We start from the raw sequence: 72,089 nt of genomic DNA, 5'->3' as shown, positions 1-72,089 counted from the left end.
TTATTGTGTAATGTTTTTTATTATTTATTAATTTACTTTCTTTTCACTTTGGCCATGTTAAGCTAAAGCGCGGGTGCCGCAATTGTTGAAAAAGTGAAGAAATAGATGTTTTTCTATTTGTTTACTTTTGCTACAGTCGCAGCACCCGCGCTTTACTTTAACATGGTTAAAGGTAAAGCGCGGGTGCCACGACTGTAGAAAAAGTAAACAAAGAGAAAAAAAATGTCAGGCCACTTTTTTTTTTCTATTTGTTTACTCTTGTTTACAATGCCATAGGTTGCAAACTCCCAATTGCCACACCTATAGCATTGTAAATGCTTGTTTCTTTTGCCTACGTCTCACCACAGGGCAATGTGCACCTAACCAATGTACAGTGGTAGGACTTGATTTTGCTAAAAACTTTCTACTACTCCTCCTCACCCCACTTTGTCAAAGACTTCTGCTTTCCCCAAGCTTGACTTCCCACTCTGACTCTACCTGCAGTAGTGCCCGCCCCAGTTTGCCTAGTACCTCTATGCCCCCCACAAGCATTGGACCTCCTTACCCTTTTCCCCCATGTTATAGAAAACCACCCACCCGACCTCCACACAATGTTCTACGCATGGCCTGACAACCGCCTCCATTTCCGATTTCCCCTCCAAACCCCCTGGTTACCCCGCTGTCGTCTTCTCACAATCGCCAGCTCAAATTTTGCAGCCTTTTGGTGGCTTAACCCCGTGCCATTCTCTGGCATCCTACAGGAGTCTTTAAGCAGGCTGTAAAATATTCCTAGGCCAGAAGCAGGCCTCCTATGTGATCTCCAGAGCTGATGTCATCTGACATCACTCTGAATACGGAGGCTGTAGCTTTAGGACGGTGCTGCTTCTATTGGTTCAATAAAAGATGAACAGGACAGCGGATCTTATTTTGCCACGCTCCTTGTAAAACGCCTGACTGTGTTCATGGTGGCAGCGGCGGCCCCAGGGGCCACGGTCTGTCCAGATGCTTCAATTTCTGTTTCATGCGTCGCTATTGATACTTGCCAGTGCTGGTCTCCACTGGATGGTTTAATATTCGAACCTTCCAGGCTTACATGAGAGACGAGATAGCTTCTACTCCCAAACATTTTTTAAAATTTTTGGGATGTGTGAGGTTTTCCCTCATGTGACTGAAGAAATGAAGTCCGATCTTGCCATCGAATGATGTACCATTTTCTTTATTGAAAGTCAAGAGGTTAGGTTTGGACAATTGTCCTTGTCATTTGATGTATATTGGTCAGACTTTGCAACCAATTGAGGTGCGGGTCAGTCAACATCACAGTAGAATAATATGCAGAGTACTGAACTCACCCTTGGTAACACACATTTGGACAATGGGCCACACTGCTGATGAGCTCAAATGGCAGGTGATTGACGTGGCCACCATACTGGAACGAGGTGATAATATTACAGAGATTCTCCGATGACTAGAATGCCGCTGGATAGAACGGGTGGATTCTATTACCCATGGACTCAATACCGTTGAAGAATTGTGTGGTTTTGTGACCACTCTGAGCAATTAGATACACTTACCAGATGGAGAATTCCAAATCATCATGTACCTCCCATTCTCTCTCACTCCCTTTTTCTTCCCTGATATGGATCCAACAATGTGGCAGAAGATTTACAATCTGATAAGTATGGCTCATACTTGGTGTTCACAACCTGCCTAAAAGCAGCTGTACTCTGATACACAATATGTAAATTATGACAACAGCAACATGATAAGCCTTCTCTGGTCACAGGCTGTGAACACAATATTGTAGCGGAAGATTCACCGTTTGAGAAGCATAGCAAATACTAACTGTATACAACCTGCTTATAAACAAACATACCCAAGTATTTGAAATATGCAAAATTGTGATTAAGCAAGCACACTGGCTGTCGTCATCATATGAAAACTCTATGACGATGTTTTAAACATGTATATGTTTTGTAATCTACAACAAAACATAGTGTTTCTTTTGATTTTATAAGACATATTGGCCCCATGCCTCCCCCTACTATTCTACCACAGCTCCGTCTATCCAGACGAAAATCTTTTATACAAATATTGTCTTATGGGTCAAGACTTTTTACTATAAACTCTACTCATTTTTCTATGCTTCTTTAATTCTGGGTTCCATATAGAATTTATCCCATTCCCACACCGCAATGGACAGTGACGCGTCACTCCACAGGGGCCTTTGGCGCGGCCTACTAATTAGTGAGAAGTGCGCGCGCTCTGGCAATTGACTCACTGCAGCATCTTCTGCGGGGGAGAAAGATGCTTCACCGCCCTCCTCTCTCACGACCGGCTGACATCTGCTGCCACCCCTGACATGGCATATCTGTTTAATCAGGCAAGCCCAGTTAGTTCAGATTTCTAAATGGCATCTACATGCCTCTCATTCCTGCTAGTGGGGGGGGGCAGTATCTTGTATATCAGGGGGATTCGCCACGTTCTATATTCTTTGCACTCAGGCATCCAGCGAGGCTGACCTCTACACGCTAGTCGCCTGGTTACATGGAGGGAGCGTTTTTAACATGGATGTAACAACGGGTTGGGAGCAATGCCCCGGGTTGTGATTTATTTTTTTTTATTTTTTTTTTAGCTTAAAGGCAGACATAGAGGTTTGCGATCTCGGACCTCTATTCCCCCTTTGAATAATTGCTTCACCACCAATGGTTTTACCAGCCACATAGCGCCCACAAGTGGACAACGGGCAGGCTAATCATAATAAATACAATTACTGGGCCTATATGGATCCCTTGATCTGTACTCTTCAACGGCTGCGCTGCTCATGGATACTGTACACTTTTAGAGCCATTTTCACTGTATACCTCTATACATCATTAGTATGACTTTTTGCAGCGACGGTGTTTGTGTTTATTATTAAGCTGCTAACGGCCCCCCTACCCATGAGAGATGGCTGTGGTTGTTTCTCCTCACCTCCATCACACAGCTTATCAACCACAATTGTGGTAGAGATGGTCACTCCCTATATCGCTTTTCACATAGGTCTGAATCAGGTGACTACTGCCCGTGCAGTGCTGACCCTTCGTATCTATGCAAAAACAACAATTGATGGACAGAATGCAGAACAATGTCATACATTCACCCCAGTACAGAGATCTGGGCCTAAATCCATCGTTTTTTTGCTCACCATGCCATTCCAGTTTGAACCCAGCCATATTCAAATCAGTCTTGACCCTGTGCCCCATGGGAACAGTCCAGCCCGAACTGCCAAGCCAGGTCCTCACTGGACTGGAAACAAGCATCCTAGGACCGGTTTCGGGCTTTCAGCCCTCGTCAGCCAGGATAGCCTGATTCCAGTGGCATGGAGAGCAAGGGACTCACGTCTGAGCATACCCTTCCCACTCGGGGTGACAAATGCAAAAACAACAATTGATGGACAGAATGCAGAACAATGTCATACATTCACCCCAGTACAGAGATCTGGGCCTAAATCCATCGTTTTTTTGCTCACCATGCCATTCCAGTTTGAACCCAGCCATATGCAAATCAGTCTTGACCCTGTGCCCCATGGGAACAGTCCAGCCCGAACTGCCAAGCTCGTATCTATGACCAAGGTGGGACTTTCCTGGTTGGGAGGTAACCAACCCCATACCACGATTGGAGGGACCTTGCGCAAATACCGAACATGACTGCTACTCCCCCCTCACCATGGGTGAGTACCTCCGATAATAATATATATCTGCATGGGTCATCCAATGTAATTCCTATACTCAACTGTTGCTTTTCTCTCTCTTACTAACAGTGCCCGGCTGTGCCCCACTGTGAGTACTCATTTTTCTTCTCTTTTTCACTCCAGTCTTGAGCCACTTCAATCTGCTGGTGTTTTCCACTGAGCACATTGGCAGTCCGATGCCACGACTCGGGTATTTTTAAAATAAGCGCTAACTGAGCTATTCACCCCCCCCCCGATACTGTTTTGGCAGTTCAAGTCATTTTCCCTTATCACTTTATTCCAGGAGTTCCATATCATAAGGTCCTGATGAGACCCCCTCATTTCTCGTGGGGTCGAAACGTCAACACTCTACAAACGACCCACCTTCACAAACCTGTAGCATTGTTCTAGAGGACTGATTGATAATCCTAACATATTGTATTGTGCTCGTTTTTTGTACATAGAAACCTTCTTACCACTCAGTCACACCCCTTTCCCTTTATAAGGTTCTATTTCACTTGGGGAAAACGCGCACTTATATGTGTACATTTTTTGTGAAAAATATTATCACTCAGTAAAATTGTCTGTTTTGATAACTGCATCTGGTGTGTGACCCTGATTCTCCTTCTGACATTCACCGCCCGCACAAATATTTGCCATTGGGCGTCCTACCTATGAAGTATCCAGACACATAGGCCACAGAATCTGTTGTTCTGTTTTACAATACTGATACCCTGGTTCCTTATAAGAAGGGTAATCCTTGTTTCAGATACATTTGACCCATCTAAAGCATCAATTGCTTGTATTACAACTTCCAAAGTTAGCGGTTCACACATGAATTGCCTCTAGCTGTCTGGATGCCATACCACTGCGATGTCTGCGAGATATGAAGATTTTGCATCGGGGTCATAGGTTGTACGAGAAGCGTAAAATTCCTGGTAATATCACCAGAATCTAGCCATAATGTACTCCCCACCCGTGACAGTCTCCCTGTCCTTAGTTCGGAGCTCCACCACATAGTTAAGTGACCAATTGGGGTGCAGTATACGTGCCACAGTGCAACGTGGTCTCTCTCCTTCTCCATATCGATGCACTTGATAGTGTTTGCCCATGTATTCGATTTCTCTCTCTGCTAAGTCCCAGTATTTGGCCGGGAGCTCCACCCATGTATGCAACTGGTGATCCCCGTCGGCTATTGCCTTAAGCTCCAGGTCCCGTATTTTCCCCTGAACTCAGCTGAGTTGTGTGCGGATATCCCTTAGGATACCCACTTGCTTAGAAATACATAAGTCTCCCTCCCCCCGGACATATGCCCTGAAGGCCTCCCACATGGTGGCCTGTGTGGACACAGTTCCAGCGTTAATCTCAAAGTATTCAAAAATTGAGCTTTGCAGTTCAATATGGAACACCTGGTCCAAGAGCGCATCGCTATGGAATCGCCAGCTGTATTCAAGGATGGAGCTTTGCAGTTCGCTATGGAACACCTGGTCCCAGAGCGCATCGCCATGGAATCGCCAGCTGTATTCAAGGATGGAGCTTTGCAGTTCACAATGGAACACCTGGTCCAAGAGCGCATCGCCATGGAATCGCCAGCTGTATTCAAAGCAACAGCCATGTGGGATCCGGAGTTTCAAAAGGACAGGGTTGTGGTCCGAGAGTGTCCGTGGGAGCACGGTGATCTCAGACACCCACATGTGGGCAGTGGCCGACAGGAACCACTAATCTAACCGTAACCAAACCGAGCGGGGCGCCCAGTAAAATGTGAAGCTGGGAGTAGTGGGGTGATGTGTCCACCATATGTCATATAGTGCATAAGTATCAAAGCTATGCCTAAATACCTCCCTAGCCCAAGGTTTATCTGTTGGTTGTGTGCTAATGGAGTCAGTTCGCAGGCGGTGTGGCATATTAATGTCCCATCTATTATTAGATGCTTCACTTCGAAACCATCCAGTCGGGTATAGAGGTCTCTGGAAAAAAATCGAGGTCATCAGCGTTTGGAGCATAAATGTTTACGAACAAAATGCTTTAGTCCCAGAGTGTTCCCTGCAATAACAAATATCAGCCTCCTGGTTCTGAGCAGTGGGAATGACCAAGGAATGGTATTGTTCTGTGGATTAGAATACAGGTACCTCAGGAGTATGAGCTATAACATGAAGAATAGCGGTGTGTGCCCCAATCCTTGGCGAAGGCGTGCTCCGAGCTGGAGAAAATGTTTCTCCTGGAGAAAGGCACTTTTAATGGAGTGTCTATTAAGATAGGACTGTACTTGCTTCCCTTTTCGCTGGTTATTGATGTCACGTGTGTTCCATGAGATGACTGATAAGTCAATTGTTTTAGCCATACTATAAAGCAGATTTATAGAGATGTATCTCGGGCCTTAAGCCCGAGCAGTTTGTGGCGATGAGGGCATTGTGTATAAAAATATGATGTGCATCGTCAGTTAACCTTTCAACCCCAAAGAAGTTACCCTCTAACAGTTTTCCCCCACAGCAGATTTAAGAACATCCAATGAATCCCATTTAACCGGTTAAAAAATAAAACGTAACCCCCGAGTAGTAAGAGTTGGTAAACACCATGAAGGCGTGGTGACAACACGGACATCAACAGTCCCAAAAAGAACAGTTATGTACACTAGTATAGTGTAGTCGCCGTTGTAGGGTACGTTAACTTTGGCTGGGTGCAATATCGTGAGCAACGGTGTCTGGCACACGTGTCTATATCTTCAACATTCCCAGTTTCTCAATATAGTCAGGCCGTTTCACGTAGCTTCAGCTCAAGCGGTCGATGGAGGGCTCTCACATCTCCCGGGTTCGTCACAGCCACTGGTCGCGGGGTATCTAGCACGGATAGATTGACAGAAAGACTCTGCAGCAGCTGGGGCATCAAGGATCTTAACACGCCCCTCGTGTTCAACCCTTAAGCGAGCCGGTTAGAGCATGGAATAACGAACCCCTTGCTTGTGAAGTGCATATTTCACATTGTTGTATTTCCTCCTAGTTTCTTGAACAGTTGGGGTGAAATCTGTGAACATAGAGATGTTTTGAGCCCTGCTACTGCAAGGGCCCCTTTTCCCGGGCCATCCGGAGTGCGATATCTCTGTGTCTATAATTAAGGAGGTGGGCTATAAGATATCTAGGAGGTGCTCCTTCAGGGGGCGCTGTCCCAAGGAGCGATGCACCCGCTCTACCACAAAGGTTGCCGAGAAGCTAGAGCACTTGAAGAGGGTAGTTAGGAGTCGCTCCACAAAGTCCTTTGGTCTTCCCATGTTGGTAGTTTCCGCTATACCAGAGATGTGGATATTGTTTCATCTGGAGCGGCCCTCCAAATATTTATTTTCTGATTGCTACCTGTTTCAGGGTCCGCTCCATTTTATCTAGGCGTTTCTGTAGCATTGTGGTGTTATCTTCCAGGCTGGAGATTCTTTCCTCTGTGCCATCGATATGGGCCCCCTATCTGTCCATCCGCTCACCCATCTTTTCCATGCGGCCTGCCAGTGTGTCAAACCATGCTTCAGTGGCACCAAAGCCAGCCCTTAGTTCAGTCATTACTGCGGATATGTCACACGGGGAGCCTCTGCAGTGTCACGGCTATGAGCCTCTTCAGAATCCGATTGGCAACACAGGGTTCCGGCAGTGCCCGCGTGGTCAAAAGTGAGCCTTGTCTGTGCAGCCAATTCTGGTGTCCCAACGAAGCAACGCCCTCACAGTACAGGCAATGGCACATGAGTAGTGGCAGGTTTTACTCTCCTCTCCTGCCCCACCTGCGCAAAGAAAAGGATTGGGTGACCAGGCTGAGAGCCTAGCCCCGACTTTCAATGGCGTGCACCTCTGATGAGCAGCTATCCTGCCTGGGGGTTCAACTGTCTTGTACCCCCAGTTGGGGCGGTGTTAATGGAGAGTGGGCAGTAGGTAGATGCAGCGTGTATTGCACTTGGTCGTATGTTTGAGACAGCAGGGGGCAGCAGAAAGTTCACTCGCATCCAGTGCTGCAGCACGGTAGCCGAGGCGATGAGGTCCTTATAGCACCGGGCGGGCATCAGCGGGTAGTGGCGGTCCGCAACAATCTCATCCCTGCCACACTCACTCCAATTTTGTACGTCTTGCTCTGTCCACAAAGCTGTCTCTCTGGTGCCTGGTGTGTCTGCAGAGAGTGGGTCTTGGCTTCAAATTCTGGCTGGTGTTGGGCAGCCTGCCACTCCCACATAGGGCCCGGACGCATCCGGCTGCATCTCCCCGGTAGGCTGCAGATGTCTCCCAACTCGTGGGCCTCGAGAGGGCAGTTCTTGTGCCCTGAGGGAGGGGCTGCCTGTCCGCGCAGCTTGATGTAGAGACTAAGGAGGGAGGGTTCCAGCGAGTTACGAGGTTGGGTGACGTCTGCCTCAGACCTACCGCCGCGGAGCCTCCGAGACTGTGTTGGCTGCATGGGGCCTGCCTTTCCCCTCTCCTTCAAATGCAGGCATTAGTCCTTCGACCGGGCACAATTTCCACAGTCCTCTGGTCCCTGGCTTCCCAGCTAGTTGTGCATGCTGATATGTAAAGGCTTCTGCAGCAGCAAGCAGCTAGTAGGTAAATGCCGAGCCAGAGCCTCACAAGTGTGTGGCCACCTTGGTAACGGTCGTGGCCACGCCCCCAAGTAGACAAAATTCTTAATTCAGAAAGGGGTCATTGTGTAGATCACTCGAAGCTTTCCCAAATAAACTAGTTGTTGAATAAAAAACATATTGAAAATAAGTATAAAAAAAAATATAAACATTTGATGACAATGTTTTCATCTGTTATTTTTTCAGCACAATGGCCGATTTACAAAAGCAATATAATATCAAATCTGTCAGACCCTACTTTTTGCAGGGATATATAGGGTTTCTAGGTTTTCCAAAAACACAAGATACCCCGAACCAACAACACAGCTGCTGCTTATAATGATTTTTCATTGTGTACCAACAATGCAGCAATTCATATGGCAACATCGATTCAAAGAAAATGGGTTTGAAGGAAAGCTTGTTTTTTCTGTAATGTCCTCAAGTTGTTGAGTTTACGAATAGTGGTTATTAACAGACCATTGATTCTGGGGTAGCAAAATTATCATGTGGTTCAGGAGCAAAATGTGTTTTCCAATTGGTGATAACTTCCACTAGTCTATGTTCGCACACAACTCCCGAATCAAACACTTGTGTGACTGGGCCTAGTACTCTCGAGATACAGCATCCCAAAACGACAAGTAACGATATTCCATTTCACCAATCAAAACTGAGCTTTTTTTTGTTGCTAAGTGTGTACCTGCAGAATTTGGGCCCTTGCTCACTTGGCACCCATCCACTAACTTACCAAACCCAGACATTTCTGAATGTAGACACCCTGGGGAGTTCAGGGAGGTGTGATTTGCATTGATCCCATGATGCTTTTGTACCACAAAGGCCTTGCAAACCTCAAACATTGGCTGCAAACACCCATTTTCCTCAGATTTCTGTGAGAGAAATTATCAGGAGCTGCGGAGACCCACAAACTTCTACCACGTATTGTTCCCACACATCTCCCGATAAAAACAGTACCCCACTTGCTTGGATGGAGCTAGCACCCGCAACTAAAAATGCCTCTAAAAGCAATCTGAAGAAATCACTTTTTGCCTTTTAAAATCCACGCTTTTTTGTGGTGTGTAGCAGCGGAATTTGGGCCCTAGCTCAGATGCCACCCAGGGAAACACATCAAATGCAGACATTCATGAAACTTAGATAACCTGGGGAGTTCAGGTTGGTGTGACGTGTGGATCCCACAGTTTGCTTTACCCTGAAAGGCCTTACAAACCTCACACCGGGCTGAACTGCTGGGAGCTCAAGCTGTGTTAAATTCTACCAATGACCCGACTCTCCCCAAAAACTGATATTTTTTTTATTTCTATATTTCCAAATTGGAGATCTACATCAAAAGAATATATAAGGAACTACTATTCCTTGAAAATAGCTTTTTCTAAACATGCCCTAATGACTATCATATTTAGTGCAGAGTCTAAGAGCAAAATGTGTTTCAAAGGGCAGGAAACGCGCATCTGAATAATCTTGTGGCCATGGATAAAAAAACACAAGTTAACACAATAATATTAATGAGTGCCATCTGCACAGATGAATTTGCTCCCAAACTAAATGGATGCCTTTTGATTTTTTTGCAGCGAGACTTAGTGTGACTAGTCAACATGTAAAGCTCACAGGATGCAGTGCACTTACATAGAGGAGTTTATCGAAAGCATTAACAAGCGGTATACTTTGTTAAACAAACATTTCCAGAAGTGGTTCAGAAATTCTATCCTGTGCTGGTGTCTTAGGACAAGACACGATATCTGTGAGTGGCTGGGTGCTAGACAGAAGAAAGAAAGAGAGGGAGAACGGGAGACCGGGAGAGAGGGAGAGAAAAAGAGCGAGAGAGAGAAAACAAGAACATGGTATTTGTTATTCATCAAGAGAGTGTTTTAAATTGTCTGCTTTGCCTGTGGGCTGGAAACATATGTAGGGTTATTTATCTAAGTGAAGAGCATAAACCAGCGCGGGCAGACAAGAAAAACTATTTTAAAGAGTGAAAACTGCTAAAACACCACTTGAACTTTCAGGGTCGAAAGCTCTTTGCATGTTTGTGTGTTGAAAGGCAGCTGCTCCATTTGCCTCCAACTAAATGAGGGTGATGTTGCAAAGGACTGTGGGTAGTCAGATTAATCTGACATTATAAAAGGAGGCCTAAACCTGCACCTAAATAATCCTAAAGACCCTACAATTCAAGCCCTATTCACCCTATTCACCCTCCTGGAAGTGAACAATCTTATCCAACACTACAACAAACAAACGCAAAATAAGGGTTCGAAACTTGACGGCCTCATCTCTAAACACAACACTCTAGCCCTCCACTCTATCCAACCATCCTACTGGACTGATCATCATCTAATTCTATTCAATCTGAGTACCAACCAACCAAAGGCCCCCCCAATCTAGCCGTCCCAAGCACTAGGTGAGGAACATGCGTCGAATTCCTCATACTGAATTAGAACAAGCATTTGCAATGCAATAGGTCTCGCATTAATTACGTTTGAGCTATTGGCATTGCTAAATATTGCAACACCAGTGGTGGCATGCTGCGCTTTAGATGAATATGTTTAAAAGTAAAGTGCGCCATACTGCGCTTGCTACAATAGTTAATTGTGGATGCGTTAACAATTGATGTGTGCACTGATGGCTGATGGTGTATCTGCCTGTAGAAAGTGTGTGCTGGTGGTGTGTGTGCCTGGTGGAAGTGTGCATTGCCGGCTGGTGGTGTGTGACTGGTGGAAGCGTGCACTGACGGCTGGTGGTGTGTGCCCGGTGGAAGCATGCACTGACAGCTGGGGGTGTTTGTGCCTGGTGAAAGCATGCACTGATGGCTGGTGGTGTTTGTGCCCGGTGAATGCGTGCACTGACGACTGATGGTGTCTGTGTTTGGTGAAAGTGTGCACTGATGGTGTGGTTGTGTGGTTGTGTTTGTGTGTGTGATTGGGTGTGGTTGTGTGTGTGTGTGTGTGTGTGTGTGGCGTGGCACCAGTACAAACCAAGGGGTGGAATAATTGTGCGCAAAGAACTGTAAAACCTGAAGACAGTTCGTGTTTCTTCGAACGCCATTACAAAAAAAAAACCCTCAAGCTTAAAGAACTGTAAAAGCTTAAGACACTTCGGATGTATTGCAAGTATGTGTTAAGTACGTGGAATGCTCAGTAAGCAGGGCTGATTCATTTGCTATGTAACAGATGCATCTACATCCAGGATTTCATTTGTTTGCATCGAACACCGCAAGAATAAACTACATAAAAATGAGATTCTTGGTATTAAACCAGCAGCGACGACCTCATTGCCTTTGACCCACTGGAAGCACAATAACTGCTTGACGTTACCCTGGTATTTAAACTGCCCTTCTCGTAATTTGATCACATGAAGGGTTAAGGGTATACAAGACGAGAGAGGGGGGAGGAGTTGCAGCAACAACAGCCAATGTGGGCCAAGACAAGGGAGGAGGGAGGAAGCAGCGGGCGACGAACTGCTGAAATGATCTCTTGGAGAGTGACTGGCCAAAATTAAACAAAACAAGCAGAGACTTAAAACCAGTTTCAATTTTACAATGAAATTATTATAAGTGGCCAAAACCCCCAATGCGGTATTTGTTCCACGCAGACACTGCAACTTGGAGTGTGACGTAGTATTGGGGGATGGCAGTGTTTATGGTAGTTTTCTTGTGCCGTCCTGAGGCCCACGCAGTACCAATAATTATGTTTAGTACTGTTTCAACCCGCCTCAACAAGTCTGACTGCTGCTGGGCATCTCTGCCAACAATATTATAATTTATATTATTTGTACGAAGGGCTGTGTGACCGCGTGGCGGTAATGGGAAGTAGACTAAACAAAACATGAACACGGCGCCCAAAGTAAATTAAAATAACATGGGGAAAGGACTGCAAAGGAGAGCGCGTGCTGCTTTTAATATAGAAAGTATTTTAGATTTGGTAGATGGTAATGCTGCCATATCAAAGTAATGTGTGCATACTCCGGGGTGGGAGGTGGTGTTGGGGGAAGGCACGGAGAGATTAAGTGAATTGGAAGCAGCACCCTGGTGAGGAAAGAGTGCAAAGACAAACATGCTTGAGAGCAGTGCTTAGGTAATTTACTTAGCTGTAGCATGTAGGTAGGTGATGCCCTTTACACAATGAACTGGACACCCCTGTAGCTATTTCACGATGAGATGGCCACTCCGGGGCGGAAGGGGGTGTTAGGGGAAGGCAGAGAGAGATGAAATAAAGTGTAAGCATCGTCAGGTGTTGCGGTGAGGAGAGGGAAGAAATAAAAACAAATATGCTGAAGAGCTGTGCCCTTATTTAATGAGTAAGTCACTTTCTTGTAGCATGTAGCTGCCATCCTTTACACAGACAACTAGATGCGCCTGCTGCCATCTCACGATTACATGCACACTCCGGGGCTGGAAGTGTTGTTGGGTGAATGCACAGGGAGATAATTAAGTGAAAGCAACCCCCCCTTAAAGAACCATGCTTTAAAATGAAGCGCAGTGTATCGCACTGATCCTTTAGAAAACTAAAAAGAAAATGCAGAGTCCGAGATGACTGTGAAGAAGGAGCACCTAGATACAATGAATAAAATTTTAAAAACGTTTTAATTGGGGAAATGTGGCTGGGGAAGCCTGTAGCTGTTCCCCAACACCAACTATCGGTAAATGCGGTCAGGGAAGTCCGTAGCTGGTGTGCTTGCAACAACATCTACGAAAATGTAATTTACAAACCAGCCCGGCGGAGCGTGGCGCGCACGCTTGGGGGGGGAGCGGACCCTTTGAAGTGCGATGTCAAATGGATTGCATGGCGGCACGATGCGCGTGATTGTGCGCGTGCTCGCCATGCAATCCGCTTTTGGGAGCACTTTTAAATCCCCCTTACAATAGTCTCGCCTTGCGATCGCTTACGCGATAGCAAGGCGAGACCTAAAAATTGGTCAGTTCCCAAATCACACCTTCACCCATCTTCTCTTCTGCCAAAGACCTTACCGACTACTACAACGATATGGAAAAACTTGTCGAGGCATTCGTCCCCCTAAAACTCAAACCAAGAAGCATCCCCTCCAGATCTTGGTTCAACACAGACCTTAACAAGGAGAGACGACAACTCCAATTAGTCAAAAGAAATTGGAGACCGCAGCCCTCGCTAAACAATCACTTGATCCTACGGGCTGAATGCCTAAAATAACAAAAAATATATATCTTCAGTAGGGGTGGGTGGACACGGCGGAGATTTACTATGCGGAATTCTGCAGAGTTGAATAAAAACTCCATGGAATTCTGGTCCGCCGTAGGTCTCAGAGGCCCTGCTACATGAATTAAAGAAGGCTTTCATGCCTCTGTTTAACCGCCTTTACTTTGTCCCTTTTGCTGCTCCAGGTGTGTGTTCTGCTCCAGCTGTGGCAGCCAGTGGACGGCGCTTGCTGTTCTTTCCCTACCATAACCTGTTCCTCAGAGGTCACCTGTCCCTCGCAGTGCAACAATGAGTGAGGGAGGGACTGGCCATGTGCAGCCGGTCCTCCGACCACCAGCTCCGTCCGGTCTCCCTGCAACGACAGCTCGTCTCGATGCCTCCCTCAGCAGGCCTGGGTGAAACAAGCGCAATGCCCCATCAAAACAAACACAAACCACAAGCACACTCTGTGAAAAAAGACCAAAACCAGCCCAGCCCTGCACAAAATGAATGTAGATTACAAAATTAAACATGGACATATGCAAATGACTCACTGTGACAAACCATGTTTGTAACTTCTAACAAATTTAATGCCTGGGAAAAGGCAGTAGTGTGATGTTTTGGGCTGGCACCAGTAAACTTCCTTCGTTACGCAGGAGGCAGAGTTTTTCCCGGAACTCCACATTCCAAGTAGAGCGCAGAATAAAAAAAACTTTGCGCGCTCTGTCAGTGGATTGGAGTTCACCACCTATCCCTAACCTTCAGAGAAGAAGCCTTGTTTTTCTGAGACCAACTTGACCGGTCTAGAAATAGACCCAAAGACCTCTTCAACATCAAAGAACAAATCTCCTCTCTGTCCCAACACTCAACTAATGACTTCTACGCGCTGCAAAGAATTCCTAAAATATTTCTCTAATAAAATCTCTAACATTGAACACTCCCTTGAGCCTCCCAACACTTTACCCTGCACCAAGGATGCCCCCTTCACACAAAGGGCCTAACCAAAGCCCTACATTCAAAGTGCAGCTGTCCCCCTCTCAACAGCACAGTCCACCAACGCCAATCCCTTGTAATTGGAAAATGACGCAACCTGGACCAAATTCAACCTTATCCCGGAAGAAGAAACCCCAAGTAACTCGCTAGTATAAAGCCAAACTCGCACATCTCGTACCGCTTCCCTGCGACGCTGGTTTAACCCCTTCTGTGCCCATGACATGCTAGACTCGTCATGGAGCACTGTGCCCATGACGAGTCCAGCACGTCATGAGGCATTCCCCGGGGAATCCCTCTGCTGCGGGCACCAGAGGGATTCCCTTTTACTGAAAATAGCCTCGGGAGCTGGGGAAGAGCTTCCCCGGCTCCCGAGGCCCCCCCCCTGCTTTCAGTGTAATGACGATCGGCGCGCACGTCGCGCCGACGTCATTACACTGAAAATGAAACTGAAATGAGCCAAGAGGCTCATTTCAGTTTCACTTTGTACGTGCTCAGGGGGCTATCTCAGCCCCCTGAGCACGTAGAAAGACGGGAGAGGTATCGTTGGAAAGGGGAGAAAACGTAGTGCGCCTCAACAGGCAAGGGTCCTAAACGTAGTGCGCCTCACTACGTTTTGGGCCCTTGCCCGTGGTGGGTCCTTAGGCCTCCCACACGAGTGAGGCACCGTTTTTATCGGGAGACCCGGGGGAACGCTGGGTGGTAGGAAATTTGTGGCATCCCGGTGATGCCACAACTTTTCCTCACAAAAATGTGTGAAAAAGGTGATTCTTTTTCAGCTAAATTTGAGGTTTGCAGGGCATTCTGGGTAAGGAAACGTTGGGGGATCCACGCAAGCCATACCTCCCTGGAATCCCCCGGGTGTCTAGTTTTCAGGAATGTGTGGGCTTGGTAGGTGTCCTCAGGTGCTGAGAGCTAGGGTTAAAAAACTACAGCTAGGCACTTTGCCAAAAAAAGTTCATTTTTCACTGCGAAATTGAGGTGTGTCCACGATGCGTTTTGCGCCGTTTCCTGTCGCGGGCACTAGGCCGACCCACACAAGTGAGGTACCATTTTTATCGGAAGACTTTGGGGAACACGGGGTGGGTGGAAATTTGTGGATCCACGCAGATTCCAGAACTTTCCACCACGGAAAATGTGTTATTTTTGGCAATTGTTTAGGTTTGCAATGGATTCTGGGTAACAGAACCTGGTGGGAGGCAGTCAAGTCACCCCATCCTGGATTCCCCTGGGTGTCTACTTTTCAAAAATGTATAGGTTTGCTAGGTTTCCCTAGGTGCCGGCAGAGCTATGGTTAAAAAACTACAGCTAGGCACTTTGCTAAAAAAGGGTAATTTTGCATTGTGAAAATGTGTGTGTTCACGTTGGGTTTTGAGCCATATCCTGTCGTGGGCACTATGCCGACCCACACAAGTGAGGTACCATTTTTATCGGGAGACTTAGGGTAATTCAGATTTGTAAAGGAACTGTTATTACCTATTGACTTTCGATACATTTCTGCCTTCCAAATGAAAGACATTGTGTAAAAAAGAAGTCATTCTAAAAAATGACTGATAATTCTCATGCTAGTGAGTATCCCAATTTCGGAAATGTGCAAATATCTACTGTTTCTAAACTCTATATTTTGTTCCCATTTCAGAAATACATAGGTGTCTTTCATACCGATTTTTCCATGTACACATTTTTACAGAATAATTACTATATACCTGGTACATAATAAAAAACCATTGCAAGTTGCTGCTCAGTTTTTGGCTCTGGGTTCGTCGGGTTCTTGGTGAACCTTCAAGTACTATATATCCCCACAACCAGTAATGTCCAGCGGATGTAAAGGTATATTGCTTTCAAAGAGCTGTCCAAATTAGAAGTTACAGGTGAAAACATTGACACAAAAGGCGCTTTTTTTCAACAAATATTCAATTTATCCTATATTTAACTGTTAGTTTCTATAAAGAAACCTTGATGGATCTACACAAATGACCCCTTGCTGAATTCAGAATTTTGTCTACTTCTCTAAAATGTATAGCTTTCGAGGATCCATTACTGCTTTTGTACCCATTTCTACCATTAACTGGAAGGAGGTTGAAAAGACAAAAAATAGCAAAATTAGGCTATGTCCCAGAAAAATGCCAAAACTGTGTAAAAATGTTTTGGGTTTCTGACAAAAGTCTGGTATCCCCTAAAAGCTGGGAAAATGGTTCTTTCAGCCCCACAAACCCTTTTTTGATAACATTTGCAGGGAAAAACCCAGATGCTTTCATTTGCAGCCCGTTTTTCCCATTTTCCCCCCAAAAAACTACATTTTGCTGTATTTTTGGCTCATTTCTGTGACCCCTCCAGGGGAATCCACAAACCCTGAGTACCTTCAGAATCCCCATGATGTTGGAAGAAAAGGACGCAAATTTGGCGTGGATACTTTATGTGGTCAAAAAGTTACAGGGGCCTCAGCGCGCACTACCCCAAATAGCCAAAAAAGGGCGTTGCACAGGAGTGGGGAAAGGCCTGGCAGCGAAGGGGTTAAAAAACTCCGCTATATCATCTCTCCTATTCGGACTAAAATCATTAAGTCTCCCAATCGAGCAGCTCCATGCCGCCCCTCCCCCCCCCCAACTCAGCCAAGTACCCCATCATCAAAAAAACAGAGGTGGACCAAACCGACCTTAATAACTACAGACCTATAGCTAACCTCCCTCTCCTCGCCAAAGTCATTGAAAAATGTGGACTTGCACAACTCAACAGCCACATAGAAAAATACAATCTGCACGACAGCTTGCAATCGGGAGTCAGGAAAGGCTGCAGTGCCGAGACTGCGATACTGAACATCATAGACAACCTACACAGATACCTAAATGATGGCCAGGCCTGCCTTCTAGTCCTCCTGGACATATTGGCTGCCTTTGACACTGTCCGCCATGACACCCTCATAAGCATCCTCGCACAGCGTGCAGGCATCAATGAAAAGATCCTTAAACGGTTCACATCTTCTCTTGAGCCAGCGCTTACAGATAATCAAACTTAACAACTGAACTTCGAAAGAAACACCAGTCCCACAAGGACTATATATTATATTATAGTCCTGGCTGACAACCAACCACCTTAAACTCCTCCACAACAAAACCGAACTCCTTTTCATCCAACCCAAATAAAACTCCTTTTCCGTAGATCTCTGGCCCGACAATTTCACCGCATTAAACTGAACTATCACACTCCAATTCTATGAAATCCCTGGGGATTACACTTGAGCGTCATCTGAGCATGAAGGGGCATATAAACGCCTCGCCACAAAGTACCTCTTGGATGCTAAAATCCTTATAAAAAGTCAAACCCTTCATCCCCTCAGTAGACCTAAAAACTGTGGTGCAATCCTTCGTCCTCCCCAAGTTAGACTACGGCAGCGCAACGATCATGGGCACCCCAAAAACAGACCTTGTACCCCTGAAAGTCACACTCCACGCATAGGCCAGACTTCTATCCAGGGAGAGTCGCTTCGACCACATCACTCCTGCTCTCAGGAATCGTAACTGGCTACGAACTAAGGCAAGAGCTAAATTGAAAACTGTGTGCATAACCCTGAAAGCTCTCTACACTGAAAACCCAATCTACTTCACACATAAATTAACAAAAGCTGTACAAAAGAGAACCCTCCGAAGCTCTGTCTACTCCTGATTCAACCAAAATTTAAGAGAGAGAAATCCTGCACACGTTGTTTCTCCGGAAATGCCCCCAGAATTTGGAACTCACAACCTCAAGATTTACGGGACAATCCGTCATTCCCTCCCGTGAAGAAGAAACTGAAACTGCTACTCTTCGACTAATATCTAAACTCCCCCCTTAAAGCATCAGTCCAAACTGTTTGCCTCTATCCCCCACCTTCTAAACAAATCTGAGCATTACCACCTTCGGGTAGGACAAAGCCCCGCTCTCCCCACCTTCACTACGCCATACCTTGGTTACCTCAGACCTTTCATTGGTCATCTACACTACAGTTCGTCGTCTATAACGAAGATTAAAGTCCTCTATTTATTATTATGTAATCTTGTCTACTCCTCATGTAACCTTTGTTTACGCTGCTGGTCTAATTCTGTCTAGCGATTTACATATATATATATATACACCATACTTACCTTCAATAAGTGTCATCAACGTACCCTTATGTCTACTGTGCACGCCCTTTACATATTGTCACTGTCTTTATCCACACCTAATACAGTTGATGTCATGAATTCTATGCAAATTCTATGAAGCCCTCTAATGCCTTCAGCTCAAGTCAGAATGTGACCTTGGAGCTAAAGCGGGCGACCTCGAAGCTGGGCAACCGGGTTAGAGTTTCGGCAACAACGCTCAACAACCTGTGATTCTGGGCAAATCACTTAATCTCCCTGTGCCTAAAAAAATTGAATGTGTCCATCTGTAACGAAACTGGTGCTCATGTAAAGCGCTATGACACCTGATATCTTAGGGTCGAGTTCAAGCTAGATTTTTAAAATAGCATTAAAAAAAACTCTACAAAATAATTTTCAAAAAAGTTGACGCAAACACTCCACAGAACCAAGGCGTCAACGCGTCCCACCCCCGGGGAAGTCAGAGTCCGCCATGGGCCGTGCATCTCAACCCCACTCCACCAAGCGCTCAGTGCCACAGCCTGCATCCTCTGAGCGCTGCAAAACCCCACCTTCTAGCACTACATTGAGACTGTGTCTCCTCACTCACTCACTCTCGCTCTCTCTTTCTCTGCAGGGTTGGGAGGGGGCCCTTCCTGGGGTTTTACCAGCTGTCCTGGCCGATTTTAGCTCATATCCCGTGTTTTAAAGGGGGTCGACTGAAACTAGTGAGAAGTGAGATTGGGTGTTCTAAAGTTGTGCTAGTTAGCAGCTGTTAAAAGGAAGCAATTTAATTAACAGGTATGCTGGTGGTTTCATAAATTACATTTTATTTTTTTCTTAGTGCTTCTTCTGTGTTCCTATGTTGATAAGAGTAGTCCTTCTGCGCAGCATTGTTGATGTAAAATTGTAGTCATTCTTCTATTTTTGCAAAATGTCCTGGTTTTTGGTTCTCAAGATCTGGTCACCCTACCCACAGGCCTTCTCTGGTGGGCGAGCACCAGTCCTCGAGCTGGCACAGCCCAGGCACTGATGCATCGCTGCCCATGCGGGGGCATGGATTCTCCTTTCATACCTCCCGCACGGCCTTTCCTCCAACTCCCTCCTCCCTCCCCTCTGTAGAAGAGGGGGGCCTGTCCCACGTCTGTGGTTAAATACCCCCTCCTCCCCCGAGCTACAATCCTGTGCCTAACTTTATGACTGGGCTGAACCCAGTGTCCTTCTGCCCGTCCCTTCCCTGCCTTCTCTCCCCTTACCCCCGCCCGGTCCAGGCCGGTTCTGCTCGGGGGTGGTGTGGGGGGTGAGGTCCAGTAAGGCCCCCGGTCCAGCCACATCCTCCCCCTCCCCCCCCCCCCCTCCCTTCGGGAGGGGCGCCGAACCAAGGGGATTAGCAGTTGGCCATTAACATCAATTATCCGTCGGGTGGGGGTGACTAGAGGGTGTTTGGATGACGCACTTCTGACGTCACTGGTAATGGCGGGACAACCACATAAGTCCTGAATGCCAGACTCTGGCAGGTGAGTTATTTTCAGCCCAGAGTGCTGTGAGGTGAGCGCGCCGTGTGATCTGCTGCAGGTGAGTTGTGGGGGTGGCAGACAAAGACACTCGAATTATTTTCACCCGGAGGTGCTGTGGTTGTACTTCATGCAGTTTTCAGCTGTATGTTCCAAGCCGAAGTGTGATGTTTTAAGTAATAGACATGGGCAGTGGGTACATAAAGACTGTTATAATTGTAGTTAAACAGACAGTCTATACTAAGGCAAGTCTTGCTTTGTTTTTAACCTGGCTAGTCAGGACCTTGTCTCTAATCCGGTGCTAGTAGCGCCTAGCCCTATGAGTACAGTTCAAGAGTATTATTAAACAGTAACATTCCCAATCTCTCTCGTATGTCTATAAACAATTTAAGTTGAGAAATATCAATGCTCCGACTCACTCCTGTTGGGTACTCTGGTTGAAATGGAAAAGTGGACCCCAGAGCCCCCTGAAATTGTGGCTCCTGGTATACTACGTGATAAAGTTGAGGGCAGTGTCCCTGGATTATAACACATTGGTGTGTTTACATCGAAATTAGTTTAGAAATGCACGGCACCTATAGAAATACTGTGCAGTGACAGTACAGTAAAAATAAAGAGCAAGGTACATTGGATTCTTCAACGCTAATCGTAAATGATATGTTTAACAACATGGCTGTAATGTTGGGGTTGGTTCATTAAGCACCAGAGCAGCGTTCATTCGATATTCAAGCAACTCGCGTGACTGTCAGAGTGCTTAACACTGTAGGCTATGTGAGGCCTGAGGGTGATGGGCGACCCTACTCCCGGTCAGAGTACCTTACTCCCACTCGGAGCACATATTGGGTGTACCCTACTCCCACTCGGAGCACATATTGGGTGTACCCTACTCCCACTCGGAGCACATATTGGGTGTACCCTACTCCCACTCGGAGCACATATTGGATGTATCCTACTCCACTCGCAGCACATATTGATGTATCCTACTCCCACTCGGAGCACATATTGATGTATCCTACTCCCACTTGGAGTACATATTGGATGTACCCTACTCCTGCTTGGAATACCTTTTTTTATTTTTTTATTTATATAGACTTTTATATAGCGCGAACTAGACCAGAGAACTTTACATGAGCATCAGTTTTGTTACAGAAGGACACATTCATTTTTTGGTAGGCATGGGGAGATTAAGTGTTCCACATATTTTGATGTCAGACTTTTTTAATGGAGTTCCTCCACCCAAGCTGTTTATTGCTTGAGTAGTGTAAATTAATCGCAGCAGTAGGTTGGCTGTGAGGACCAGGGGTGTGTTCTTGTCGGGGCTTGCATGCATTCTCTGCTATTTATGTTGTTGGACGGTTGTCCATCTTCTGGCTGGTTGTGTACACACTCCATTTTCCACCACCTGTCTCTATGCTTAGGTGTGAGATGGTCTGATTGCCATGTTCTGTCAACTGTCCATGGCATGGTGATGAGGCCCCTGTTTTAATATTGGAGGCATCAATAAATCAGGTGTCTGTTAAGCACAACTACTCACCCGTAAGGGTCTCAAGGTGCTGGGGGTGGGTGGGTTAGGTTCCGGTCTATCAAGGAAGGGGGTCTGTCGAAAAGCCAGGTTTTGAGCTTTCTTGTGAAGATTGGGAGCAATATTTTCTGTCTGAGGTGCAGCGGTAGGGCGTTCCAGGCTCTGGCCACAAGGAAGGAGAAGGAGCGGCGTCCCGATCTGGTCTTTCTGATGCGGGGGACCACGGTGTAGGAGAGCTGGGCTGATCATCGGGTCCTTTGGGGTGCGTGGAATTTGAGTCGGCTGTTCAGGTATGCTGGTCCGATGTCGTGGAGGACCTTGTGTGCGTGGGCGAGCATCTTGAAGGTGACTTTATCCTCGCTGGGGAGCCAATGGAGTGTGCGCAGGTGCTGGGAGATGTGGCAGTGTCTTGGCAGGTTGAGGGCCAGTCTTGCGATGGCGTTCTGGATGTTTTGTAGCTTGCGGGTGAGGTTTTTGTTTATTCCGGTGAAGAGTGCATTGCCGTAGTCGAGTCTGCTGGTGAGGCATCACTTTGTGACTTTTTTTAGTTATGTCAAGTATATTTAGAGTTTGTTTACTTTAAGTAGGCTCCCCTCCCCACCCCCAGTGACAGCTTGTTTATTGAAAATTTTAAGTGAAATCATAGACTGTCCTGTTTATCTATAATGAAGAATCAATACTAAATGTTATTGCCAGAACAAATAATTTTAGACCAAGTTTCCTTCATTAATTACCCACCCCTTATTGAGAAGGGAGAAATTCTTTTTTCTTTTTCCCGCAAGTTGTGCTGATTGAGACTAGAGTTTTAAGGTTTTGATTAACGAAATGTTGATTGAACAGGAAATCTCACCAGAATTATGAGGAATTGGTCATGGCGATGAAAGCCGTATTTCATGAGTTCCAGTGAAATGTTTAATGTTTTTAGGTCGAGCCTGGGCAGCGCATGCGCTGCTCTGAGGCATGCTGTATTGGAGTAAGTAATTGAAGCCCCGCCCATATTTGTCATTGGCTTGTCATTGTCCTTCGTAAATATGGCTTCTGATTGGTTAATAGTCTTGTTAGTCCCTCCTTTGTCCTGCCTCGTCTTCATTGGAACTTCCCACGGCAACTGGCCCTTTTACTTCGGTTGTTACATGTATGCTTTAATTAGAGTCTGGGAGCACTATTTTCCTAATTGGTTTTCTTTTGCCTGATGTTGCAGGCAGGACACGCTCTCTCTCAATGCTTTTTTTAGGTCGAGTTAGAAAGCTCAGCTGTCTCTTCAAGACCTGCTGCAATCGGTCTGTGGACATAAAGTCCAACCCCTTTCTTGACATTGGTTTTTCATTTGTCTGTCAGCGTCCTTCAAAAATCCCAGCTTGCTAGTGGTCAGTCGTGCCTCTTTGTCCCTCCTTTCTCTCTTCTGTTCCTCTCACAGAGCAGGGACATAGTGCGGTCTCATTCCACTATGGTTCTTTATCTGTTCTTGAGGGACTATTTTTTTTGCTTGAATTCCTGCTCTGTTATTGTTTGTCTGTGTTGAACTTCAGCTCCCTACCTGCTTATATTTAAATAGAACAGTGTTAGTCCTATCCCCTCTAAATGCCACAGTTACATTACTGCTGCCTCCCCTGCTGTGCTTCCCGCTCTGTTGCTTGAATTTTATTTAGCTTCATTTAATTTGTGGCACTTTTAGAAGTTCGCCGTCAGTTGGTTTTATTTTGGTAGGATAGCTTGGTTTGGGCTTCCTTCTAAGGTGGGGATTGGTTAAATAAAAAAATCCTGCCTGCCTCTGCTCACTTCTCATTCGTCTGTGCACTTAATATTCCTGTGCTCTCCACCCCCAACCCCTCCCACGATAGTGCTTGTGTGGGCCCCCGCCACCCCCTCCGATATCGATAAATGCTTTTTAGTTGGTATTTTTTTTGTGCACTTTAGAGCAAAAAATATTTCCAGGATCATTCACAGGATGTTGAACCGACTGCGGAGGATCAAACACAAATCTCCAGCTCCGAAGTCTGCAGCTCTGACTGCTAAGCCACGTCCTCTCGCTCTGGGGATCCCTGCTGGAGTCTCTTTGTTCGCCTCAAGCCACGCATTAGCAGCAGCTCGCTCTTGGGCTTGTTGTTTCATTCCGTAGTGCTTTGCAAAAGCACCAGCTACGTTACACATTTCAGTTTCATATTTTTGGTACACACGGGAGATTACTTGGCAGCTCAGGACATTCCTGGTCTTTAACAGGAGCTGCTGATTAATCTCCTCATGTCTACAAAAAATATGAATATGTCATTGGGTAATTACTGGTGCTCGCTGCTTAGAGGAAATGCTCTGATTCCTTGCCAGGCTCTGTTTTTATCAGAGGGTGATGTCAGCAGCAAGATGGTTGTTAAAATGTGTTAAAGATCAATTTGGAGCCATAGTTTAAAGATCTTCAAAGGGACAGGGGTGCTTGTTCCAACGTGTAGGGGGTTGATGGGGCAAGAGAAAGTGGAGAAGACTATTGGTAATAACCCATCAGGGTTATTGGCTACGCTTATCCGTATTCTATTTTTTGTTACATTTACTATTGCGAATCTGTTATGGAGCGCATATCATCAAGACCGAGCACTATATAAATTAGAATACAAATACAGTGATTGTGTTTTAGTTACATTTTATCAAAAGATTTACTGTCCCACTTTCACATAAAATAAATGTTGTCTGCTGTAGATTCATTTTCTTTTTCTTGTGTGTGTTTGCTTGAAGGGAGGGTGGGTGTAGTTTCTCTTGCCTGACAGTTGCGTGAATTCAGAAGAGACCGCATGGTGTCACTGCTGCCTCGGCCTGGCGTGTAAAGAAGGACTCATCTCTGTGGTGCTTCCTTTTTGGTTTAAAGCTATAATGGAGTATAATTAACTATGTCTCTCTGGAATCGCCAAGGTTCATCTCTGCAGTTTTTTTTCGGCTTTTATTCTCTGCGCTATTTCTTGGCCAGAGGCAACAATTGTCTCGTTTTTTATTAATCTAATTGTGGCATGGAGACATATAGTGTACACGCTGTCAACATGTGGACAGGCTACTCTCTGTGTTGCTTCCCATCTAAATGCTGTTATGTTTGACTTGGTGTACGTTGTGGGAATCCTGGCATCTGATGCCTTGGGCAATATTTGATTAAAAATCAAGTATAAAAGAACTGGGGTGAGGATATCTTGTTGGAGATTGAGCGTCTGCTGTTGCGCATTCCTGCAACGTCACTCAGATCTATGTTTAAACGGAGCTTCCAGTAATGGGCTCCCTGTCTGTCTCATGTTGCGCTGCTGGTGACCTCCCCGTACCATTCATATGGGGTCAGAGGGCCATCTGTTAGTTGTCGTGAGACTCCGGCTTCCGTGGCAGGAATTCCAAGGCACGTCACTCATTCTGCCAGACTGAGATGCTGCTTGTTGACATCCTTCGCCAGCGTTGCCCTCCCTCGAGGGCCTTCACTGACCTTCCACATGACACATTCAAAACATGCGCAGAAACACAAACCTGCACACAGGTAATCTTTGGATTCCTCTTTGAATAAACCAGTACATTTCAAAATGTAAGTATTTTTAGTGTGTGTGTGTGTGTTTTTATTTTTTTCACATACACTGGTAGCTCCTCCCATTGTTGGTAAACACTGAAAAAACAAGACACACACCACTGTGAGGACTAGCGTGCTATGAGGACCGATTTCCCCCATAGCGTTTGCATTTGTGCGTGTGCTAATTACAGCACCCTCTTAACACATTTGTGCAATCAGCCTCTCACTAGCAGGAAAACCGTGTTGCAAATAAATAGGAGCAACTATGAAAAGAATCCTTATTCTGGAAGACCTGCAGATTCATTTATTTATTTACATGGGTGTATAGATCACTTGGCACATCTGCAATTGCCCCTGCTTACATTAATAACTGACCAGGTAAACGTCCATTTGCTTTACCCCGAGACCTGAAGCTTCCTCTCTGAGTCAATCAGCTGTCATTATAAGGAATTCCTATCTGCGTTCCTTTTAAACAACACTTCTGTGGTATGGTTTGTTAATATGAGGCATTCGTCTATTTGGGTGCTGTACACGACTGTACCATGCAGAAGGCGGAAACTACTTATTGTGGTAAAGGAATTTGTAACCGAATATACCAGAACTCATTTGCTGACATATTTAGAAATGTGGGAATACTTTGTGAATAATTTATGGTATAAACTACCCCCTGGTTTACGTTATAAGGATATTGCAAGATAAAGTTATGGACCTCCCAGTGACTTGCAATATACTGTTTAACATAAATAAACTATCCCTCCCATATGTATAGTTCTTGGTCATGCACTCCATCTTCTTTCCTTCGGTGCTCTTTTAAACTTTCGTGGCACCTTTTTAATGTAAAATGTGAGATCTTTAGTATTGACAATCAGTTGTTTTTCACTTGTAGCCAACATGTTATGTAGCTTAAGTATCAAAACCGTGTATATGATGTCTGGTAACACCTTGATATATTCATGTTGTCGTATAGCAACTCAAGCGGTGCAGCGAGTAGACGTGTTTCAATAAGTGCATCCTTATCAGCTATTGGAGAAGAATTTCCAGGGGAAAACGATCTGAAGAAAGAGAGCGGGATATGTCAAGTCTCACTGTATTTAGGTGGCAGCGACATTTCTGTCCAGCGACCCGCCTTTCATATTCTCTGCAGTATGTTGCTGGGGGCACTGTGACGTCTCAGCTGTAATCTAATACATTATTACAGTAGAGTAGATCTGTTGTTTTCTAATTGCTGTTGGCCACAATTGGACAGTAATAACTTATTACAGTTCAGTTGTGACATGGTGCCTGCTGCCAGAGCCAACAGCCAGGGTGAAAGGCAGGTCAAAGAGCACCATTGCAGGTGCAGTTTAAACAAATTAAAGGAGAACTGCCTTTCTAGGTCGAGCTTGGGCAGCGCATGCGCTGCTCTGCGAGACGTGCTGTATTCGAGAATAGACGTGAAGCGCCGCCCATTGTCTGCCCATATTTGTCATTGGCTTGTGTCAATGTTCTTCATAAAAGCTGACTTCTGATTCGTTAACAGGCTTTTTTGTCCCTCCTTAGTACCGCCTTGTCTTCGTTTGTAACCTCCCATGAGGACTTACCATTTTACTTCTGTTGTTACATGGTATGCCTTATTTAGTCTGTAAACACTACTTTCTTTAATGAGTTTCTCACACTGCAGGCACAACATGCTTTCCTGCAACATTCAGCGCACCATGTGCTCTTTCACTTTCCAAGCAGCCCGGGATAATGGCGGCCGCTTCTTTGAAATTAAATAGGTCTCGCATTTATAAGAGTCTGAGCTATTGGCATTTTAAATGACAATTCCTTTTATTTGTGTTAATTATCAAAACAGATAAATAAAAGGCACTGCCCTATACAATGCTAATAGCTTAAATGCTTGCAAATGCGTTACCTATTGCATTGGGTTGTATTTTGTTGACCGCGATTATGCATTTTCATCACATTCCAATACAACTCATTGTTTTTATATTTAAAAACCATGTATTTGTGGGGGGAGACCCCCCACCTTACCTTAAATTTGTGCTATTGATATGCGATGTAAATGTATAATCGCGGTAAAAAAAATGTGAGGCAAATGCATGCGATGTATTTACCTTGTTGTAAAGGCTGTTTCCCATTGCATTGCAAATGCTTGTTTAATTTGAGCAGCACCGCCACTTCAGGTGGGATAACGGCAGAGTTGTGCAAACCTGGTGAGCGCTATTCATGCAGTTTCAAGGCAGAGCATAAGTAAATATTGAATGCTGATACCGGATTGAATATAACCAGTTGTATCACCAAGCCCAGGGGATAGTACTCCACCTGACGTGAGTAAGAAATTTAAAGGGGGAGTAGTTTTTCTCCTCAATGAGGTCCTGACGAAAGCCATCGAACCGGCAAGGGCGCATGCAGGTTAAAGCATGTTGACAAAGTGATGTGAAGGACATATTGCATGTCCCATATTTCACATCCACCGTTTTGAATCTTACCCTATAATTTTTTAGAATAAATTGCACCACATGATAAAAAGGTAATTTTAAATTTTCTATTCTGCACAAACTAGATCCTAACCGGGTTTTGATGATCTCCTCCTGGTGGAGGCCAACAAAAGACCCAGTGATGATGCTATCAGCCAAGATTACGCCAATGGCAACAGACATACCAATGGCGGATAATGGTTGTTGACTGTCTTATACATATTTGTGCCAGATCCTTCGAGGCCTTTTGGCTCCACTCCTTTTTGATTTAGTGATATATATCTGGAAGCTGAGTTTGGCCCCCAGAACGCTTCTACTCTTTCCCCCCCCCCCCGCTTTGATATATAAGCAGGATTCTCACAGCCAAATTGGCATGACCTTTGAAATGAGGGTCTTAGTCGGGTCCCACTGGTGTTCGAACCATTTGACCTCTGAAGTGTGCTCCGTTCTCTGAAGTGGGCTTTTATACCTTACTGGTTTGTTAGAAACTCAACTTTGTAAAATGAATCTTCTGTAGAGTTGTCATACGCTAAATCCCTTTCAGTTCCAAGAGTCAGGTACTTTTCTATTAGTGGCGAGCCGTGCGTGACACTTTAGGAGGAAGGAATAACCAGCACTCTTGGCAGACAGCTTGCCTTCTCAAAATGCTTGTATTTTTAATAAGACAATAATCTAGTCATTCAATACATATCAATAACACATGCCTTCATAGATAGAGCATTTTTTTTTTTTTTTTTTTTTTTAATATAAAAGTGAGTTTAATTTTAGATATGATTATTAGCATCAAAAAGATGCCTGCTCTTCTTGTGGAAGCATAGTGATAATGCTTTCTAATTGTTTATAAATTAGGCTCATCCAACGAAGGTTGACGAGTGCCAGACTACACACCCATTCTGGTTCCCATTTTCATTAGGGCATGTAAATAAGATTCAGGTGGATATTGTGAAAACCTGACATGGCTCCACCCTCAAAGGCTTTATTGACCAGGTAGGTTTACATGATAACCTAATGTCATTGAGAATGCGATTCACCAGCGCTGGGTTTTTCTTTTACAATGTCCTTCCTTTGAAGCAATCCCCACTGCCCTTTCTCCCCGGAGCATTTTCTTTGTCTCCTTCACCTAAAGCACTCTGCTTGCCTAGCCTTTCCCTCCTCTTGGGCACTTGCCTTTGCCCCTTCTCTTAGGCCCACCAAGGCGCTCTATGCATCTCTATCACCAAGGGTGACCAACTGGCATTGGTGTAAATTTCGGACGATGAGCGTAAAAATTCAGGACACTGCTTTGCTACCTCCTAATGGGTTCACGCAGAGATACATCACTTTGTTTTTTTCCGCAGTTGTATGTGCTCACTGCCTCCCTGCAATATGCTAGCTCTCACCAGTCCTCTTCGCTTCCACTGTGTCCATTGCATACACCCCCAGTCTCTGTGCCTTGATGGGTGTTCATCCTCCTCTTCTTACCTTATGCCTGGTTGATACCCCGTGCTCCTATGTATGTCCACCCCCCAAATGCACCCCCCTTGGTTTATGTATCGCTGCCTTCATAACCTGTAATTCCTGTGCCTGCTTCAGCTCACATTGTCTCACTGTAGCCCTGCTCATCGTGTCTCTGCTCCCCATGCCTATGCATCCAGTGCGTCCCCAGTCTGTCTCCATGTTCATCCTATCATTACAACCTCTGGCTATGTTTCATTAGTCTGTGCACAAACCTACTAGTTACAACCTGGAGTTTTCTCTTTCTTCTGCTTGTTGTGGGCCCCTGGGGATAATCATATCACATTCATAGCAGCCATCCAACGGGGTGTTAAAAACCAGGTAAAATTAGCACAATCATACTGCTTAACGTTCTTAAATACCCACAAATAAAATAATCAGTTGACTCTTATTCTCTTGGGTTCAATATGTCCATACCCAGCATTTCCATTTATGTAATTAAGCATTCTTGTTGTGTCCTTAAAAACTGCATAGTATTCCTTTGCTAAATCAAATCCAGCATTGGTTGATACTGTATCCCAGTAAGCCCTATACACCAGAAACACAATCGATATGCTTGCTTATAAATTAATTGTATAACACACAATTGCCATCAGATCCATCCACTACTAAACGCATAAGTAAAAAAATGTATATTTACACTAATAGCTCCAACTCTAACAAAAGTGATACCTATTGCGTTGCAAATGCTTGTTCTTTCTTGATGTTGTGCAGCATTGGGAAAGCCTATATGTCGAAAAGGTGATACTTCTTGACTTTGCCAATGTGTGTTTATTGTGGTTGTAAACCTCCTTTTTCTTGTGTATCTCTGGTCTGAGCCTCTGATCTCTGGAGTTACACTATTTGAAAGATGCTCAGATTATTGTCTGGGTCCTATCACGGGCTCTCTGATAGTATAAAGGACTCCCTTGCAGCAAATGATTATATTCCCTGCCGTTATTGTGATGCTCTTTGTTGTGTGGGCCATTCACTGTAAAAGGCTCTGTTAAACCTGACAGCCTTAGGGTGGTCTTTCCCCAATTTTTTACCTGCCTCCCTCCATTTTCTGTGCTTGTTTTTGCTGGCTTTAGGACTCTGCAACCGTTACCACTGCTAATCAGTGCTAAAGTGTTTGTGCTCTCTCCCCTGAACATGGTTACATGGGCTCATGGGGCTCCTACTCAGTTGGCATATTTAGTTTGCTTATAAGACCCTAGTAAAGTGCACTACATGTGCCCAGGGCCTGCAAATTATTTGCTACTAGTGGGCTGCAGCACTGACCGTGCCACCCACTTATGCAGCCTGAAACTATGTCTCAAGCCTGCCACTGCAGTGCCTATGGGTGAAGTTTACTGCCATAACGAGTTGGCATTTAAAGCTACTTGCCAAGCATAAAACTTCCCTTTTATTACATATGTCACCCCTAAGGAAGGCCCTTGGTAACCCAAAGGGCAGGACGCTATGTGAGTAAAAGGCAGAACATATACTTCTATGTTTTACATGTCCTGGTAGTGACAAACAGTTACATTACTTTTTCACTGCTGTAAGGCCTACTCCTCTCGTTGGCAAGAACCGGGAAATCCATAGAATACCTTAAGCTGTAATTCCTGATTGGAAAGGAGTAGCCTTTTCATGTTTCATATCTTTGCAATGGTAATGATAAATCCTCTTTACTGGTAAAGTCGGATCTAACATTACTATTTCTGAAAAGCTGCTTTTAGAAAGTGGACTTTTCTCTGCTTGTACTGCTCTTTGTGCCTTACAGCCTGTCTCTAATACATGTCTGGGCTAGGTGACCGACCCCTTTGTGTATTCCTTCTAGAGAGCTACAGACACTGCAAGGGTTGGGTGTGGTTTAGCACTTATCTGCATCCCGATGGGTCGTTCTGGGCAGATGGGAGGAAGGGGCCTACTCTTACCCCTCACAGGGTAGTAGACTGACCCCATACAAAGGAATGATAACTCCCTTTGGTAGTCTGGAGTGAGTGCTGGGATTGGAAGAGATACTGGTGCCCTTCAAAACCACTCTTTGAAGTTTCCCTTACATCAAAGGCACATTTGGACCTAAATTTTGAGTCTCTGGCCCCATCAAATCCGACACTTATAGATCTTCACAGAACAGCTGTGAAAAAAACTGTGGTGCTGCTGCACAAAAGACTCAACTGTAGTCTTGGTTACTCCTTGAGTCCACACTCAGCGATTAGGAGGGCATCAAGAAGGATCGTATGCCCTTGCTCTGCCTATTGCATCTTTACATTGAAAGTGTAATCTAGAATTTCTTCAGCGCACTTGTCTATGTGGTCAATTAAATGTCTCATTAAATGCCAATAGATTTTTGTGAAGGACCCACCATTTAAGCTTATCCCGTGTTTTTTTAAAATTTTTTTCCAACATGTGCAATAAAAGCAGTAATGAACAAAAAAGATGAATGCATTAATCACTTGTGTAGAAAGTGATGTAAAAACAATACACCTCGAAATTTCTTCCCTTGAAGGCTAATGCCTCGCCAAAGTCTTATTCTACAGCAGAAAACCCAAACTGCCCAATGTGGTCTGAACTTGGCTCTTAGCGATCACCTGATATACATTGATGGAATAACACACTGACTTACAGAAGCAAGTCTGATAAGGTTCTCATTACAAAGGAAGAGCTAACCTGGATCAGAAAGAACACACAGAAGAGAAACCGTATGAATATCTAGAAAGTGACAACACATTTATTAGGGAGAGAAAGAGCAAGTGCATTAACAAAAAATCATACTGGAGAAGAACCATATTGATTGACTGGCTGTGGAAAAGTTTCCTTTGCAATGAAAGACCTAATGCAGCATCAGAGTGTCTACGTAGAGGAGAAACCATATAAATGTACAGAATGTAATAAAGTGTTCCATAGGAAGAAGAATCTAAGGCAGCATCAACAAACCCATACCGGGAAGAAGCTGTATCAATGTACAGAATGTGACAAAGCATTTAAATCAAATGGAGACCTGAAGCTACATCACAAAATACACACTGGGGAGAAACCATATAAATGTACAGAATGTGACAAAGTGTTTATAAGAAATGGAAAGTTAAAACGACATCACAAAATCCACACTGGGGAGAAACCATATAAATGTACAGAATGTGACCAATCATTTATAACAAATGGAGACCTAAAGCTACATCATAAAATCCACACTGGGGAGAAACCATATAAATGTACAGAATGTGACAAAGCATTTATAAGGAATGGAGCACTAAAGCGACATCATAAAATCCACACTGGGGAGAAACCATACCAATGTACAGAATGTGACAAGGCATTCATTAGAAAGTCACAGCTAATGGAACATCAGAAAGTCCACACTGGGGAGAAACCATATCAATGTACAGAATGTGACAAAGCATTTATAACAAATGGACAGCTGAAGCGACATCAAAATATCCACTCTTGGGAGAAACCATATCATTGTACAGAATGTGACCAATCATTTATAACAAATGGAGACCTAAAGCTACATCATAAAATCCACACTGTGGAGAAACCATATAAATGTACAGAATGTGACAAAGCATTTATAAGGAATGGAGCACTAAAGCGACATCATAAAATCCACACTGGGGAGAAACCATACCAATGTACAGAATGTGACAAGGCATTCATTAGAAAGTCACAGCTAATGGAACATCAGAAAGTCCACACTGGGGAGAAACCACATCAATGTACAGAATGTGACAAAGCATTTATAACAAATGTACAGCTGAAGCAACATAAAAAGGTCCACACCGGGGAGAAACCATATCAATGTACAGAATGTGACAAAGCATTTATAAGAAATGGAGAGCTAACGCGACATCAGAAAATCCACACTGGGGAGAAACCATATAAATGTACAGAATGTGATAAAGCATTTATAGGAAATGGAGAGCTAACGCGACATCAGAAAATCCACACTGGGGAGAAACCATATCAATGCACAGCATGCAAAAAAGAATTTACAACAAAGGGAGAGCTAAAGTGACATCAGAAAATCTACACTGGGTGTATAAAAGTGGAATCTGACTATATGGTTGCCCCCAACTTTTTGACTGGTATTTGAGTGGTTTTTGACTAGTCTGGCTGGGATCCTGCTAGCCAGGACCCCAGCCTATCTGCTCTCTCCCTAAAAACTAATGTGTGTACCCTAGGTACAAACCAATTGGATGCTGAGGATACCCTGGCAGTCCCTTGTAGATGGTACCCAGGGCATGGGTCCTTCAGTAGGCCTACCAGGGCTGCAGCACTTATTATGCTACCCTGGGACAGCCATACAAAATGACACCACAAGACCACTACTGTAGTCTGGGTAAGGTGGTGCTAGCACCCGTTACAGGGATATAGGTACCCTATATCCCACCCCATTACAACACATATACTCTCATAGGTCACCCCTATGGCAGGCCTTGGTAATCCTACAAGGCAGGTGTAGGAGAGTAGGGTCTGCAATCCTACGATCACCCAGATTTTTTGCTTTTGCTTCATTGGTTCACGACTTTCCCTGGCTGTGGGCCTGCCAATCAGACCCACAGCCTAGCTGTTCTCTCTCGAAATTAACACACATGTACATTAGGTGCATCCACTAATTGGAACTGGGCCGCCTTGTCAGTCCCTGTCTCAGCATACCACAGGTATCCAGGGCATCGGTGTACCCAGGGCCTACCAGGGGCTGCAGCATGTATTATGCCACCCCTGGGTGGCCGCCCAAATCTGACACAACTGGCTGCATGACAGCTGGGGCAACGTGGTGTAATCACCCGTTGCTGTAGGTGTAGTATTTCTACGCCTAACCCTAAAATGGACACATGGATTCCTATCAGTCACTCCTATGGCAGGCCTTATCAATCCTGAAGGCAGAGTGTGGGGGATCATGTGGGACGGTGCTCTGGCGTGAGCTGAGCCCGTCGACGGCTTGCGGAACCAAGTCCTAATAGCCGTTCCATGGTGACGCGGGCCAACTACTTTAAAATGCATTATTATCCCTGCGGTTATTTGCTAACTTTGGCATCGCATCACCTACACATGTCGAGTAAGGTGTCATATGAATTGGAATACGAACCCCTCGCCAGTCCTGGCGATGGGGTTAGCCTTCCCCCCTTTTAGAGGGGCACGACATGGAAGTAACCTTGAACCCCAGTTAAAGTTGACTCAAGCCTCAGCATCACAAAATGGATGCTGCCACCAGACACAAGTCTGACCTCCTGCTGCTGGGAGACCTTTCAGCGAGGGGAGCTTGGACAAAGGGTTTCCTGTCGAGGGCGGTGTTAGCACCATCCCAGACAGGGTTTGTGTATCCCAGGTAGGCAGGGCTGAAAGGAAGGTGATTGCAAGTGGCACCCCGGTGCTCACTGTGCATAGCCCGGCTCAAACCAGTTTCGGGGGCAACCCTGCCCCTGAGCTGGGGCGATGACGGACAAAGGATAGGGGTGTAACCACCCCCCTCCTGGCCCCACCCATAGGTAGGACCTAGTCACAGGCCAGCCCCTTTTCTTAGAATAAAGGTAGGAGCGAGTCCCCTTCCCAAATTGGATAATTCTGAATCTTGAACTACTTTCCATGAAAGGAACTCTTGACTTTTCTGAAGACTCTCCCTTGTGGCTAAGGAGTAGCCACCCTGCACCAGCAGGCACCACCTAAGCGCTTGCGGTTTGCTGTAAGTCCCTCCTACGGATCAAGACTGCCCAGCTCGACGAGACCCGAGTCCCTGCCATTTCTGACCTCTACCTACATCATCAGCCCAGCTGAGAGTCGTAGGTGTGACGAGACCTGCGGGACCGGCTATCTTCAGAACCTGCACGACGCTTATCTAGCACGCCCACCGAGGGACCCTCGAGTGAGTGCACCTAGGGTTTGAGAAGCCCTAACCCTGAGCAGCTCCAGCACCGAAGTCTGCCTCCCCAGCATCCACGAGATCTGCGTGGGGGCCCTTCCGCTCCTTGCTGTTCACCGCGTTGTCCGACCACTCGCCGACCGGCTTGTGGCCCTCTTCACGACGCACCCCGATAGTTTCATCACCGGTCTGGTTGCTCCAGATTGGCTCTTGCTCCCCTTCAACAGAGGAGTACCCCGGACCCTCCTGGTCCACTCCCGACGCCATCTTGACTCCACCACGTGGGTTGCCACTGCCAAGACCTGCTGCCCCACTCCTGGGCCCAGCATCATCGTCAGCAGACACCTTCGTGGGACAGCTCGCCCTCCATCCTGGTCGCCGCCGCGCCTCCTGGTCCAAGGAACAGCCGAGTCCGACGTCATCCACTCACCTGGTCGAGGTGACTTCAGCCGGTACCCTCCTGGTGCCCACACGATCGCTGGCTAGCGGTTAAGAACTGAGTCCCCTCTGCTTTCAGGTTTTCCTTCATCACCGATCCAGGCTTGGATCTCGCTGAACATCGTCACTGGTCGCCTGCCAGCAACTTCTTCTTTCAGGCTCCTGAGACTACAACGAGGACTCCCGACATCTTGCCGAACTTCACGCAGCCGCAGCCTCTGGGCTAGGTAACTCGAGCATTTCGGTGCTCCATCGCAGGTTCGCTCTACAAGTGTCCAGTTCCTTTTTCGTTTAGTCCCACTGATCGGATCACTCCGGAATCAGTAACTCCAGACTCTAACCATTCGCATTTCACTGTTAGTGTAGATGGTTTCTCGTGCCCCTCGGGCATTTGTGTAAATTGTGCAACTTGAAGTATTTTCGTAAGAGTTTTGTAGTGTGCTTAGCTCCCTGACTCATAAAGAGCCAGGGTAGTCTTGTTATAAATAAATATCCTTTATTTTCATAACAACTTGTGTGGTGTCCTTTCACGTGGTGTTCAAGGGGTAAATGTGGTGGTAAAACAGCTGGCTTAACACGCCCTCTAGAGTTTAGCCTAAGACTGCTCATATCCACGCTACTAGGATAGCTGGTCTATAAGGTTGACTTACAACCAATCATCAATAAGGGTCGTTTGGAATGATACACAGTGATCACTAGAATAGTGAGCACTACATATCAGGCCAACTTCTCACAGCAGGGTGCTGAGGTATGTGTGAGGGGGGACCCCTACCTGAGTAGGGCCCTTCTGCAACCTTCGTAAATCATTGCTGGGTTGTTTGTAGTGTAGCCATATCATATACTCTTAACCGCATTATAAGTCTATCGCGATAACTTGAGAATGGCTACGCAGAACCATATCGTGTTTGGTGTCAAACATGTAGGAATCATACCCCCAGTCCAGCCATGGGCATGAGGGCACGATTCCCCCCTGCTAGAGGGACGATATCGGAAAAGCGGCAGAATTTAGACACCAATTTAAAAGTGCACCGGTGGTACAAAATGGATGCTACCAGCCACCAAAACGACCCTGGCTGCCTGTTGCTGGGCAGAATCCCAGCCTCGGCAGCTGGACAATAGGGATCCTGTTGCAAGGAGGTGTTCCCACCTCCCCAGACAGGTTATGTGGATTGGAACTGGGTGGGTACACCAAGGGATGGCTTTCAGGATGACACTTGGAGTTTCCCAGCGCCTGCATTCTGCATACACTGCCTGGAACCGGTTCAGGGGCATCCTGCCCCTCACCCAGGTGGGAAACACACAAAGGGGATTGATTGGTGGACAGTACTCTGGACACTCCCCTAATCTTGGGGATAAAGGTGAATAACGTGGCACCAGAGCCTCAGATTAATCTTGGACTTCAAAGACTTGACCTTCGACGAGCTGCTGCCCAGCTGACTGAAGAAATCTCCCTTGGGATAAAGGAGTTATCCCCCTGCTTGGCAGGCACCTGAAACACTGCAAGTGACCCGGTTGGAACTTCGCTGCTCCTACGGACTTTGACGACCTCCTGCTCCCTTGAGATGGTTTTCCAGTGCATCCCAGAGGCCAGTGAGTGTGCTCAACAAGTTTGGGCACCGTGGACCGTGTGGGTGCCGAAATCCCCAATACCCCAGGACACCGGCCACCTCTTGCATAGCACACGACCCTGACCAGTGGGGAAGTTGTGCTTTGGCCCATTACTGAGCCAACCACTTTGCAGCATTGTGCCAAAGACCAGCACCCCCCTAGCTCCCTCCGGTGGCCCGTGGGTGCCCTTTTACGCACTCCAAATTGCCACCTCCTGTGGTCCCTTGTCTCTCAGCTTGTGGGCCCTAGCGGAGGTCTTTCATGACGAACAAGAATTCCCCTGGTTGCTCCAGGCCTGCTCTACAGTCTCCTAGAAGGAGACCTCTCTCAGACCTCGTGGGTCTGCACCGTAGCAGATTTGTTCATCTTGCGTGGGTTGCGGTTGCCAAGGCTTAGTGGATCCAATCCGGACACTAACACTGCAGGGACCCTCATCCGACGTGGGACAGTTGCCCTCCTGAAGCTGGCCTTCCTTGAAGCCTCCCGGAGCTCGTGGCTGCAGATCCAAGCTACACCATCTTCATCCTGAAGCACCCGACATCGAAGGGCTCTTTGCTTTGAGCCTCCTGGTCACCCTGCAGTGACCCAGACTCTGTCCCCTCTGCTTTCAGGTCCTTTTCTTCAATCTTCACATCTTTGATCTTCACGGAATCATCAATGCTTTTGGCTAGCAGAACTTTTGACTATTTTCCCATTGAAAATCAGCCCGCGACCCGACATCGAAATCGATCTATGCACCCGGCTTCCCTGGGGCAGGTAACAGTGGTACTACGGTACTCCCGAGGTGGTGGGCTATTCAAAAGCTTAACTTGAAAGTTTTAACTTTGTACTCCTGCTAGAAGTATTTTTAAACAATTTATTTCCAACCGCGACATTCTCCATAGGCTGCAATAGAGATCCCGATAGCAGTAACTTCCACTGCACGCACTTCCCGTGGCTCCCCTTCCTAATCACTTAGGGTGGATTATAAAGGGGCAAGCGATCCTAAATGCTCTAGGCATTGTCTGTAGAATTGTCGTGGTTCTTATACCACTTTTTTTAGTATATGGTTTGGTACCCCCCTGGGGCCCAATGTAAACAGTGCTATTTATTTGTATCTATCAATGCTTGTTTGAATTGTAACTTTGCCATAGCCTCATAAAGAGACTCTGGGATTCTGTCTAGAATTAAATATATATATACCTGTGTGGAATACTCTTTCATTTGGTTATTCAAGAGGTTATCTATGGTAAAACAATAAGCTTAACACTCCTTCAAGACTTGCTCTCCACAGCTACCACTAGGATAGCTTTCTTTAACCCCTTCAGCGCTGCGCGGATTCCCCCGCGGTGCTGAAGGGTTCTAGCGCGGGCGTGGTCATGACGGAACGGTTCCGTCATGAGCACAGCTCAACCGATGCTCATGACGGAACCGTTCCGTCATGAGCATCGAAGGGGTTAAAGGTTGTCTTTTAAACCTAACATCATAAGAGTCGAATTGGACTGGTGCAAGGTGGCCACTATAATTAGTGACCAGCATATGCCAGGCCAACTTCTCACACTGGGGCAAAATAATATCAATGTACAGAATGTGGCAAAGCATTTATCGAATATAGTCAGCTAAAGGAACATCAGAGTTCACTCTGGGGGAAACCGTACGAATGCACTGAATGTGACAAAGCATTTATAACCAATGGAGAGCTGAAGCAACATTTAGAAAATCCCCACTGGAGAGAGACCGTTCAACTGCACTGAATGTGAGAAGTCATTTATTAGAAAGTCGTATCTGATGCAACATCAGATAATCCACGTAGGAGAGAAACCTTATGAATGTACATAATGCAAAAAGACATTTATTACTAGGCATAGATAAATACTACATCAGAAATTCCACACTGTTGAGAAACTATATGGCTGTACTGAATGTGTCTTAGCAGTTATTACAAAGCAAAGTTTAAAAATACATCAGAATGTTCACACATGAAAAACCATATTATTGTACAAAATGTGAGAACACCTTTATTCCAAATGGAGGGTGGCCATTCAACTGCACCGCAGGTGACAAGGTATTTATTATAAAGGGAGAGGTAAAGCAATATCAGTGTCTACACTGGGGGGAAACCACATGAATGTGACAAGGGATTTATTACAAAGCAAAATGTAATACAAGATCAGGAAGTTCACGCAGGGGAGAAAACATATGTATGTACTGAATACCACAAAGCATTCATAATAAATGGAAAACTGAAGCGAGGTCCAAAAATCTACATGGCAAGAAATCCAATGTATGTACAGAGTTTAATGAAGTCTTACACAGGAAGAAAAAGCTAAAGCCGTATAAACAAATCTACACTAGGGAGAAACCCTATTAATGAATAGAATGTGACAAGGGATCGATAACAAAATATATATCAGAATTTTCCCGCAGGAAAGAAACTCTATAAATGTATTGAATGTGGCCCTGCATTCGTAAATGGAGAGCTAACTCGACATCAAAATTCAACCCTGAAGACTGCACTGAATTTAGCAAGGCTTTTATTGGCAAGGGAGAGTTAAAACCGCATCATTAATGTCCCCACTGAGGAAAATCAATTTGAATGTACAGAATCAATCAATGGGTATTAAGCATGGCAAATCATCAATGAGGTTCTCAAGGCGCTGGGTGAGGAGTTGTTGTCCAGAGGGGCCGATCAGTTGAACAGGGGCACCTGTTTTAGGATCTCTAGGATATTCCTGAGTAGGCCAACCTATTGTAATTTCACATTCTGCCCATAGATCTGCTGGCACAATTATGTCAAATGGACTGTTCAAATCAATCCACAGTACTTTTGATAATTTGACAAACCTGTCTACCTGCCTATACCACTCCACCGGCTTCTCGCGAAGACGGGGGAAGTCATTTGTAAATGATAAAATGTCCTGTCTGGTCCAGGGAACATGCACGTAGCCTCCTCCTGGGATCTCTCATGGGACACTCAGTTACCACTTTCTCCTTTTCTCTTACTGGGAAAGCTTCAAACGTTTTGTCTGTTGCATCGTCTCGTTTCCGAAACCACCTGCTCTTCCATTTATATACATCGCCCCATTTTCTTAGTAAAACAATTAGCTCTTTAATTTGAGTTAATCTTCCTGCGGTATTCAAATTCTCAATGTCTTTTTCAGCAAAGTCTACTCTGTATGGTTTCTGTAATGACTTTATTTTCTCAAAATCGATACCCATTTCACTTGCCACTTCCAATTTTTCATGAAAATTGCTTGCTCTCCATGTTTATACGTTTACATAGAAACATTAGTTCTTCATCCTGATATGTTTTTAACTTTTCTGTTGGAATAGTTCCTACTATTAATTCTTCCAAAGTTATTTTTAATTTTGCCACATCTAAAGGTCTGGGTTTGGTATCTTTTTGCTGTAAACTTCTTAACCATTCGCTTAGTTCATCAGAAGTGGGACCTACAGGAATTGTTTCATTCCTCACTCGTTCTAGACTCTTTGGTGATCCTGGTACTGATTCTGTCGTCATTAGTGTTTTATTCTTTGGACTCTGATTTACTGTCAAATTTTTAGGAGTACTTAATCCAGAAGTTTCTACCAATTGTCCCCATGGATTTTCTCCTGAATTCCTTTTTCCTGCTTCAGCTTGTTTATTACTGTTATAAGGGATCGTTAGACAATGCTCACTATCCTTTTGCTTATCAAAAACAGGCATCACTGGTCCTATTGCTACAGGAACAGTTACAGCTTCCATGTTTTTGGTCAATTCCCTAATCTTTTCAGTTAACTCCAGGGTAGTTCTGGCTAATTCAGCTGAGTTTTCATTTGTCATTCTACCGGGCTGTGTATTTTCTGATTCTCTAAAGGGATTATTTTTCCCTACCTCAGGTGGCGTTGGCTCAAATTTTATATTTTGTGGTGCCTCTTTTACTGGCGCATTTGGTGTCAACAGCGTAGAATTTTGTTGGTACGGGGGAGGAGGATTTTTATAAAACATTTCCTTGAGTACATCATCCTCCGACTCATTCACACCATACTTGTAGCCTTCTGATCCTGAATTGTTTCTTTTTTCTGTTCACTTTCTACTACTAGTCTCCTCAGCATTTCTCATAGGGAACATCCCATCAGCCACATTCGCACTCCGCCATCTCCTCATTCTGTCATCATGATTTTCCTGTCCACACGGTCTACCAAACATGTATTTATACCTTCCGCCACTCCGCTGTCGCTCTCTTTCATGCATCTCATCTTCCCATTCTATCAATGCGTCAAACTGAGAAGGTCTAGGTCTTGGTTCTAATCTCATCATCCTTTCTCTTAAGTTCCTTAATACCGCTAAATTAAATGAACCATGTTCTGGAAACACTAAAACTCCATCTTTTGTATACTTTGCCCAATTATCTAGCCAAATACATGTATGATACCCATATTTCGCAACCATGAAGGATGCGGGTGATTTCGGTGGAGGAAGCAACTGTCCCTCTCTAGTCACAATCGGCTTCTCCTTTTTAAATAAATTCTTAATCTTCCCAAACCAGGACATTTTCTCATTCTCTGGTGGATCGTAATACATAATTTTCTTTATTTTGTATCGTTAGATTTCCTCTACGACTATTCTGTGGTCTTATCCAATCTCAGCGCGACTTATACTAACGCACCAATCCGGAGCGTCTACATCACTCTGAAATTCTCCAATCCCTGCGTAGTCTTTCTGACGTCAGCTTGTCTCGCTACTCCTGCTGACCCCTCCTTTACAACATTTATCGGAAACATTTCTTTTACGTTCTCTTTCACTCAAAATCTGTTAGTAACAACTTAAAAACACCACCATTGTCCGCTTGGCTAACCAAAGAGATAGTTTTGACCTTTTTCACAAGCATTCCGTATTTCTCGACAACAGCGCTTACCTCTGCCCTGCCACGGAATTATTCCTTCTGTATCCCCGAGTGCCTGTGCTGTGTGATCGCGCTCCCCTTTTTTCCTTCTGTATCCCCGAGTGCCTGTGTTGTGTGATCGCGCTCCCCTGGTTTTCCTTCTGTATCCCCGAGTGCCTGTGTTGTGTGATCGCGCTCCCCTGGTTTCCTTCTGTATCCCCGAGTGCCTGCATCTTCTGAGTGCCGTCCCCCTTGCCCTCCCGCCGTCTCCCCCTCATTTTTCCTGTTTTTCTGCGCCTTTTTCATTTTTCTAGGCCTCCTCGCCTTCGGAGCCTTTTTCCCGCCGCCGCTTTTTTGCCGCTTTTTTCCCCTACCCGCCCTCCTCCCGCCTCCCAGCTGACCCCGCCTCCCCGGCTACCCCTTAAATGGCGGCCGCTGCGAGGCAGTGGTAGCGACCCTTGACCCCAGGGTAGGTCGCTCCCCTGTCCTCACAGCGCCACCAGATCCAGATCCCCTGTTCTGCCTTCTCCTTTTGCCTGCATCGCTGCCTGTGCCCCGAGTGCCTGTGTTGCCGTTTGTCTGCGTTCGCGCTCCCCTTTTTTTTCCTTCTGTATCCCCGAGTGCCTGTGTTGTGTGATCGCGCTCCCCTGGTTTCCTTCTGTATCCCCGAGTGCCTGCATCTTCTGAGTGCCGTCCCCCTTGCCCTCCCGCCGTCTCCCCCTCATTTTTCCTGTTTTTCTGCGCCTTTTTCATTTTTCTAGGCCTCCTCGCCTTCGGAGCCTTTTTCCCGCCGCCGCTTTTTTGCCGCTTTTTTCCCCTACCCGCCCTCCTCCCGCCTCCCAGCTGACCCCGCCTCCCCGGCTACCCCTTAAATGGCGGCCGCTGCGAGGCCGCGCAGTGGGCGCGCCGCTGGCGCGCCTAAGGCAAGCCCGTCTGTGCCCGTCCGCGCCTGGCCCGCGCTCAGCGCCCGAACCCCTGGCCCCCGCGCCCCCCGCCTGACCTACGACTCCGCCACCCTCGTCAACCTCAACCCCGGCCGCACTCCGGGCTGCTACCGCGCCCCCCCTAAACGGACCCACGGACCCTTCACCTGCAACAACTGTCACTTCACCTGCCTACGGACCAACACCGCTCCCGTCAAGAACAACTCCCCCGGAAGCAATCTCCACTGCATCCTGGTCAACACCCGATCCATCCACAGGCACGCCATCGAACTGTGGAACCTCATCAACTCTACGAACCCGAACATCGCCTTCCTCACCGAGACCTGGATGAATCCCTCCTCGGCACCCGACATCGCCATAGCCATCCCCGACGGCTACAAAATCATCCGGAAAGACCGCACCAACCGCATCGGAGGAGGCATCGCCATCGCACACAAAAACTCCATCCGCATCTCAACCAACACCGACAACTCACTCCCCGACGCCGAACATCTCCACTTCACGATCCACAGCGACCCCAAGACCACCCTCAGAGGCACCCTCATGTACAGACCACCAGGACCCCGCACCAACTTCAGCGAAGACATCGCAGACTTCGTCAACCCTCACGCACTCTCGTCCACCGACTACATCCTCCTAGGAGACCTCAACTTTCACCTGGAGAACCTCACCGACAACAACACCACCGCCTTACTGGACAACCTCACGAACCTGGGACTGAATCAGCTAGTCAACACACCCACCCACTACGCCGGACACATGCTCGACCCCATCTTCTCCTCCAGCAAACACATCACCTTCAGCCACACCACCGAACTCACCTGGTCGGACCACAGCTGCGTCTACTTCATCTTCAAGAAGACCACTGTGCACCACCACACCCAGCAACCACCAAGAAGACACTGGAATCGTATCACCACGGATCAGCTCGCATCAACCCTCTCCCAGAACCGACCCACCAGCACCACCGACCCAAACGAAGCCGCCAACAACCTCACCAACTGGATCTCCGACTGCGCCGACCTCCTGGCCCCCCTGAAAACTCAAGCCAGCACCAACAACCACAAGAAAAACTCCTGGTTCACCCCCGACCTCAAGGACTCCAAGAAAGAATGCCGAGCCCGCGAGAAGACGTGGCGCCTCAACCAGACCGAAGAGAACATGTCAGCTCTCAAGGACGCCACCCGCCAACACCACCAACACCTCCGCGCCGCACGAAAAACAGCCTACCGGAACAGACTTGACAACAACGCCCGCAACAGCAAGGAACTATTTGGCATCGTCAAAGAGCTCTCCAACCCGGACGCAGAAAACAACTCCATCCCCCCATCACAGGACCTCTGCGACTCCCTCGCGACCTTCTTCCACCACAAGGTCATCGACATATACAACAGCTTCCCGACCACCGACACGAACCCCCCCCCGGACCCGCTACCGACATCACCACCATCCTCACCTGGAGCCCAACCACCACCGAGGAGACCACCCGCGTCATGAACTCGATCCACTCCGGATCCCCATCGGACCCCTGCCCGCACCACATCTACAACAAAGCCGACGACATCATCGCACCGCACCTCCGAGATGTCATCAACGCCTCCCTCACCACCGCCACCTTCCCGGAGAGCTGGAAACACGCAGAGCTCAAACGCCCTCTTAAAGAAACCCACATTAGACCCCACCGAACTCAAAAACTTCCGGCCCATCTCTCTCCTGCCGTTCCCCGCCAAAGTGATTGAGAAAATTGTCAACACTCAACTCTCCAACGCCCTGGAAACCAACGACTCCCTCGACCCCACACAGTTCGGTTTCAGGACCAACCACAGCACCGAAACCGCCCTCATCGCAGCCACGGACGACATCAGAGCCCTGACCGACAAGGGTGAGACCGTGGCCCTCATACTCCTGGACCTCTCCGCAGCCTTCGACACGGTCTGCCACCGCACCCTGATACGACGCCTCAGCAACGCCAGCATCAGAGGCAAGGCCCTCGAATGGATCATCTCCTTCCTCTCCGGAAGGGCTCAGAGAGTCCGCCTGCCCCCCTTCAGATCCACAGCCACGGAGATCATCTGCGGCGTACCTCAAGGATCCTCCCTCAGCCCCACTCTCTTCAACATCTACATGACCCCCCTGGCGAACATCGCACGCAAACACGGACTGGACCTTATATCATACGCCGACGACACCCAGCTCATCTTATCACTCACAAACAACCCCACCTCAGCTAGGACCAGACTTCATGAAGGAATGAAGGAAGTGGCGAACTGGATGACAGACAGCCGCCTGAAACTGAACGCCAACAAGACGGAGGTCCTCATCCTCGGCCCCACTCCCACCGCATGGGACGACTCCTGGTGGCCCCCCGCCCTAGGCAGCACCCCCCAACCACGCACGCAACCTCGGCTTCATCCTGGACTCATCCCTCACCATGACCAGACAGGTGAACTCGGTGACCTCAGCATGCTGCAACACCCTCCGCATGCTCCGCAAGATCTTCCGCTGGATCCCCACCGACACCAGAAAGACCGTCACCCACGCCCTCGTTACCAGTCGCTTGGACTACGGGAACACCTTGTACGCGGGCATCACCACCAAGCTGCTGAGGAAACTCCAACGGATCCAGAACGCTGCCGCAAGACTCATCCTGGACATCCTTCGCCACCACCACATCTCAGGACACCTGAAAAAACTCCATTGGCTCCCCGTCAACAAGAGGATCACCTTCCGACTCCTCACCCACGCACACAAAGCCCTTCACAACCTCTGACCCAAACTCATCAACAACCGCGTCTCCTTCTACACTCCTCCGCGCACTCTACGATCCGCCGGACAGGCCCTGGCAGCCGTACCCCGCATCCGCAAAGCCACCGCCGGAGGAAGATCCTTCTCTTTCCTGGCAGCGAAGACCTGGAACTCTCTGCCCAGCCACCTTCGCGCCATACCTGAACACCTCTCCTTCAGAAGGCAGCTCAAGACCTGGCTCTTCGAGCACTGACCCCCCCCCCCCCCTCCCCAGTGCCTTGAGACCCTTTTTGGGTGAGTAGCGCGCTTTATAAATGCGATTGATTGATTGATTGATTGATTCCATTCACCGATAAAGTAGCACTTCCCTCTACCTTACCCTTCTAACAAGCATTAGCTAACCGTTTCTCTGGAGAGAAGACACATGTGGAGACTCCACTGCTCCTGAGAATTAAGGCCTGAGTTTCACGATAAAACAGAATGCTATTTCACTTACACACATTCATATGGAAAAATGTAGTTCTGTATTTCTCGAGAGCAGCTCTTATCTCTGCCCTTCCACTGAATTATTTTGTTTGTTGATAAAGTAGCACTTCCCTCTACTTTACCCTTCTTACAAGCTTAGGGGAGACCTATTACCTTTCCACTGATCAGCGTAATCCGAGCTCACAATTGACTCCTGTTCTTAAGACCGAAATTTCACAGGTGGCCTTCGCTACCCATACACCACTTTCACACAGAAATGTCCCCAATGATAACACATGACGATGTTACTAATTCGAACCCAGACAATGCGTCGTGCGACTCCAATTGTTGCACGTTTTCCCCGTGTACCTACAGGGCAACAGACAATACACTGTGCAACTTCACTTGCCACATGTTTTCCCCGTGTACCTACAGGGCATCCAACTTCCTACATCCCAGAAGTCTTCAAAAACAACATAGAATGCAACTCAACTCAACATAGAATGTTAGAACATAAATCAATAATCATCCAAACATCCATCAATAACCAATAATCAGAAATCAAAAGCAATAAGCAATAATCACCAAACCAATGCAATAAAACCATCAATCTGCTACCAGAAAAGCTGATCCAGCGGAAAGGGGCAAGGGTGGGCAACCAATTTTACCGATCCTCCCTACGTCACAGATTCGTCAACCGCACTTATTCATTCGCACACTCATTCATTGGTGGGGCCCATAACACCAACACTCACACGTTTCTTACACTAAATCAGCACGCATGAGGATGATGTTTCCATTAGACATGTGGGGAGGTACCTTATTACCTATAGGGAAAGAAAATTTATTACAGAATATAAATTTTTACATCAACACCTATAGGATCCTAACTTTAACATCAAGGCACTCCACCACTTGGTCGAATGGACCAATTAGTTCGACTGGTTGATGGTGATTTAGAACCAGTTAAAACACATTAAAGCTTCAGAATCCTTTTAGCAACCTACTTGAAGAACCACAAACTCATTTTCTGTTAATCAGTATTTAGTTTATCTAATTTCTTGCTCGCAATTATATAATTAGCATTTTGGTCAATCAAGTTTGAATTTCAATCAACACAAATTGCATGACATTTTATATTTACCTATTCTTGCTATAGGGGTTCTTTTCTAATTCAAATGGCTCTGCCTAACCCAAATTCTTTGCTCAATCGCCCCAATCGAAAGCAGGACCCGATTCAATAAGTCTGAAAAGTTCTCTCGCTCAGCACAGCACAGTCACAAAGATATCCAAAGGACCAAGCAATCGAGCAAGCAAATTGATCACGCAAGTTCTGTACACACTCTTACGGACATGGCTCTTTCAAACGACTAACGATGAGCACACCACACCTGTATCTCTCCCCTCATCAAGCTACCCCTCCCTATTCTACTACCCTTTTTATAATAAAATTCTGGGTAACATGAAACATTTATTGAACTAAGAAGAAATGTAATTGGTCCATTTTGCAAAAATTGTTATATGGTCCAGGTCTCTCACTGTCTTGGGTTCTCAGAGAACTTGCTTGGTCACATCCTCAGTCTATGTCATGCTCATGCGATATTGTTGATTATAGGTGACTATTTTTTTTCTCCGGGTAATTTCACTGACTGAAATCTGGCAGTCTTCCATGCTCCTATCCTTGACCAGGAACACTGTGCTCTGAATGAGGATGCCTGGAGGTCTTCAGAGCCATCCGAGTCTGCGCAGAAGACATTGCTCTCACAAGGCGGTGGCCACTTCCGAACTCCATTTTGAATGTCATGGCTTGGTAGGCCCAAATGCCAACTTAAGCAAAACATACACAAAAGAATAATTAATATGTGGAAATGAAGATTCTAATGTTAAACCCACACTAATCCCTTTATGTATTATTTTCCTGGCGTATAGCGACATTTAAAGCAATAATACTCACCATTCGGCATCAACAGGAATGCAAACGTCACTAAAGAAACATAAATCATGCAATATTCTATCACCACACATACTACTATTAATAGGCTTACCACAATTAGTTATGAGTTATTCTGCTATGCAAATAGCAATGAGTCCTGCATGTAATTTGTGTTTACCAAAAATGCACGTTGTTGGTTAATATATCACAGCACACAGTTAATTCAAATTAATATATAAATTGATTTCGTCATTAGTATTTTCATGCAAAATAGAGAAGGTATACCTGCTCCATCACCGGCATAGAGGGGATTGCTCCTGACTGGATCACATCCTTCCTACAAAACACAAATAATGTCATCCACTCTCCCCTTTCTCATCCAAGCCTTACTTCACAAAAGCATGGGTCCCTCAAGGCTCTATCATCTCACCCATGCTTTTCAGCATCCACATGAAGTCATAACCAGCACTGATCAATGAGTTTCACCTCACATGCTATAACTATGCAGATATCACACAAATACTCCTTGCACTGGAAAGCCGAAGACATTGAAGCTCACAAATTTTCAGCTGCTTCAGAGCCATTGATCAATTTATGAAATGGCACCATCTCAACTTGAATGCTTCCAAAACAGAAATACTCGCCTCCTGCCCTGACAATTTGTTAACACAGCTTTAAGTATCTAAGGAAGTAAGAAACCTCAAAATTAGCATTTACTCCAAGTTATCAATTAATACCCAAGTGGACAAACTAGCAATATCAAGCTTCATTACTATAAAAACTCTGTAACACATCTTCCCCCAGTTGGGATTTCCACACAAGGTCCAGGCTACTATCTCTCTTATACTGTCTAAAAAGGATTACTCCAATAGCCTCTAACACGGATCATTTTTAACAACAATGAAAAGATTACAACGGATTCAGAACTCTGCTGCTAGACTCCGCCTGCATGTAAAGCCACAAGCCCACATTTCCCCTGCCTTGAGGGCCCTAAATTGGTTGGATCCACATTCAAGCTGCTTTTTATCACCCAGAAGGCGATACATGGAACAAGGCCGCTCTTCAGGAATAAAATCATCAATACCATAGACCTCTCCAACGTCATGAAGCAGCAAGTCTCCTCTCTCCGTCAACACTCATGCAATGATTCTACCAAGTGCTGTGAACAATCTGCAACATTCTTCTCTTAAAACGCCAACCACAACCTTTTACAACTGAAAAATTATGCAATTTGGACTGAATTAGACTGTTTCCCTGAAGAAGAATTCAGAAAACGACTCTCCTGCATGAAGCTGACATTGCACATCTCCAACCACCTCCCTACTGCACTTGTCAAAAGTCTTAGCTACATCATCTCCCCGTATGGACCAAAATCATCAACTCCACCCTATTGAGTTTCTCAATGTCAGCCTCCCCTTAAACCTGAACAAATCACCCCATCATCAAAAAACCAGATGTCAACCTGAAAGACCTTAATATTTACAGACAGATAACTAACCTCCCTCTGCTTGGCAAAGCCATTGAAAGATTTGTGTTTGCACAACTAAACAACCATATTGACAAAATACAACTTTCCAGTCTAGATTCAGGAGAGGTTGAAGTACAGAGACTGCAATACTGAACATCACAGATGGCCTTCACAGATCTCTGGATGATGGACAGGCGTGCCTCTCAGCGTGCAGGCATCACTGGAACTGTCTTCGGTGGTTTGCTTCTTTCCTGAACCAGCGATCACAGCTAATCAAGCTAAACAGTTACACCTCCAAACAATACCACTCTCACATGAACTCCCCCAAGGATCAGTTCTGTCTTCTGCACTATTCAATCTCTACATGGAACCCCTCATTATGGTCCTCAAATAAGCCAGAATTGGGTATCATCTGTATGCAAAGGACGCCCAACTCTACATTACAATCTCCTCAATGAAAGACATCCATTGCTTAAACTTTACTCTCTCAATGGTTCAATCCTGACTAACCAGCAACCATCTCAAGCTCAACCCCAACAAAACAAAACTCCTCCTCATCCAACGGAAAGAAAGTTCTTTCCCGCCGCTATTTAGCTCGACAACCTCACTGCATTAAACTGCAAACTATCAGTCTCTAACTCCTCGTTGGGGATTACACTTGACACAAACTTGAACATGAAAGAGCATATTAATGCCTCAACCAAAAGTGTGTTCTACATGCTGAAACACCTTAAAAAAGGCAAACCCTTCGTCCACATCAAGGACCTAAAGACAGTGGTGCAGTCCTTATTCCTCTCCAGGCTGGACCACGGTAACTCAACATGTCACAGGCACCGCAAACACACACTTCGCAACTATGACAGGTACACTCAACTGAGCAGCCAGGCTACTTTCGGGGGAGAGTCGCTTTGACTACATCACTTACACTCAAGAAACTCAACTGGCTACCAATAGAGTCAAGATGTATACTCAAAACTGTCTGCATAACACACAAAACTCTCTACAGGGAACAAACGCTCTACCACACAAGCAAACTTTCCAAAGCCGGCCTAAAGAGACCTCTTCATAGCTCAAGGAGCCTACTCTTGATTCCACCCAAACTGAACAAAGAAAAATCTTGCACCGGCTTCTTCTCCCGGAAACGCTCCAAGACTATGGAACTCGCTGCCACAGGATCTATGTGACATTCAAACATTCCAACAATTCAAGAAGAATCTTAAACTTTTACTTCTCAACAAGTTCCTAAACCTCGCCCCCCTGCCAAGCCACCGGACCCTCTAAATAAATCTGAACTTGACTACCTACTGTTACATTGATGAAAGTACTCTGGCAGGTAATGTAATCCAGGAGCCATAGGTGTAGTTAAGTAGATTTATTCATAGTAAGTAGGATGGTAAAGAAGGCCCCACCGGGAGCAGCATCCAGCTGCTCAGCCCATCTCACTCAAACTGACCACACTTCAAACCATGCATCACGAACATTCCGATGACATCACACACACAGGCTGAGCAGCAGGGAAAAGGAGAATACCAGAATACAACACATCTCCCTCCTTTAAACAATGAAGACAAAAGAATACAGGAGAGAATAACACAATAAGCCCTGACGATGACAAAAGTCAGGATTTCAAACAAGTTATAACTAAAATATATGAATAATTATACATAAAATTTGAAATAGAAATACAGCACAAAATAAGAACTAAAACTGCGGTTAATAATTTAAAACTGTATGATTAATTGTATCACACCACCTAACGAAACAATGAAACCCATACATGACATACAATCCAACACATCGATGCAAAAACCTCACATCACAACTCATCCGACAATAACCAAAAGTAAAAACAACACACGACACTACCATTCAACAGTTCAAGCTGACACACAAAACATCACCTAACCACCATCCCTCATCCAAACCAAAAATACCCAAAATATCACAAGTCATGCCAGTTGGCCAGACCAGCACAAAAACGATAAACAGGTAACCGAAATTAAAAGGAATGGCGCCCCTCAGATTAACAAAGACAGAAAAATATCATTTCTTAAACTAAACACCACAGCATGGGGAATAAGACTCCCCAAAACACTCAATGACTATTTAACATATGCCAAAGCATAACACAACTTTGAAAGGGTATTTTAACCCTTGAAACCAATGCCTAGGCCACACACTCTTTAAGGGGCACATGACTCCCCAGCGCTCTCAGGATTCTTAACTCCCAGAAACGCACGCCTAGACAACACTAAACACACTTTAAAAGGGTATTTTAACCCTTGAAACCAATGCCTAGGCCACACACTCTTTAAGGGGTACATGACTCCCCAGCGCTCTCAGGATTCCTAACTCCCAGAAACGCACGCCTAGACAACACTTAAAACACTTTAAAAGGGTATTTAACCCACAAACCCAACGCCTAGGTAAAATTACATTTTTAAAAGGGGTACATGACTCCCCCAGCGCTCACGGGATACATGACACCCAGAACGCACACCTAGACAACACTTAATACACTTTAAAAGGGTATTTGACCCCTGAAACACACACCTAGGCAAACCACTTTTAAAGGGGTACATGACTCCCCAGCGTACCAGGATACATGACACCCTGGAACGCACGCCTAGACTAAACCACCACTACCTTTAAAGATTCAAAATGCATGCAAACACATTTAATAAAACCTATGAATTCAATGGCACATAATAAATGTGAAAAGATAAAAACGTTTAAATACCCAAAGCGATAAGTAGATGACAATATAAACTGCATGCAAAAACAGAGATACTAACTCATTTACAGTAACGGTTCAATAAACTACGTCACTAATTAATAACACTGGATTAAAATAAATAGAATAGACACAGTTGTGACGATTATGCTGTAAGACTTGGACATGGCAACAAAATAAATTAAAATAATAAATGTAGTCACCGTTGTCATCACTTGAAAATAAAACTGCTGGAATAAAATGTCACCAGAAAACAAGTTGCAACCAAACACATAAGGATGCATGAAGATCCACAAGGTGGCAGTGTTGTTTTAAAAAAAATACGACATTGCATCAAATCCCATTGCAACAAAACCTTGAGGCTGAGGTACAAAGGATCGTTTAGCACGCTCAGGTGGTGCTGACCATGTCAACTTACCCTCGATGAAGTTCTAGTTACTAGTTTTCATACGATGCAGTTTTCCTATTCTATTAATATATAAATGAACTACTTGACACATTTAATGCAGCACTACTTGATCCTTGACGATCCTCAGAGTGGCAATTACGCAGCGATTTGATGCATAACTTCACAAGATGACAGCACGCCGAACTGACGCCCGCCGGGTGGCTTACAGCACAAACAAGCATGCACTGTCTCAGCATCTCAATGTTAACGCGAGAACACTGGACGTCACAGGGAGACGGGTGACGTTGGAGGTAGTCCGGAGGGAAGAAATAGAGAACACCGAGACAAAGATCCTCGCGACAAGGTAAGACCTCGCGCTTTAACCTCGTGTGCTGTCCCATTCAAAAATAAAAATAACGGTTGAACTGCCAGAAAGCAGTAATGGCTTGCAGAACACACATTTATCTGTATCACGAATAATAAGCAAGACATTGCCAGCAGTACAAAGTCGAAAGGCATCACAAACAAACGGCATCAAAATGAGATGTTATCTGCCACAAGGTCTTCCACAATGTAACTCTTAGCAGCACTCTGTGCTAAATCACGTCACTCCAAAGCTAGAAACTTGCCCGTGATCACGAGTCACGATGTCAAAAGTCTCCCATGTACCTCTGCATAGCTCACAGTCTCTTAATTTCACCTTTGATCTTGTGCCTTCCAACACGTGCCGCTCCTGTGCACTTTGTTTTCACAACATATCACAGCATCATACACATTTTCAAGGACTCGGCCATCATAGGAACAGCAGGTTTTTTTAGCACTCAACAGAATATCGAACCTGAATACAACGAAGAGCTGTTAAAGTCGCACTGGTCCCAGACGCACTTTCACAAGTCACGTATATTTCCTAGATCACTGTACACCGGGGCTCGATACTTGCCCCCGAACATAGCGTTTATTTGAATATATAACTCAAAACAGGAGGCAGGTGGCAGCAAGCATCATTCCACAGAGTATTTTGGCATTTAGAAACACTGCAGTAGTACGCAGCCAAAAAAAATCCAATGTTTGCGAGTTTCAAGTTTCACCCACTGTCCAACACATGTGAGATTATTATCACATCTTTTTCTTTTTTTTTTTTTTTAAGTTAGAGATGTCAATAGTCAAAACAGGTTACAAAATAATTGAGCCACACAACTTCCAACGCCAAAACATACCTCTGTAGGCTGTCTGTTATAAAAGACACCGGTGGGGCATCCAAGGCGTGGATTAGCTTTGTCTTCAGGCTCAACTTGCTTCATTTAGGCGCAGTTTCATCAGTTCCTTAGGTTTTCGCGTGGTTCTTTACTTCCAAACGTCGCCACTGTTACATTGATGAAAGTACTCTGGCAGGTAATGTAATACAGGAGCCATAGGTGTAGTTAAGTAGATTTATTCATAGTAAGTAGGATGGTAAAGAAGGCCCCACCGGGAGCAGCATCCAGCTGCTCAGCCCATCTCACTCAAACTGACCACACTTCAAACCATGCATCACGAACATTCCGATGACATCACACACACAGGCTGAGCAGCAGGGAAAAGGAGAATACCAGAATACAACACCTACTACCTCAGGAAAAACTGTACCTCCACTCCCAACCTCACTATACTCTACCAGAACTACCTCAGAACTGTTTTGTTCAACAGGCCTGTGAAGTTCCACTCATCAGGCGTTAAACTAATGCATTCCAGTGTGGTGGTCCGCATCACCGTACTGAAATGCATTGTCACGTCTGATGGCGCCTACTCCGATTCCCAGCCAGAGAGCTGCTTAAGTACTACTGACTGGTAATTTGGTTTTAGCTGACAGCGCAGTGCTGCGGCAGGCTTTGTGGCTTGGGGTTTGGTTCAGGCAACTCGCTCTGGCCAGTCAGGGTTGGCTACAATGGGCGTCAGTCACTCTACGGCTAAAGTCAGTGACTTGCCATCAAGTCTTGTGACTTAATTTGGCCAATCAACAGCCGAGGCCCAAGCTGTGCGCAGACTCAGTTTGCAAAGCCAGGAGCTTGCACGTGCTGCTGAGCTGAGCTCACAGGGCCCGATTCACAGAACTAACTTAAGACAAAATCCTAAACTTACTACCATTTTGGTATTCACAGAAGGCACTTACTCATTTTGGTATTCACAGAAGGCACTTACTTACTCATTTTGGTATTAAGAGGTGTGGTGCAGCGGCCAGGGCAGCTAACTTCGGAGCACAGGATTCACGGTTCGATCCTGCCTCCGGCGGCAGCTCAGATCAGCACCATGTGACTCTGGCCAATAGCTCACTTAATTTCCATGACGGCCCCCAGCGGCTTGAGACCCATAAAGGTGAGTAGTTGGCGCTTTACAAATACGGATTTACATACGGATTTTGAGTAACTTACTCATTTTGAGTAACTTACTCATTTTGGTATTCATAGAAGGCACTTACTCATTGATAAATAAGTGCCTTCTGTGAATACCAAAATGAGTAAGTTACTCAAAATGAGTAAGTTATTCATTTTGGTATTTTCAGAAGGTACTTACTCATCAATGAGTAAGTGCCTTCTATGAATACCAAAATGAGCAAGTTACTCAAAATGAGTAAGTAAGTGCCTTCTGTGAATACCAAAATGAGTAAGTTACTCAAAATGAGTAAGTTACTCATTTTGGTATTTTCAGAAGGTACTTACTCATCAATGAGTAAGTGCCTTCTATGAATACCAAAATGAGTAAGTTACTCAAAATGAGTAAGTAAGTGCCTTCTGTGAATACCAAAATGGTAATAAGTTTAGGATTTTGTCTTAAGTTAGTTCTGTGAATCGGTCCCACTGTGCGGCCCCCATAAGATCATTAGGACCTGCGCAGCCATTGAGGGAGAGTCAGTGGTGCAGCCATGAATGCAGTCGGAGTGCGACCGCTGTCGCTGCTCAGACCGGCGGACCGGACGCAACGGGCAGCACTTGCTGAGAGTCTCGAGTGAGTGTCACTGTGTCGATTGGGCTGCTGAGATCAGAAGCTGAGGCCAAGTAGCCCAGTATTCTCTGACTTTGAAAGAGACAAGCTGCTGCTTGTCGTGTTGCTTCTCTAAATTTACTGCAGCGATAAGGAGGAACCGGCGCCCCTCTGCACTTAGCTGCAGTGGTGCAGAAGATGCCCTTTTCTGAGCCACAGTGCGCTTGGATACTGCTGCCCAGAACTTGAGACCCCCTACCCTGTTCTCCGGGTGTGCTTCTCAACTCTGTAACTGCCTCAGAAATGGTAGGGTCTATAACACTTTGCTGCTGTCTGTAGCAAGCTACGTCTACTTTATATATGCATGAAAGGCCCTTTTCCCCCCCACTCTGTTACATGCAGGCTGCAGCCACATGAACGTAAGCATTCCCGGGCCCATAGGTGTTGACTGGCAGGGCTGCAGTCTATTGGGCATGATTAGAACGTTGCATGTTGTGTGCTTGCTGAGCAATTTGAAAGCCCCATCATCCGTCCTCTCTCCATTCCTGCACCAATGTCCTTGAACGTCCATGCTGGCTGTATGAAAAGAGGCATTTAAAAGTGCTGCCAGCCCAAGGCCTCAGAACCTGCAGCAGCGATGGATCGCCCAACTGGCCGAAGCAAGGTAGGTAATGCGTGCTGCAATCATCACTGCAGAGCACCGCCTGTCCAATCAGCCCTGTCCGCCCCAATGAAGACTCCCTGGCTCCCATCCTGGCAGTAAATCATTGGGCAGCACTTGTCCCTGGTGAGTTGTGCTGTGAATGGATCAAGGTGGAGTGAGATAGGCTAGAAACCTCGCCACATTTCCCAGTAAATTAGGTTGTAAAAGGTTTTAAAGACCAGCACATGATAACGTGGAGTTCATACAAGATAATCTGTATTCATTTTTAACACTGCTTTGCTTCATTTGTTTACTTTATCAGCCAGGGACCATTAAAACAGCTATGGAACACATTTTATGGAAAAATTATCTTTAGTTAGATCTGTTAAGCTTCGACACAGCTCACGCCTACAACCGTTGGCCGGCAGCGTCTGACATGAGTGAAGTAGTAAACAGTCTTATGCCTACAACCCTGGGGCAGGCGGCGTGTCTCCCAGTTATGCGTTTTATATATCTGAGATAACAACTAGGAAGTGAACCAATGGCACAGAGAGGCCAAATATGTCAGTAAATGGAAAGTCACAACAAAGGGATGAACACCCACCTCCATCTCCTCTGCACCTTAGTGGCTTCATCCCAGTGTTTGCCGGGACATACGGTCTTGTATCAAAAATAAGGATATTGTTCGTTCAGACAGCGGCCTAAGTGGGCTCCCTTACCTTTTGTGACTCCAATCGCAGGATTTGCAGGTATTATGGGCAGGTCACTTCTCTGAATTCCTTCGATAAGATCGTAATGAACAGGGATCATAATTCTGGATACTCATCTGTCGTATTATCTATCATCATTGACATGCACTCCATCGCCAACACCACCCACAGTTTTCTTAACCATGCGGAATGAGCAGGCATCACCTCTGCGCCCCAGCATGCTGGACTGACCTTTCATGTGGTGTTTAGAGCAAGAGCTATTTGTCTGCTTCTAACTAATCACACGGGGAAGGTTAGGGGGTTGGAGAGACCCAAGATTGTGTATGCAGGAAAGAGGGGGATGGCCATTTTAAAAGCTTGATCGTTATTATTCAGGATCTGCTCCCAATAACAGACTAGCTTGGGACACTTCCAGAGAAGATGAAGAAGTGAGCCCGTTTGCCCACATCCCTGCTAGCAAAGTGCTGAGCGATTCCTGTTCCAACTATGGACTCGAGCAGGTATTAGGTTCCAATAAAAGGCAACTTTATAAGCCAACTCCGCGCCCGCCATATTGTGTGCTGTGTGTTGGGGTCTGAAATGGACGTCCTGCCATTCTTTGCTGGAAACTGAACACTCCAGTTCCTCCTGCCACCTAAACTGACCCTTGAACCTGGAGGGTTTGGAGTCTGCCGATGTGAATGCATAAAGCTCAGAGATAATATGTTTGTCCCCCTCTTTGGATATGACCCATTTTTCAAAATGGATCATTGGGCAAGATGGGTCCAATGCCAGGGGAGGACACCCAGTGTCTCACCTGCGTGTATGGGAACAAGTCCGTTGCGAGTAGTACGGTTGCAGCTGATCGAATGGAATGATCCCATTGGGGTCGAATAGCGAGACCACCCGTATGCAGCCTATTTCACGCCAGCGCTGAAAGACCTCTGATCTACACCCCAAGGGGAAGTCCAGATTGTCAACTATTGGTGTCATCGGCAGGGGAAGTGTTGTGAGGTTGTGCGAAAGAGCTACAGCATCCTAGATCTTCAGAGTCGTGGCAGTCACCTGTGAGGAGTAAAGCTCCTACCCCCTATGCTTGCAAAGTAGCCATATCTTCCGCCAGACATTGATTCCCGCAATAGTGTGATCCATAAAGGACCAATGCTTTTTTGATAACGGGCGGTTTAATTCCACAATAAAGCATAAGTGCGTGCCCTGAAAATACCTTGAGATCAGGGGTAGCCCCATACCACCCTCCGCTTTAGGTTAAGTGATGAGCTGTTGACTAAGGTGCGGTTGTTTGCCGCTTCAGACGAACTGATTAATGGCAAGTTGTATGTTACGTAGGATCGATGGAGGCAATGTCAGAGGTATGGTCTGAAAAATGTAGAGGCTATGAGGCAGAGCCATAATTTTGATGCTGCGATACGGCCAGCCTATGATAAGCTGGCGCGTTTCCAGGTAGCTAGCTTCTTGGTGGTCTGATCTAAGAGGGGGCTATAGTAGAGCCACCATTGTCCTCGCTGGCGTGGAGGCCAAAAGGATATCCAGATATGAGATCGTGTCTGTTGCCCACTTAAAGGGGAACTCTGATCGCAGTGCAGCAATTAGGGCTGGAGTGACTGAGACGTTCATGATCTGAGATTTGGGGAGGGTCACCTTGAACCCAGAGATGACACTGAATTTCACTAATTCCTCCATGAGAGATGAAAGTGAGGTCATTGGGTTTGTCAGGGACAGAACAACACTGTCTGCATACATGCTAATTGTGTGCGTGTCTGCTCCAAGCTGTATCCCTGAGACCCACAGGTTGTCCCGTACCTTTTGCACCATGGGCTCTATTTAAAACGAGAAGAGGAGCAGGGAAAGGGGGAAGACCTGGCGAGTCCCACATGCTATGGGGAAAGACGCAGACCCCAACAGTCACCCTAGGAGGGCTGTAGATGCAGAGCATCCAGGAGATGAACCTATCCTCAAACCCAAACGGACAGAGCGTAGCACACAGATATGGCCAATGGACCCTGTTGAATGCCTTTTCAGCCTTGAAGGAGAAGAGAATGGGTTCTCTCTGCGAACGCTGGATGAGGTCCGTGAGGTGGATGAGGCACTTCCTATTGTCTCCTCAATAACAACGGACGCCTCACTAGAAGGCTGGGGAGCAGTCTTACAAGACCTTCAGCTAAGCAGCCGCTGGCTGCCCCAGCATCACCTACTCCACATCAACCTGTTGGAGCTCAGGGTGATTCATCTAGCCTTACAGGCCTTCCTTCTGCGAATTCAACGATCCTCTGTCCTGGTCCGTACGGACAACGTGACAGCCGTGCATTACGTAAACAAGCAGGGAGGTACAAGGTCTCGTCGACTATCCAAAGAGGCTCAGGAAATTTGGGAATGGGCAATACAGCACGAGATTTCACTCTCAGCGGAACACCTTCCAGCGGCCCTCAACAAAACAGCGGACATGCTCAGTCGCCTGAAATCAGTGAGCCACAAGTGGGAATTAGACCACGACACTCTGGAGGAGATTTTCAGTCTCTGGGGCACTCCGCCCATAGATCTCTCTGCCACTCCAGAGAACAAAAAATGCTGACTCTACCCAAGCAGGCATCACCATCCGGGATCGTTGGGGAATGCGCTTTCGATGGCCTGGTCAGGCGCCTTTGTTTACGCTTTTCCTCTGATCCCACTAATTCCAAGACTTCTCTGGAAGCTCAAGGCGGAACCCTGCAGAATGATTCTGGTGGCCCTGGCGTGGCACCGCCAGTTTTGGTTTACGGAGCTTCTTCTACTCTCCCTGGACCGTCCAGTTCATCTGCGCCCAATTCCATCCCTACTGACGATGTCCCAGGGCCAGGTGGTACACCCGGATCCAAGCTCTCTTCAGTTATCAGCGTGGCTCCTGAGCACCGAGAATTTCAGGATCCGAATATCTCAGCAGAGTGCAGAGAGGTGCTTGCTCAAGCTCGAGTACAAATAAGACATATCGCTTAAAATGGAAGCGTTTCTGCCTTTGGTGCCGGCAAGAAAAGATTCATCCTTACTCTTCTGCTCCTCATCAGATTTTGCCGTACATTCTGGCATTGGCTAAATCAGGTCTCGCTCATTCTTCTATCAAAGTGCACCTTGCGGTCATCTCTAGATTCAGATGGACTTCTTCTGGACCTTCCCTCTGGTTGACAAGGATTGTACAGCAATTTCTTAATCGACTTTTTAGAGTTTTCCCACAAGTTAGGCCTCCACCGCCTCTGTGGCAGCTTAACTTAGTTCTTACTCAACTCATGAGGCCGCCTTTTGAACCAATTCATAGGGCGGACCTTAAATTCCTCTCTTGGAAAGTGGCTGTCCTTCTCGCCTTAACATCTGCCAGAAGAGATGGGGAACTGCACGCTTTCACTATTCAAGAACCGTTCTTACAGTTTAAAAGAGACTTTGATTCTGAGAACTAATCCCAAATTTATCCCGAAGGTGCCTTCAGACTTTCATTTGAATGAACCAGTTATTCTCAAATCCTTTTTAGCTCGACCCACTACTCCAGCGGAGAGGGCTCTCCACTCTCTGGATGTTCAAAGATGTCTGAAATTTTATCTTCAACGTACCAAAGACTTCAGAAGATCAACACAGCTCTTTGTCGCTTTCAGTGCTCCTCGCAAGGGTTTCCCTCTTTCAAAGCAGGGTATTGCTCGATGGATTGCCAGCGCGATCCAATATTGTCACCAAGTACGGGCGCACTCTACGAGAGCTATGTCTTCTTCAGTTGCTGTCTTCGCCGGAGTGCCTATCCAGGACATTTGCAGAGCAGCGACATGGAGCAGTGCCCATACCTTCACAAGGCATTACTGCTTGGAAACCTCCACGCGTAGTGATGCTGCAGTGGGACAGGCAGTCCTGATGAACGTCTTTCAATGAGTGGTGAGCTTTCCTTTCTAACCCTCCTTCCTTTTCATTGGTTATTCGCATATTTTGTAACTCTAGATGCTTTTACTATTTCTTCTTTCCAAGTGAACGGGGCATGGGGGATACCATCTTCAGTCTCATAGTACCCCATGGCCGCTGCTATGACCACCGCTAGACCTTCTCCTGCGATTAGCCTCAGCTGGGCTGTCGAAGCTTCATGATGCCTCTGAAAGGGCAGATTCCCCTGATAGTGCATGGAGCACTGCTTGTCTCTCATGGTGTCTGGATCTGGCTATGTTCGGATCGGGCGTTCTTGATTTGCCATCACCCTTGCTGTTTCAGCCTTTTGTTGCTAGGGCAAAGGGACTAATCCTGTGGTCCACCGGGTGATTCCACTTGGAGCAGGGTGTAAGCTTCCTTGAAGGATCATATTTGGTATAGGGTTCCTTCGAGATGAAAATTATACAAAATGGGAGGCCTCATGAGTACGGAAGGTTGGTTTTCCACAGGCATTATGTCACTGGCAAAATTCCCTGCATTTCTGTAGAGTGATCCAGGAGAGATCCTATTACAGCACCGGAGAGTGACCTCGGAATTGAAGTGGTTGCGCCTCCCAGCTTTTCTGAGAAAGTCGTCCTTTGTTTGGAAATCGTGCACAAATACCAGGATGTCAATGGGGGAGTTGATTTACGTCTGGGGGGTCCGATCCGATGGACCCGGTCTAGTTGCAGGGTAGCCTCACTTGCTTGTCCCAGGATGTAGTGGAAGAGATCTGTGACATAGTCCCGGAGGTTAGATCCCTCCGCTTTCTACAGCACACCCCTGATACAAATTTTGTTCCTAGGGGGGTGATTCTCCAGATCCTCATCATGCCCCTGGAGATCTATGTGTTGTTCCTTGAGTCACAGTACCTCTAGCTGCAGCCACTCCAAATATACTTCTCAGCTTGTTTCCCTGTCCTCCAGAGCAGCTACCCTGTCGACAAACTCCTCGATTTTGCGCCGGACCTCCTGGAGGTCCGTTGCTAGCTACGCTTTCATAGCCTGGAGGTCTCCCCGTAGGGAAGCAAAAAGGGATTCTAGGAAGGATTTAGTTACTGGGCCATCCCTGTCATCCGAATCTGCTCTGTCGCCCCCGTCTCTGCTTGTTTATCCTCTGGTGCTGTGCCTCCCTGCATTCCAAACATGTCCTTTGACCAGCAGACTTTTTTTGCTCTATCCACTGTCATTTTACTGCCCCATAGGAAGGCTCTGCAGGAAGGGCCACACTTGCTGCGGGAGCCGGATTAGTGGTCCCTACCGTATCCTTAACTTCACCTTATTTCTGGGGGCCCAAGTGTGGAGCAGATCGGTGCTTTCGAGCTCCAGTACCAGCAGTGTTGCCCTCGCCGAGGCAGAGCACCAAGTGGGGAGCAATACAGTCACCCCTGTGTTTCATTCTCGTCAGCCCTCTCGGTCCGGGCCAGGGCTTTGCAGGTGTCGGCAGGAGGGCCTCGCAGACCTGTTAATGATGATCTCCTTGGCTGGGAACTGCCTGCCTGGCTTGCTCTTTGTTCCTCGGTGGGGGTGTAGGGCCTGGATGTTCTCCTCTCACTCTTCCTGTGGCCCCTCTGTACTCCCAGGATGTGCCTACGCTGTCTGAGTGATGATTTGATTTGATATAATTTGTGCATTTATAAAGCACACGAATGCCTGGGGGCGTCTAGGCGCTGATACCAGAGAGTCCAGTAAGGTTGCCAATGTGAAAGTAGATGACATGTTAGTTGGCAAAGAGCCAGGTTTCTATCGATTTCCTAAAAGATAGCAGCGTAGGGCTGTTCTTTATGCTGATTGGAAGCGAGTTACGTGTCTTGGATGTCCCTAACAGAAAGCGTCTTCAGCCCCAATGAGCTTTCTTGAACCTGGGCATTTGTAGAAGTTTACTATGTGCAGATCTTAGACTTCTGGAAGGCACGTACCAGTTCAGATGTTTCTTCAGGAATTGAGGACCAGCACCATGCAGCGCTTTGAAAGCTATGCATTAGGATTTAAATTTGATCCTCTTGTCCACTGGGAGCCAGTGCAGGGCTCATGGCTGGTGGGGGGATAGAGGGGAGAAGAGGGGAGGGGAAGTTCAATAATAATAAAATAAAAAATACAATACCTTTCTGCCGGCCCGGGTCCTGCGTCTTCACTGCTCGGTCTGTTCCTGCTTTCCTGCCTCCAGGAACAGGTAGCAGGCAGCCTCCCTCCCCTCCCCTAAGCCAATCACAACACTCCAGTGGAGCGTTGAGATTGGTTGGGACGCCGCTCAGCCAGGGGCTGTAGGGGATTGCATGTTCTCCATGTAGGTTGCAATGCAGCCTGCATGGAGAAGTGCAGAGTACGCATGACTGGTTTGGGCGGCCCGAGAGGCAAACCACTCCTGCCCTGCCCGCCCGCAATGCGCAAAGAAACATAAAATGGTAATAACCAAAAATTATTACCATTTTATGTTTTGGCTTTCTCGCCCTGTGAGAAAGCAGTGGGCTGACGCTCCTCTGCCCTAGTGGAGGAGCTGCCCCTGGTGGGAGACAAGCTGGGACCTAGGAATATCCAGCAGTAATCGAGCTGCCACATTTTGAAGACGCTGTGACTACTGTAGATGCTGCGATTGGATGCCCATGTACAAAGCGTTACCATAGTCCAATCTGGACAGGGCTAATGCAGTTACCAGGGTTTGTAGGGAATCTGGCGGATAAAAGGGCGAACTTTCCTGGAAGAAAAAAAATAGTTGAGGTGAGGGTACTGATCTTATTTTTGAATATCAGTTTGTCATAAAAAATGAACCCTAGGTTTTTTACCTTTTGCACTGGAACTGGGAGGTCGCCCAAGCTGGGGGGCCACTATCTAGGTTACCAAAAGGAGGTATCCGTACCTAGCAAAAGAACCTCTGTCTTTATTTATTTATAGGTTTTATAATGCACTTGAATCACCCCCGGAGGAGTATCTCAGTGGAAAGGGCACGGCAGGCTAAGCTGAAAGACCAAAGGCTTGAAAAGAAAGGTTTTAAGGCGCTTTCTAAAGCAAAGGTTATCGGGACATTGTCGAAGTTGTATGGGAAGCTTATTCCAATAAGACGGGGCAAGGTGAGAAAAGGCCTTCCCTCCTAACGTTGTTCTCCTAATCCGGGGTACCATGAGAAGGGATTTGGTGCCAGAGCGGAGGGTTCTAATATGGGAGTATCTGGTGAGTTTTTCGGCAAGGTAAGAGGGGCCTTTATTATAAAGAGTCTTCTACACCGTGCTGCATATCTTAAACTGCACCCGCTGGCAAACTGGAAGCCAGTGGAGTCGGCGGAGAAGAGGAAGGGATGGAGTCCTTGGGGGAGCATTGAAAACAAGACATGCAGCGGTTTTTTTAACCACCTGCAAGCGCTGCAGAGACGGCTCATTCGCCGAGTTTAATAGCACATTACAATAATTGATGTGACTCAGAACCATCGCCTGCATAAGTGTTCTAAGTGACGAGATAGGGGGAAGTGAAAAGACTCTCTGTAGTAGTCCCAATACATGAAAGCAAGAGCCGACTGTAGCAGTCACATGCTCCTTTAAGGTCAGAGCCTGATCAAAACGGATGCCTAAATTTTTAACACAAGTCTTAGGTTGAGGAGGAACGCCGAGATCTTCTGGCCACCACTCGGGTGTCCACCACAAAGGAGCATCACCAAAGACCATTAGCTCCGTCTTTCCAGCATTGAACTGGAGGAAGTTGTCCTTCATCCAGATAGAGATTGTGTTTATCTCTGAAGCAAAGGAGTCTTGAACTGAGGGAGTGAATTTATTAAAAGAAAACAGCAGTTGCTTGTCATCCACATAGGATATGGGGGCAAAGCCCAATGTCCTCAGGAGGTTAGCCAGGGGAGCCACATAGATGTTGAATAATGGGCTCAAATATGAGCCCTGGGGGACTCCCCTCTTTATTTCTCTAGTCTGTGAACAGTAAGGGCCAAGATTGATGGTCTGAGATCTAGAGGAAAGAAAGCTGGACATCCACTGCAAAGCTGCACCTCTCAGTTCTATCTCCTCCAGTCTTCCCACCAAGATCTGGTGCGAGACCGTATCAAATGCAGCAGAGAGGTCCAACAACACCAGAATCGTGGAGTGGCCACTATCGAGGGTCATTCTGATGTTATCCGTGACCACTAGTAAGGTGGCCTCTGTGCTGTAATTAGGTCTAAACCCAGATTGTGAGGGATCAAGGCCACCCGTGGCTTCCATGTAGTCAGACAGCTGCTTATTAATATGTTTCTCCACGACCTTGATCAGGAGCGGGAGGAGAGAGATAGGGTGAAGATTCGAGAGATCTTCCATTGGGGCCTTAGTATTTTTTCAGATCTGAATAATCTGAGCCGCCTTCCATTCAGGTGGTAGTCAACCTTCCTTCAAAGACCGATTAAGAAGTGGAGTGATATATGAAACCAGATGAGTGGATAATGAAGCAGCAGTTTTAGCCGGAATGATGTCCAGGGGAGATCCTGATTTAGCCGATCTCAAAGCTGCTTCTACTGCTTCAAGAGTTATCGGGAGGAAATTATCTAGCAGCTGCGTGCTACTGGGCACCCTTGAGAGGACGGCTGGGGAGGCAAATGTCCCCCCTGATAAGGTAATTTTATCATAAATCAAATCTATCTTCTGAGTGAAATACCTATCAATATCATTGCATAAAGTTTGGGACGGAGCCTCTACCGATTCGCATGCCTTGGGATTGGTGAAGGTTTTCAGGATTTTAAACAAGGTTTTGGACACATTTCCTGCCTGTGCTAGCTGTGAGGCTAAAAAGGTTTTCTGGACAACTTTTATATTTTTATGGTAGACACTAAGAGCTATTTTGAAATTTTCCTTGTCCCTAACTTCATGATTTCTACACCACCGTCTCTCTAAATGTTTACATCCCCTTTCTGCCGTTCAATTTGAGGCAGTTGGATCTCATCCACAGATTTACCTGTGTCCTGCAGCTATTAAAACGATCAGCTGTCTCTTCAACGTTGCTTGAAACTGACATCACTAACTGGGTGTCGTCAGCATCTGAGACTACTGAGAAGCCGAACTATCTGATGATTGTAGCCAGCGGGGGGACATATAGATTGAAAAACGTGTGGCTCAGGGATGAGAACTGTGGCACAACAAAGGGGAGTTTAAATTGCTCAGACGAAAAAACTCAGTACTCTACTGAAAGAGTCCTATTGGAGAGAAATTATCTCAGCAGCTTAAAGGCGGTGCCTCTGATCCCTAGCTCAGATAACCTGTTGGCTAATATTTTGAGGTTTACTGTGTCAAAGACTGCCGATAGAGCTAAGAAAATCAGGGCGGCCTTACCCCCAGTGTCCAGCATTGCTCTTAATACTTCTGCCGCCACGACCAGAGCTGTCTCAGTGCTATGCCCCTCACAGAACCCATATTATGAGGGATCTAGGAGGTCCATGGAAGAGATGAATGCCGTGAGCTGTGCATTTATTATTTTCTCCAGCACCTTAGCTGGAAAGGTTAGTCTGGAGATAGGTCGATAGCTGCTAGGATCTTGACAATATTTACAAATGGCAATGGTGGTTCGATTGGTAGCACATCTATTCTCTTTGTGCATTAGATATAAACATAGAACGTTGACGTAAAGGGTCACAGTGCATTGAGGAGGGGTAAACCTGCTGAAATTGTGTGTGGTTTTAATACTGGATTGGACCAGCTGTTTCTGATGCTGAAAGACCTGATGCTGTCAATGGAGTTAGGATTTGACTGGGTTGGAACGGGCTACTTCGAATGGGTGCTTCTCATTGCTCAAAAGGTGGCAATTTGGGATATTTATCTTTTTATTGGGACTTCATTGATTAGTTTTCCTGGCAGTAAAGTGTCACTCGTGTCAGCAGAATGTCATTCATAAGTTTACTAAAACCATTCAAATGTCGCACATAAGCAATATGAAAACTTTACAGCTAGGAGACTCCTGTTAGTGCCCTTCCATTTCTGGTGCTTTTCATCAGTTTTAAGATCTTTTTAGCGTTTCACGTTGCTCAAATGGGTGTCATTTCTGATATTTATATGTTTCCCTCATCTTCAAAGCTTGAATTTTGCTCGCCTGAAAGTGTCACTCATAGTCGTTGAATGTTACTCATAATTACAATGAAATTATGAAAATGTAACACGTAAGCAATCTGAAACCTTAGCAGCTATGGTTCACATATCCCACTACTTAACCCATACTCTTTGTATACACTGTAACTATGTACCTGTATCTATTTAATGAAACTGTGTTTATTCCATATGTCACTCGTATTACCTCTATTTCGTCTACTCTGTAAAACGTTCCGATGACTCTGGGTCAAGTTGCGCTATATAAAATCCAATAAATAAATACATTCAACAAAGGAACCTCTGGTCTAGATTGGCACCTCGCCTCAAAATCCCAACATTCAAGAAAAACAATAGGTGGCACATCCTTCTCTGTTAGTCTGCACAAGTTTAACTTGTATAGGTTAATGCATAAATAACTACATTTTTATCGTGACTATTTATCTAAAATTGTTAGAATTCAGCATCAACGATTGAAAGTCTGAGTTTATTAAATATAACCTAAAATCTAGAAATATTACCTTTCTTACACATATATACCTTCTATAAACGTATCTTTATATTCATTACTTTACTCTTAATTCAGTATCTCCAATGCACTAACCTATATCTCAGCCTATACCTCTCTCAATATATCTTCCAACTTCACTCCATGACTCATCCCAAACCCCATTCTACTACTATGATCTCCAAAATAACCCTTACTAGGCTCTTCCCTCCACCCCGTTGCAACATCTCTCGTTTACTATTCAGATATCCCAAACAAGCCTTTCTAAACCATTTCCTCATGTACCCCTCCTAGACTCATCTGATACCTCATCTTTCTCCTTAATCCACTTCGAGACTGTTCGCCCTCCATCTCTCGTTACTCATCCCAAACCTCCTCCTACTGTTATAATCTCCAAATAAATAGACCCTTCCCTCTTCTATCCCTCCACAATCCTCTTCAATCCAACTAACAGACTCACATGCCTACCGCTAAAATGAATTTCCTATTTCCCTATACTTCTTCACCACTAATCCTTTCTGGGTTCCGAGGTAACGTGCTACTCGCCAAAAAATACTTCGATGCCTCGTCATAGATAATAAGCGCTAAATAAATGCAATTAGAATTACTCCCATTCCCTGTATGTCTGAGCTGGTGTCTGCAATGTTTGTTGTATCTTGTGCTCACTTCACACAGGGAGAGTGAGAGAAGACCAACCTAGTTGCAATCTCCCAAAGTCATATCTGTACACAAAACAGCAACCAGGCTCCAAAGATGAAAAATATAAGGATACCACTTAGAGATCCTACCGGGAAATCCAAAGATTTTAAAATAGATGCCTCACCCACTAAATAGTGGCATGCTTCTTCATCTGCGCTTATCCTCACCCTGGTAGGGTAATACCACCAGGGCAAACGGAACCACAAATGGAAGTTCTTATATAAAATATCCATCTAGATAAAGCAGGGATCCAGTTGAAAGAAGAAAGGGTTCCAAACAAACCTCATGGTTATACCTGTTCTGAATTGCTATTTATTAGTAGGGTACCGTGGGTCTATTAAAATAGAGGTACTGGGTTCTAATTGAGCATTATCGTCTCAATCACTTCAGATTCTTGCCAACATGTTTCAGCCCTCACAAAGAGCCTATACACATCTGGGGCCTTCTTCGGGGCTGTATGTAAGTGCCTCTGCCCTTTTTGCATACGTTCCACGCATCTTAATGATGCATAAGGCTCTCACCTGAACTTGGATCCTTCTGTATTTCAGGGGTACCCTAACTATTCTTTTTTTGGGGGATCATGCGTGTCTGGCAGAGGGACCATCCTGTTGTGACAAGACGTACTGCCCAGACTGCCGCTGATCCTGTTTTTCGTAGCCTAAGCTTCCATTCCCTATATGTCTGTGCCGGTGTCTGGAATGTTGATGTGTGGTTGTGAGAAAATGGGTTGTATTATATGGTATGATTGTGCAACCTTACCATGTAATACACTAACCAACCCCTTTTAGGACCAATAGATTTCATTTGTTAAATGCTTGCTCACGCCTGGGTAGCTGTGGCTCTGAGCAGCATTTAAAAAAGCACCAAAATAATTGGATGACATAACTGAGACACTCAAAATCTGACCCCAATTTATAAAAAAAAGAATTTTTTTATGTATTTCTACAAACCATATTGAAAAAGATCCTCTCGAGGATTCCAGCAGTCTCGGGTGCAACTTCTGACAGTAGGGTCCTTCTCCACTGTGACGAGGCACAGTAGTCTGAGGATTTGGGCTATCACTTACCCTTAGTAGACTTTATCTGTTGCGTCCCTGTGTTGTGAATAGGAGGCCAGCTGACTGATCCTTGGAGCCTCTTGCTTTGGCTGGGCCCAGATAACAACTTCTCAATGAGTCGGACACAGCAGGTACAGTCCTTTCTCCTTTGCTAGGCACCAAGTACAGTCCACATCGGTGCAGCATACCTTTGCTGGAAACTGGGTGCAGCAGGGCAATCCTTCTTCCCATCCAGTCGCGATCTGAGTGGAGTGTGCTGTGGGGTGCTCTAATTATCTTCGGAAAATGGCCTCAGGGTCGGATTTGTTGGTAGCCAATGGACTACCAGGTTTCCTACTATCTGAAAACCACTTTCTGGGAAGTGTGGCATCTGGCTACCCTAGGGTGCACCATTCTGCCCACTCCCAGTATGGCAGAACTCCCCTCTTGTCTCCCAGCTCTTCTTAGCTCAACCCAGATTTGTGGCTACACTCCCCTGGAAAACTGGTTTGACAACTGGTTTCCCCTTTTTCTGTCCCTAGTGTCAGCCTCTCCCCCAGACAATACAGCAGCCTCTCTCCCAAGTGTTTCCCATTTGCCCTTCAAAGGAGGCTTCTGCTTTGAAGCTCACCTTTTGGGCAGACATCCATGTGGCTTCCTGAAGGAGGGAGAAAACACCTCCTTCTAGTGAAGATCCCTATTGTGTCCATTTCTGGGAGTTGTTAACACGTCTCCCCAGAAAAGCAAAAAGCCGACTCAATGACAAGAACTGATGTGCCACTGTTAAGGGCTCAGGGGATTAAAAGCAACACAGTGGTCTGAGGAACTCCCATATTCTCACTCTAGCAATGATAACTGTATCTCACAGCAAACCTAATATCCCATGACTTTTAGAAATGTATTCACCCCATATCACTTTTTTAACACTTCCCACAGCGTGGCCACAGAGGTAACAGAGCCCTGGTTCAAATCACTTGGTGGGCTTGTTTTAAGACTTGGTCTGACAGCTCAGATGGTCTCAGCCGCTATATTCTATGTATCATCGCATAGTTGGCGAAGGTCAAAACCATCAGAATCAGAGAATGATCAGACTAAGTCCTAGGTAAATGTACTATAGTTTCACCCTAGCCAATCGCATCTCTAGATCCTAACCAGTAATCGATCCTGGAAGATATTCCATGTACTACAGAATGGAATTTAAATACTCTGGATTTGGGGCATTTAACATGGTACAAGTCTAGCAGTTTGTACTGATGCATTATATTCCATAGATCTCCCTGCACGTGAGTGTGTCGGCTGGACCCGCTGCCAGTGCTATCCAAATCAGCTTGTAGCATTAAAGTATTCTCCGCATATTACAGAGTGAGAGGGAGAGGTTACAAGCCTGTTTCTAACTTTAGTGAAGAAAAAGAGAAAAAAAAACAGTAACAGCAGAGTTCGGCCCATTTGTGTTGACCAATGTAATGCGTGCTGAACCCAACAACCCCTGAACAACCACGCACCGGTCCTCTCCATCACAGAATGTGTCCAGAGGCCTGAACCGTAAGCCTCATTTAACCAATATGGCCATTTCCCTCAAATTCTAAAACAGTTATACCTTGGCACTCTAACCGTTAATGTACACAAGTTTAGTATAATAATCTACTACATAAATGGCCAATTAAGGAACCCAGTTCATTAACTTTTTACATGTAATTGTCTCACAGGGGAAAAAGCATCAAATGCACGAGCGTTATGTGAAAAAAGAAGAGAGCATCAAATGGACATATTTTCTATATAACTTTGTCTTTTAATCCAAAGTTTTCAAAACAATGCAAAAAGTTTATAAAAATAGAACATAGTAAGGTGACTAAAGATACATTAAAAAATGTTTCACTTGTGTTATTTCTTATTTTAAACACTTTGAACAAGTACAATTGCCAAAGCAAAGGTCCTAATCCTAGAGTCTTCAAAGTAGTGGCAGTATGGAAGTAGCCAGATCAGCCAACAAGTGTTTCGTTACTATACGTAACTTTCTCAAGGCTCATTCATTATATTGATGAATAGAAATAGAGGTATGGGCTCCAAATTTTGGAAAAATGATTAACCGCAACAGAAGCAGCATGCACCGCCTGAATTAATGCAATATCCACCTTATTCTTATTGAGTTATGCATTCACCAGTCGGGCCTTGTGACGGTTCTTCACCCATCTCACATTCCGGGGGGGAGCGTCTGGCTTACGGTGCTTCTGGTAAACGCCGTCCGCCTCATCCTCCAGCTCGCACCCAGGTCAAGAGTGGTGAGAGGAGAGGTGGAAGGGACAGTTCCAAAGTCCGCAGATCTTCCCCATTTCCAGCAGCAGTAATGAGTGTTGGGCATTAGAGCAGGATCCCAGAGGTAGGGGGGCCCTGGGTGCTACAGGGTCAAATAGTGATGCCGCTACCCGGAAGGAGGTAAGCCGCCGTTAAAGCCTCCTTGCCTCCTCCAGGAACCAGGGTCTCAGAGTTCCCAGAGGACGAAGGGGGAGATCGCTGGCGGCGGCATAGGAAAAGTTCCCTGGAGGTGAATGGTAAGGGGCCATCTCGCTCAGAGGGGTGTTTTGCCTGCAGAGGGATGGTGCGCAGCTGCTGCAAATGTCTTACGTATTTCCTAGTCATGGACTCAGTCCCCAATGAAGGCCCGGTCTCGGGGGACGTCGCAGGTTGGGCCCGCAGGCCCCTCTCCATCCAGCCGCACCTGAACCTCTGGAACGGCACAGGTAAACAAAAATCCCGATGCAGAGTTATCTCCCCACGGGTACCAGCAGGCAAATCCAAGTTTCGAGATGCGGGCCATGGGGTAGGGGTCAAATGCAACATTTGGGTGGGGACACATCACTGGATGCCTTAGCCCATTACCACAACCAGCAGTGACATCGTAGACCACCTCAATCTAAGTACTTGTGCACAGAGTTAGTAAAATTGATTCAATGTCTCCCTCGCATTGTGTTGATGGCTTAAAAGTTGTATTGTGCTTATATTTGTAACCGAAACAATCTTTTCCTATGTACAGGTCTCTGATTCATTCAGATCATGTTCGTGCTTTATAAAACCCTCTAAATAAAAATAAACAAATAATTATAGAAAAGATCAAGATGGAATGAATTTCTGCCACATCCACATCATTGAAGACACCAAAA

At 46.0% G+C, this 72,089-nt stretch overlaps 1 protein-coding gene across 1 annotated transcript; it reads left to right on the top strand.

The window, feature by feature from the left end:
* The first annotated feature begins 31,431 nt into the window (after positions 1-31,431).
* Positions 31,432-33,010, top strand: LOC146822383 (uncharacterized). The gene has a single exon (XM_085610048.1). The coding sequence runs from the start codon at positions 31,817-31,819 to the stop codon at positions 33,008-33,010; it is 1,194 nt and encodes a 397-aa protein (XP_085466174.1). The 5' UTR covers positions 31,432-31,816.
* Positions 33,011-72,089: the final 39,079 nt, after the last annotated feature.

Source organism: Triturus cristatus, chromosome 6 (genome assembly GCF_964204655.1).
Source record: "Triturus cristatus chromosome 6, aTriCri1.1, whole genome shotgun sequence".
Lineage (NCBI taxonomy): Eukaryota > Metazoa > Chordata > Amphibia > Caudata > Salamandridae > Triturus > Triturus cristatus.
The sequence above is the reverse complement of the archived record's forward strand: the minus strand, read 5'-3'. Positions and strand labels throughout refer to the sequence as shown.

Coding starts and splice junctions, on each gene's coding strand:
- LOC146822383 (XM_085610048.1), top strand. CDS start 31,817: ATGAAAGACCTAATGCAGCATCAGAGTGTCTACGTAGAGGAGAAACCA.